Consider the following 72,089-nt stretch of genomic DNA (forward strand, 5'->3'; position numbering starts at 1 on the left):
CTTGAGATAAGTATAGGGAACAATGGAGAGATTGGTTTCAGGAGAAGTGGGGTGGTTACTGCTATTGGCTTCAGAAACACCTTGAGGGGAACCAACATCTAAAGTTTTAGCATTTGAGTTGTTGATCTCAAGGTTAGGCTGAGAGGTTTCAACCTCAGGGTTTGGAGATCTAACCGAGGAATGGTTAGATACTGAGTTTTCTGGTTCTGGTTGAATAGATTCTGGTTGGATGGGTTGAGATGAAGGGTCAGCTGCATTCAGAGGGACAACTTGTATAGGATGATCTGGGTCAACTAGACATTCTGGTCTAGGTCCAGGGTATTTCCTTGGGCTAGGTACAGTATGATAGTACTCAGGAATGGCAGACTCTTTTTCTTTCCTTATTTGGTCAAATTTGCGAAGAGATTCAGAGTTATTGGAGGGTGAGGAGTCAGCAACATTTGTAAGATCAAGTTTTGATCTAGTAGTACAACTCTATGTTTTGATGATTACAAGTTAACCTTTTGATATGAACAATTGTGGTACTCTAACGTGTTTTTCTGAGTGTGCTATTTACAGGCTCTGACCTCAACTCAATCTCACACAAATCAGAAGCACTGTGTATAAAGGGTAACCCAAGCAACGCTTTCGCATTCACCATGTTCAGTATGAACAGTGGAAAAGCTTCAGAAGTTCTGAAGCTATACAAACTCTGATGTGGACTCAGTCGCTAGAAGCTCTGAAGATCCAGAAGTTCTGATAACCAAGAAACACTGAAGGTTCAGATGTTCTGATGGTGTAGAAGACTCTGAAGATCCAGAAGCTGAATAGTGGAAACTCTGAAGTCCAGAAGCAAGAAACTCTGAAGGCCATGTTCTTCCCTCTGAGTTCAGAATCAGAAGATACAATGGTCAGAGGATCTGTGCTTTCCCTCTGACTCTGATCAACCGACTTCACAAGTTCCAATATGAAGTACTCCCCTGATCAGAAGTCTCCTAGGTTAAAAGGTCAAGTCGCTATCTAAGTACAAAAGCAAGTGTACCTTCCTGACGACCTACCTAACGTTCTCAGCTACAACAGAAGCTGGATTTTCCAGAACTGCCCTCCAACGGTAGCATTTCCCATGCAACGCGCAACCCTAATCCTTGGAGTATATATAGAGGCTGAAGATTGAAAGAAGCGGCTAGAGAAGCAATACACACGCGCAAGACATATTCAAAATATTCTAAGCTTTCTTTCATCTGAAATTCATTGTGTTTACTATTAGCTTTTTAGAAGCAAATCTCTTGTAAACAATTCCTTGATAAACAGTTTGTTTAGTTCCTTTAGGAGATCAAGGTTGATCGGATCCTAGAGAAGACTAAGAGAGTGAATCTTAGTGTGAGCTAAGTCAGTGTAATAGTTAGTCACTTGTAGGTTTCAAGTGCAGTTGTAACTCTTACCTGATTAGTGGATTGCCTTCATTCTAAGAAGGAAGAAATCACCTTAACGGGTGGACTAGAGTAGCTTGAGTGATTTATCAAGTGAACCAGGATAAAATCCTTGTGTACTTTTCTCTTCTCTCTATCTTTATCCGTTGCACCATCTATCTTAGAGAAACCGAAAAGATTTACTTTAAATCTTAAGGGGAAAGTTTTTATATTGAAAACGTTATTCAAACCCCCCCTTTCTACCGTTTTTCATACCTTCAATTGGTATCAGAGCGCAAGTTCTGATTACCACACCTAACAGTGTTCAGTGATCCGGGCCGGTGTGAAAAACAATGGCTGCCACCACCAGTGAAACTCAAAGAGATGGTTACAATGCAAAGCCTCCTATGTTCGACGGTCAAAGGTTCGAATATTGGAAAGATAGACTGGAAAGTTTCTTTCTGGGTTTCAATGCAGATCTCTGGGATATTATTGTGGATGGCTACGAGCGTCCAATTGATGCAGATGGCAAGAAGATCCCAAGGTCAGAGATGACTGCAGATCAAAAGAAGCTGTACTCACAACATCACAAAGCAAGAGCAATTCTTCTAAGTGCTATTTCCTATGAAGAGTACCAGAAGATTACATATCGTGAGTTTGCTAAAGGCATTTTTGAATCTCTGAAGATGTCTCATGAAGGAAACAAGAAAGTCAAAGAATCAAAGGCACTGTCTTTGATCCAAAAGTATGAATCCTTCATCATGGAGCCAAATGAGTCCATTGAAGAAATGTTCTCCAGATTTCAATTGCTTGTAGCTGGTATACGACCTCTCAACAAGAGCTACACAACAAAAGATCATGTCATAAGGGTCATCAGGTGTCTTCCTGAAAGTTGGATGCCTTTGGTGACTTCAATAGAGCTTACGAGAGACGTTGAGAATATGAGTTTAGAAGAACTCATCAGCATTTTGAAATGCCATGAGCTGAAGCGCTCAGAGATGCAAGATCTGAGGAAAAAGTCCATAGCCTTGAAATCCAAATCTGAAAAGGCTAAGGTTGAGAAGTCAAAGGCTCTTCAAGCTGAAGAAGAAGAATCTGAAGAAGCATCAGAAGATTCTGATGAAGATGAGCTGACTCTGATCTCCAAGAGACTCAACCGCATCTGGAAGCACAGGCAGAGCAAGTTCAAAGGCTCTGGAAAGGCAAAAGGAAAGTATGAGTCCTCAGGCCAGAAGAAGTCTTCAATCAAGGAAGTCACATGTTTTGAGTGCAAAGAATCTGGGCACTACAAAAGTGATTGTCCAAAGTTGAAGAAAGACAAGAAGCCAAAGAAGCACTTCAAGACCAAGAAGAGTCTGATGGTGACATTCGATGAATCAGAGTCAGAGGATGTTGACTCTGATGGTGAAGTCCAAGGACTCATGGCCATTGTCAAAGACAAAGGATCAGAGTCAAAGGAAGCTGTTGACTCTGATTCAGAATCAGAAGGAGATCCTAACTCAGACGATGAAAATGAGGTATTTGCTTCTTTCTCTACCTCTGAACTGAAACATGCTTTGTCTGATATCATGGATAAGTATAACTCTTTATTGTCTAAGCATAAAAAGTTGAAAAAGAACTTATCTGCTGTCTCCAAGACTCCTTCTGAACATGAGAAAATTATTTCAGATTTGAAAAATGAAAATCATGCTTTGGTAAATTCTAACTCTGTGCTTAAGAACCAGATTGCTAAGTTAGAAGAAATTGTTGCCTGTGATGCCTCTGATTGTAGGAATGAATCTAAGTATGAAAAGTATTTTCAAAGATTCCTAGCTAAAAGCGTGGATAGAAGCTTAATGGCTTCAATGATCTATGGCGTAAGCAGAAATGGAATGCATGGCATTGGTTATTCTAAACCAATTAGAAATGAGCCTTCTGTGTCTAAAGCTAAATCCTTGTATGAATGCTTTGTTCCCTCTGGTACCATATTGCCTGATCCTGTACCTGCTAAAGTTGCTAAAAACCCTCTTAAAAAGGGATCTTTCTCTATGACTAAATATCATGCAAATATTCCTTTTAAATATTATGTTGAGACACCCAAGGTGATCAGAACCTCTGGGGTAACTAACAAAAGAGGACCCAGAAAGTGGGTACCTAAGGACAAGATTATCTATGTTGCAGATATCCTTGATAGCTCCACTGAAACACCAATCATGGTATCTGGACAGTGGATGCTCGCGTCACATGACGGGAGAAAAGCGTATGTTCCGAGAGCTGAAACTTAAGCCTGGAGGCGAAGTTGGCTTCGGAGGAAATGAAAAGGGTAAAATTATTGGTACTGGTACTATTTGTGTAGATAGTAGTCCATGCATTGATAATGTTTTATTGGTAGACGGCTTAACACATAACTTATTGTCTATAAGTCAATTAGCTGACAAGGGTTATGATGTTATATTCAATCAAAAGTCTTGCCGGGCTGTAAGTCAGATCGATGGCTCTGTTCTATTTAACAGCAAGAGGAAGAACAACATCTATAAGATCAGATTATCTGAGTTGGAGGCTCAGAATGTGAAGTGCCTTCTGTCTGTTAATGAAGAGCAGTGGGTATGGCATAGACGGTTAGGGCATGCCAGTATGAGAAAGATTTCTCAGCTGAGCAAGCTAAACCTTGTCAGGGGCTTACCCAATCTGAAGTTCGCTTCAGACGCTCTTTGTGAAGCATGTCAGAAAGGCAAATTCACAAAAGTCCCTTTCAAGGCAAAGAATGTTGTCTCAACCTCAAGGCCGTTGGAACTTCTGCATATCGACCTTTTTGGACCAGTGAAAACTGAGTCTATAGGTGGCAAGAGATATGGGATGGTTATCGTTGATGACTATAGCCGCTGGACATGGGTAAAGTTTCTAACCCGCAAGGATGAGTCTCATGCTGTGTTCTCTACCTTCATTGCTCAAGTGCAAAACGAGAAGGCTTGTAGGATTGTGCGTGTCAGAAGTGATCATGGTGGAGAGTTTGAGAATGACAAGTTTGAGAGTCTGTTTGATTCCTATGGAATTGCACATGATTTCTCTTGTCCCAGAACTCCTCAACAAAATGGTGTTGTTGAGAGGAAGAACAGAACTCTTCAGGAGATGGCTAGAACCATGCTCCAAGAAACTGGCATGGCTAAGCACTTTTGGGCAGAGGCAGTAAATACAGCATGTTACATTCAGAACAGAATCTCTGTGAGACCAATTCTGAATAAGACTCCTTATGAATTGTGGAAGAACATAAAACCCAACATTTCTTACTTTCATCCTTTTGGCTGTATTTGTTATGTTCTCAATACTAAGGATATATTGCATAAATTTGATGCTAAGTCTTCTAAGTGTCTATTACTTGGTTATTCTGATAGATCTAAAGGTTTTAGATTTTATAATACTGATGCTAAGACTATTGAAGAATCTATTCATGTTAGATTTGATGATAAGCTTGACTCTGACCAGTCAAAGCTAGTTGAAAAGTTTGCAGATTTCTGACAAAGGCAAAGCTCCAGAGGAAGTTGAGCCAGAGGAAGATGAACCAGAGGAAGAAGCTGGTCCCTCTAACTCACAAACTCTGAAGAAGAGCAGAATCACTGCAGCTCACCCTAAGGAATTGATTCTGGGCAACAAAGATGAACCAGTCAGAACCAGATCTGCCTTCAGACCCTCTGAAGAGACCTTGCTGAGTCTGAAAGGATTGGTGTCCTTAATTGAACCCAAGTCCATAGATGAAGCTCTTCAGGACAAGGAGTGGATTCTGGCCATGGAAGAAGAATTGAATCAATTTTCCAAGAACGATGTTTGGAGCTTAGTGAAGAAGCCTGAGAATGTTCATGTTATTGGAACGAAATGGGTATTCAGAAACAAGCTAAATGAGAAAGGAGAAGTAGTCAGAAACAAGGCAAGGCTAGTTGCTCAAGGCTACAGCCAGCAGGAAGGAATAGACTACACTGAAACATTTGCTCCGGTAGCAAGACTGGAGGCAATTAGACTGTTGATCTCCTTCTCAGTAAATCACAACATAGTTCTACATTAGATGGACGTAAAGAGTGCCTTCCTAAATGGTTATATCTCAGAGGAAGTCTATGTTCATCAACCCCCAGGTTTTGAAGATGAAAAGAAACCAGACCACGTGTTCAAATTGAAGAAATCACTCTACGGTCTGAAGCAAGCTCCCAAAGCATGGTATGAGAGACTTAGCTCATTCCTTCTGGAGAATGAGTTTGTAAGGGGTAAAGTAGATACAACTCTTTTCTGCAAGACTTATAAAGATGATATCTTAATTGTGCAAATTTATGTTGATGATATTATATTTGGTTCTGCTAATCAATCTCTATGCAAAGAATTTTCTGAGATGATGCAGGCTGAATTTGAGATGAGTATGATGGGAGAATTAAAGTACTTTCTGGGAATACAAGTTGATCAAACACCAGAAGGAACATATATCCATCAGAGCAAGTACACTAAAGAACTTCTGAAGAAGTTCAATATGCTGGAATCTACAGTGGCCAAGACTCCAATGCATCCTACATGCATTTTGGAGAAAGAAGATAAAAGTGGTAAAGTATGTCAGAAGCTCTATCGTGGAATGATAGGTTCACTTCTATACTTAACTGCGTCTAGGCCAGACATATTATTTAGTGTTCACTTATGTGCTCGGTTCCAATCAGATCCAAGGGAAACCCACTTAACTGCTGTTAAGAGGATCCTAAGGTATCTGAAAGGCACCACTAACCTTGGCTTGATGTATAAGAAAACATCAGAGTATAAGCTTTCAGGTTATTGTGATGCTGATTATGCTGGAGATAGAACAGAGAGAAAAAGTACTTCTGGAAATTGTCAATTTCTGGGAAGCAATCTAGTCTCATGGGCAAGCAAGAGGCAATCAACCATTGCACTATCAACTGCAGAGGCAGAATATATCTCAGCAGCAATATGCAGCACACAGATGCTCTGGATGAAACATCAGCTGGAGGATTATCAGATCCTTGAGAGCAATATCCCAATTTATTGTGATAACACTGCTGCAATCTCGTTGAGCAAGAATCCTATCTTGCATTCAAGGGCAAAGCACATTGAGGTAAAGTATCACTTCATTAGAGATTATGTGCAGAAGGGCGTACTTCTTCTGAAGTTTGTTGATACTGACCATCAATGGGCAGATATCTTTACAAAGCCCTTAGCAGAGGATAGATTTAATTTTATTCTGAAAAATCTAAACATGGACTTTTGTCCAGAGTGAAGATGGATCAGAACCTCTGACTATGATACTTCTTGATCAGAAGATGTCTAGTCCAGAAGGTAACTCAATCAGAGTGTGTGTGCCCACTGGTACTGACTCTGAAGCTGAGACAACAACACGTGTGTCAGAATTTCTGATGCATAATTCCTTGTGCCCGTGTGACAGTCTGTTATGATTGCGTGTAGATATGCTTATCTCCTGTGTGTGATTGTGTATTTTACTGTTACTATCTATCTTTAATTTTCAACCGTTGATCTTAAAGTGCTTTTTGAATTAACAACGGTTATTTGATAAAACCCACTATACACACACGTTCTCGTTCACTTCCGGTTTTCACTCTCGCACTCTCTGCTTTTCAAAACCGCCTCTTTCTTGATTTCTCTCTCGATCTCTCTTCATCCTTCAAACTTCATCTTCTACCTCAAACCTTCAACCTCTTCAAAATGGTGAGACAAACCAGAAGATCTGCTGCAGATGCACCTCAGTTCCCTCACATGGTAGTCGGTTTGGCAACGGGTCAAAGGGGCTCTGAGAACCCGGCACAAGAACAAGTTCAAGCTCAAGAGCAGATTGTTCCAATTGCAGAACGGGGCTGTGCCGTTCACTGCGTATTTGCTCCTGAGGAACTCCAAGTCCTGGCAGAATGGAGATTCGACCTCGACAACCTGGCTGCAAATGGGTTTGATCTTCGTCCTGAAGTCCAAGCTCAAGGTTGGGGAAACTACTTCAATCGACTTCAAGGACCGGTGTATGAGAAACTGGTAAAGGAATTCTGGAAGCACGCAGACTGTGATGATACTCAAGTGGTCTCTCACATTCTTGGCAGGAAGATCATCATCACTGAGAAGTCATTCGTGAATCTGCTAGGAGCAGAAACTGCTTATGGGTATCGGTTCCAACTGACGGAATCCAAGCTGAAACCCGGCACCAAAGACAAAGTCAACAAGGCCCTGTACACCACCTTCAAACCGGGCAAGACAAGTTACAAGGTGATGGACCTTCATCCCAAACTCAGGATCTGGCACAAGATCCTGCTCAACTGCATCAATCAGAGACCGAAGGGCAGTTCTCCAGACTACATCAACTTCAACCAGAAGGCGATGTTGTTCTTCATCCAAGATCAGGAGAAGATCTGCCTTCCCTACTTCCTGTTCTCCTACTTGAAGGAATGCATCAGGAAGTCTCGCACCACCGCCTCCATCAAGTCTGCAATCAAATATATCCCTTTTGGGAGGCTGCTCTCAGACTTTCTCATTGAAAGCAACTTGGTGCAAGATTTGATCAATGCTGGTTGCACAGAGGATTTGAGCACAATTGTCAGTGATGTCTTCACTGCAAACTCCTTGAAGAAGATGGGCTTAATCCAGAAGAAGATTGCTTCTGCTCATGAAGACACATCTTTTGAGATCAGAGGAAGAAGAATGCCTCTGATTGACTACCCACTGTGGACTCAAGCAGACAATCCTGAAGCCATCAGATGCTATGTTGAAGACCTCAGGGCTCAAGGATTCGAGATTGATCTTGATGATTTCTTCAGCAGACTGCCGCCAGCTCCAGAATTTCCTTCTCCTCCCAAGAAGAAAGCTCAGAGGAAGATGGTTCTGGAAGAATCCTCTGAAGAATCTGATGTCCCTCTGGTCAAGAAGACAAAGAGAAAGCCTGATGATGGTGATGATGATGATAGTGAGGATGGTCCTCCCCAGAAGAAGAAGAAGAAAGTCAGAATCGTGGTGAAGCCTACTCGGGTGGAACCAGCTGCTGCAGTGGTCAGAAGGACTGAACCTCCTGCCAGAGTGACTCGATCATCAGCACATTCAAGTAAGCCTGCACTTGCTTCTGATGATGATTTGAATTTATTTGATGCACTTCCTATTTCTGCCTTGCTCCAACACTCCTCAAATCCCCTCACTCCTATTCCTGAATCCCAACCAGCCGAACAAACCACCTCTCCACCACATTCCCCAAGATCTTCCTTCTTTCAACCTTCTCCTACTGAAGCACCACTCTGGAATTTGCTTCAGAACCCAACCTCTAGGTCAGAAGATCCAACCTCTCTCCTTACCATTCCATACGACCCATTATCTTCTGAACCAATCGTCCAAGAGGGCAGTCAGAGCATTGAGGCTGCAAAGCAAAGGTTTGCTAGAAGGGTGGCTCTTCATGAACTAGAACAGAGAAATAAGCTTCTTGAAGCTATTGAAGAAGCCAAGAGAAAGAAAGAACAAGCAGAAGAAGCTGCACGTCAAGCAGCAGCTCACGCTGAACAAGCCAGACTTGAGGCAGAGCGACTTGAAGCTGAGGCTGAGGCAGAGCGACTTGCACCAGTTGTGTTTACTCCTGCTGCCTCTGCTTCCATTCCAGATCCTCAAGCTGCTCAGAATGTTCCTTCCAGCTCTACTCAGACAAGCTCATCCAGACTCGACATCATGGAACAACGTCTTAATACTCATGAATCCATGCTGATTGAGATGAAGCAAATGATGATGGAACTTCTGCGACGCTCTGACAAACCTTAGTTTTAGGATCTCTTCTTTTTCTTCTTTTTCGTTAACTTTGTTTTCTTTTTGTTTAACTCTGTTTCTTTTTACTTATTTATGCTAATTTGTTCGTTGTGATTATATATGCCTATCTATATATTTATGTCACATATGTTTGCAAACGTCTTTTTTATTCATAATTATATGTTTACATCATATTTCTTTACATCATATAATCTAGAATGGAGGATCCCTCCTCATTCTTCTGCACTCCTGGCGCTGCTCTGACCTATCCTTCTCCAGACGCTCCAGTACATGCTGGATGTTGGTGAGCCTGATCTTTAGCTCATCCCTCTCCAGAATCTCTTCTGAAGTCTTGAGCTTCTCTTCCAAACTTTCTTTCTCTTCCAGCAGCTTGAGTTCAAGCCGGCTGAGTTCTTGCACCTCCTCCACGAAGGCAAGAAATTCCTTCAGGTCTCTCTCCAACTCTGGACGCAGGTCCTCTTCCAGCAGTGTCCGTGTCAGCTCCGCGATGGTAGTTGCACCCTCTGGATGCCTGATGTTCAGGAACAAGTCCTCTTCAAAGGCCTTCTTCCTCAGCTCTTCTAGTGCTACGTTGTATGATGCCATTTTTTCTTACTGAAAATTATTCGAGGTGTGAAGCTTACCTTTCTCTCCAACGCTTTTTATAGGCTTCACTTTCTCTCTGAAAGTTAATGCTCTTACAGTTTCTCGAGGTTAAGTTCTTGGTAACTGACCCTTCTATTTACTCACTTGACCGGTGGTAAACGTTCATCCCTTGCATTAACTCTTCTATTTATTTTCGCCTGACTCTGATTCTTACATCGTTTTCATTTTCTTTTAAACTTAGACCTTCTCTAAGGGGGAGTACCTTGTACTTCAAGCTAAGTTTTTCACACCCCAAGCTTTTTGCTTATGACAAAAAGGGGGAGTAAACCCAGTTTTTGATTTGTAAGATGTGTTAGTGTGACTTATTTTTCTTTTGGAGATTTTAAGAGTTCCACCTTCATGACCATAGATGTGTCACTGGGCAAATACAAGGAATACATTTCACTTCTTCTGAAGTGATTCTAAGTTGACTCTGATACCCAAGACTCTGATACTTTGTCCATGACTCTGATCACTTATGCGCTCTGATTATTCGTTTTTCATCTATGTCATAAGCTTTTCACTCTGAACTCTTATATTTTTAGCTCAGAATCTAGACTTTACTAACGTTTTCATCAAGTATTAGATTCAGGGGGAGCTAAGCTCAGAATCAAGCAGTGACTTGAATTCAGAATGAGCAAGATAAACTATTCACATCAGGATAAGTCTTATTCTATATCTTTAAACTCTGAGTGAATTCAGTTTAATGTTTAAGAATTGTTCATCAAAAATCTTAGTTTTGTCATCATCAAAAAGGGGGAGATTGTAAGATCAGGTTTTGATCTAGTAGTACAACTCTATGTTTTGATGATTACAAGTTAACCTTTTGATATGAACAATTGTGGTACTCTAACGTGTTTTTCTGAGTGTGCTATTTACAGGCTCTGACCTCAACTCAATCTCACACAAATCAGAAGCACTGTGTATAAAGGGTAACCCAAGCAAAGCTTTCGCATTCACCATGTTCAGTATGAACAGTGGAAAAGCTTCAGAAGTTCTGAAGCTATACAAACTCTGATGTGGACTCAGTCGCTAGAAGCTCTGAAGATCCAGAAGTTCTGATAACCAAGAAACACTGAAGGTTCAGATGTTCTGATGGTGTAGAAGACTCTGAAGATCCAGAAGCTGAATAGTGGAAACTCTGAAGTCCAGAAGCAAGAAACTCTGAAGGCCATGTTCTTCCCTCTGAGTTCAGAATCAGAAGATACAATGGTCAGAGGATCTGTGCTTTCCCTCTGACTCTGATCAACCGGCTTCACAAGTTCCAATATGAAGTACTCCCCTGATCAGAAGTCTCCTAGGTTAAAAGGTCAAGTCGCTATCTAAGTACAAAAGCAAGTGTACCTTCCTGACGACCTACCTAACGTTCTCAGCCACAGCAGAAGCTGGATTTTCCAGAACTGCCCTCCAACGGTAGCATTTCCCATGCAACGCTCAACCCTAATCCTTGGAGTATATATAGAGGCTGAAGATTGAAAGAAGCGGCTAGAGAAGCAATACACACGCGCAAGACATATTCAAAATATTCTAAGCTTTCTTTCATCTGAAATTCATTGTGTTTACTATTAGCTTTTTAGAAGCAAATCTCTTGTAAACAATTCCTTGATAAACAGTTTGTTTAGTTCCTTTAGGAGATCAAGGTTGATCGGATCCTAGAGAAGACTAAGAGAGTGAATCTTAGTGTGAGCTAAGTCAGTGTAATAGTTAGTCACTTGTAGGTTTCAAGTGCAGTTGTAACTCTTACCTGATTAGTGGATTGCCTTCATTCTAAGAAGGAAGAAATCACCTTAACGGGTGGACTGGAGTAGCTTGAGTGATTTATCAAGTGAACCAGGATAAAATCCTTGTGTACTTTTCTCTTCTCTCTATCTTTATCCGTTGCACCATCTATCTTAGAGAAACCGAAAAGATTTACTTTAAATCTTAAGGGGAAAGTTTTTATATTGAAAACGTTATTCAAACCCCCCCTTTCTACCGTTTTTCATACCTTCAACATTTGTGGGAAATGATAAAGAGGGACATGGAGTTGTGGTTTCTGTATCAGTTGTCTTGCGAACCTGACGATCTGATGCTCTGGGGAAAGAGTGATCAGAGGTTCTGGGTTCAGGTTCAGATTGTTCTAAGATGATGGGTTCAGAGGTTTGTGGGTTGTATTGAATGGTTATGGGTGAGGTAGGTTCAGAGGGTCTTAGCGTCTGAAGCATGTTCCAAAGAGGAGCTTCTTCATGAGAAGGTTGGAAAAATAAAGATCTAGGTGAATTGGGTGGAGAAGTGGTTTGTTCAGCTGGTTGGGACTCTGGAATAGGAGTGAGTGGGGTGGCAGTTCGAGTAAGAAGTGCAGAAATAAGGAGTGCATCAAGTGAATTTAAATCATCATCAGTATCTGTAACAGCAGACTTACTTGATGATCGCACTGCAGACCTAGTAACTCTGGCAGGAGCCTCAACTCTGGTGTCTTCAACAGCTGATTCCACACGAGTAGGCTTCACCACTATTCTCACTTGCTTCTTTTTCTTCTTTGGTGGAGGAGGAACATCATCATCATCACCATCAGATGGAGCATCTGGCTTGGTGGGTTCCTCATGCTTTCTCTTGGGCTTGTCAGCCTTCTTCTTCTTCTGATCAACACCATCAGAAGGATCAGACTCTTCAGAGGATTCCTCTAAGACGATTTTTCTCTTCTTCTTCTTCTTGGGAGGAGAATCAAACTCTGGAGCTGGTGGCAGGGTTCTGAAGAACTCGTCCACATCTATCTCATAACCTTGTTGCCTCAAATCATCTATATAGCACAAAATAGCAGTTGGATCATCTGCTTGGGACCATAGAGGATAATCTGTCAGAGGGACTCTTCTTTTTCTGATTTCATCAGAGGTGTCTTCATGAGCAGGTGCAACCTTTGTCTTGATCAATCCCATCTTCTTCAAGGATGTGGAGGTGAAGACATCACCAGCAACGGTCGACAGATCCTCTGTGCATCCTGCTGTGATCAGATCTTCTATAAATTTGCTCACAATGAAGAGGTCTGAGAGCAGTCTTCCAAAAGGAATGTATCTGATGGCAGACTTTAGAGAAGCAGTGGTTCTGGATTTCCTGATACACTCTTTGAGGTAAGAGAACAGGAAGAAGGGAAGACAGATCTTCATGCGATCTTGGATGAGGAACAACATCACTTTCTGTCTTCTGACAAAAGTTGATGTAGTCTGAAGAGCTTCCCTTTGGTCTCTGATTGATGCAGTGAAGTAGAATCTTGTGCCAAATCCTCAGCTTAGGACGAAGCTCCACTACTTTGTAATCACTCTTGCCAGGCTTATAGTTTGTGTAGAGAGCCTTGTTGGTTTCTTCCTTGGTCCTGGGTTTCACCTTTGATTCCGTCAGTTGGAATCTGTAGCCTGTGCCAGTGTGCTCACCCAGAAGATCAACAATCGACTTCTCCGTGATGATGATTCTTCTACCAGCAATGTAGGAAACCACTTGAGTGTCATCACAGTCGGCATGTTTCCAGAATTCCTTTACTAGCTTCACATAGACTGGACCACGAAGCCTGTTGAAGTATTCTTCCCAACCTTGAGCTTTAACTTCAGGACGAAGATCATACCCATTTGCAGATTGTTGTCCAAGTCGAATCTCCATTCAGCAAGAACCTGGAGTTCTTCAGGAGCATAGACACATGTAACCTCACAACCCCTTTGTGCGAGAGGAATCATCTGCTCTGTAGCTTGAGCTTGTGGTTGATTTCTCTGAGTTTCAGGACCCAATTGACCAGTAGCTTGACCTACTACCATGACAGGAAATCTGGTTCCATCGGCAGTTTCACCTCTGTTAGATTTCACCATCTTTGAAGCGGTTGAAGGTTTGGGTAGAAAGGAAAATGATGAATAGAGAGAGAGAGATCGTAGGGATAAGGGTTTTGAAAACCGAAGAAAGAGAGAGTAAATCCGTAAGTGATGGAGAATGTGTGTGTATAGTGAGTTTTTGAAAATAACCGTTGTTGATCAAAAAGCAAAGTAAAATCAACGGTTAAAAATTAAAGACATCATAGCAACAGTTAATACACATATCACACGATGGAGAGAAGCACATCAACACTCATTACGACAGACTGTCAGCACGGGCACAAGGAACGATGTATCATAATTACTGACACACGTTTACTGTCTCAGCTTCAGAGTCAGCACCAATGGGTACTTATCCTCTGATGGAGTTACCTTCTGAACTAGACATCTTCTGATAAAGAAGCATCATAGTCAGAGGTTCTGATCCATCTTCATGCTGGACAAAAGTCCATATTCAGATTTTTCATAATGAAATTAAATCTATCCTCTGCTAAGGGCTTTGTAAAGATATCTGCCCATTGATGGTCAGTATCAACAAACTTCAGAAGAAGTACACCCTTCTGAACATAATCTCTAATAAAGTGATACTTTACCTCAATGTGTTTTGCCCTTGAGTGTAAGATAGGATTCTTACTCAGTGAGATTGCAGCAGTGTTATCACAATAGATTGGGATGTTGCTCTCAAGGATTTGATAATCCTCCAGCTGATGTTTCATCCAGAGCATCTGAGTGCTGCAAATTGCTGCTGAGATATATTCTGCCTCTGCAGTAGATAGTGCAATGGTTGATTGCCTCTTGCTTGCCCATGAGACTAAGTTGCTTCCCAGAAATTGACAATTTCCAGAAGTGCTTTTTCTCTCTGTTTTATCTCCAGCATAATCATCATCACAATAACCTGAAAGCTTATACTCTGATGTTTTCCTATACATCAAGCCAAGGTTAGTGGTGCCTTTCAGATATCTCAGGATCCTCTTAACAGCAGTTAAGTGGGTTTCCCTCGGATCTGATTGGAAACGAGCACATAAATGAACACTAAACAGAATATCTGGCCTAGATGCAGTTAAGTATAGAAGAGATCCTATCATACCACGATAGAGCTTCTGACAAACTTTACCACTTGCATCTTCTTTCTCCAGAATGCATGTAGGATGCATTGGAGTCTTAGCGATTGTAGATTTTGTCATGTTGAACTTCTTCAGAAGTTCTTTAGTGTACTTGCTCTGATGGATGTACGTTCCTTCTGGTGTTTGATCAACTTGTATACCCAGAAAGTACTTGAGTTCCCCCATCATACTCATTTCAAATTTACCCTACATCATCTCAGAAAATTCTTTGCATAGAGATTGATTAGCAGAACCAAATATAATATCATCAACATAAATTTGCACAATTAAGATATCATCTTTGTAAGTTTTGCAAAAGAGGGTTGTATCTACTTTACCCCTTACAAACTCATTCTCCAGAAGGAATGAGCTGAGTCTCTCATACCATGCTCTAGGAGCTTGCTTCAGACCATAGAGAGATTTCTTCAATTTGAAAACATGGTCAGGGTTCTTCTCATCTTCAAAACCTGGGGGTTGATGAACGTAGACTTCCTCTGAAATATAACCATTTAGGAATACACTCTTAACATCCATCTGATGAAGAATTATATTGTGATTCACTGAGAAAGAGATCAGCAGTCTAATTGCTTCTAGCCTTGCTACTGGAGCAAATGTTTCAGTGTAGTCTATTTCTTCCTGCTGACTGTAGCCTTGAGCAACTAGCCTTGCCTTGTTTCTGACTACATCTCCTTTCTCATTCAGCTTGTTTCTGAACACCCATTTGGTTCCAATCACATGAACACTCTGAGGTTTCTTCACTAGGCTCCAAACATCATTCTTGGAAAATTGATTCAGTTCTTCTTCCATAGGCAGAATCCAGTCCTTGTCTTGAAGAGCTTCATCAATTGACTTAGGTTCAATTAAGGACACTAATCCTTTCAGACTGAGCAAGGTCTCTTCAGAGGGTCTGAAAGCTGATCTGGTTCTGACTGGTTCATCTTTGTTGCCCAGAATCCATTCCCTAGGATGAGCCGCAGTGATTCTACTCTTCTTTTGGTTCATCTTCTTCTGGCTCAGCTTCCTCTGGAGCTTTGCCTTTGTCAGAAACATTTATGCTTAAATCTGCAAACTTCTCAACTAGCTTTGACTGATCAGAGTAAAGCTTATCATTAAATCTAACATGAATAGATTCTTCAATTGTTTTAGCATCAGTATTATAAAATCTGAAACCTTTAGATCGATCAGAATAACCAAGTAATAGACATTTAGAAGACTTAGCATCAAACTTATGCAATCTATCCTTAGTGTTAAGAACATAACAAACACAACCAAAAGGATGAAAATAAGAAATGTTGGGTTTTATATTCTTCCACAATTCATAAGGAGTCTTATTCAGAATTGGTCTCACAGAGATTCTGTTCTGAATGTAACACGCTGTGTTTACTGCCTCTGCCCAAAAGTGCTTAGCCATGCCAGTTTCTTGGAGCATGGTTCTAGCCATCTCCTGAAGAGTTCTGTTCTTCCTCTCAACAACACCATTTTGTTGAGGAGTTCTGGGACAAGAGAAATCATGTGCAATTCCATAGGAATCAAACAGACTCTCAAACTTGTCATTCTCAAACTCTCCACCATGGTCACTTCTGACACGCAAAATCCTACAAGCCTTCTCGTTTTGCACTTGGGCTATGAAGGTAGAGAACACAGCATGAGACTCATCCTTGCGGGTTAGAAATTTTACCCATGTCCAGCGGCTATAGTCGTCAACAATGACCATCCCATATCTCTTGCCACCTATAGACTCAGTTTTCACTGGTCCGAACAGGTCGATATGCAGAAGTTCCAACGGCCTTGAGGTTGAGACAACATTCTTTGCCTTGAAAGGGACTTTTGTGAATTTGCCTTTCTGACATGCTTCACAAAGAGCGTCTGAAGAGAACTTCAGAGCGGGTAAGCCCCTGACAAGGTTGAGCTTACTCAGCTGAGAAATCTTTCTCATATTGGCATGCCCTAACCGTCTATGCCATACCCATTGCTCCTCATTAACAGAAAGAAGGCACTTCACATTCTGAGCTTCCAACTCAGATAATCTGATCTTATAAATGTTGTTCTTCCTCTTGTTGTTAAATAGAACAGAGTCATCGATCTGACTTACAGCCCGACAGGACTTTTGATTGAAAATAACATCATAACCCTTGTCAGCTAATTGACTTATAGACAATAAGTTATGAGTTAAGCCGTCTACCAATAAAATATTGTCAATGCATGGACTACTATCAACACAAATAGTACTAGTACCAACAATTTTACCCTTTTCGTTGCCACCAAAGCCAACTTCGCCTCCAGGCTTAAGTTTTAGCTCTTGGAACATACGCCTTTCTCCCGTCATGTGACGCGAGCATCCACTGTCCAGATACCATGATTGGTGTTTCAGTGGAGCTATCAAGGATATCTCATTTTCATCGTCTGAGTTAGGATCTTCTTCTGATGCTGAGTCAGAGTCAGTTGCATCCTTTGACTCTGCTCCTTTGTCTTTGACAATAGCCATGAGCCCTTGAACTTCACCATCAGAGTCGACATCCTCTGACTCTGATTCGTCAAAAGTCACCATCAGACTTTTCTTTGTCTTGAAGTGCTTCTTTGGCTTCTTGTCCTTTTTCAGTTTTGGACAGTCACTCTTGTAGTGCCTTGATTCTTTGCACTCGAAACATGTGACTTCCTTGATTGAGGACTTCTTCTGGCCTGATGAGGATTCAGACTTTCCTTTGGCCTTTCCAGAGCCTCTGTACTTGCTCTGCCTGTGCTTCCAGATGCGGTTGAGCCTTTTTGAGATCAGAGTCAGCTCATCTTCATCAGAATCTTCTGATGCTTTGTCAGATTCTTCTGCTTCAGCTTGGAGAGCTTTTGACTTCTCAGATTTGGATTTCAAGGCTATAAATTTCTTCCTCAGATCCTGCATCTCTGAGCGCTTCAGCTCATGACATTTCAGTATGCTGATGAGTTCATCTAAACTCATACGCTCAACATCTCTTGTAAGCTCAATTGAGGTCACTAAAGGCATCCAGCTTTCAGGAAGACTTCTGATGACCCTTATGACATGATCTTTTGTAGTGTAGCTTTTGTTGAGAGGTCTTATTCCAGCTACAAGCAACTGAAATCTGGAAAACATATCCTCAATGGACTCGTTAGGCTCCATGATGAAGGATTCATACTTCTGGATCAAAGACAGCGCCTTTGATTCTTTCACTTTCTTGTTTCCTTCATGAGACATCTTCAAAGATTCAAAGATGCCCTTGGCAAACTCACGATCTGTAATCTTCTGGTACTCTTCATAGGAAATAGCACTGAGAAGAATGGCTCTAGCTTTGTGGTGCTGTGAGTAGAGCTTCTTTTGCTCAGCAGTCATCTCTGATCTGGAGATCTTCTTGCCATCTGCATCAACTGGACGCTCATAGCCATCCACAATGATATCCCAGAGATCTGCATCGAAGCCCAGAAAGAAACTTTCTATTCTGTCTTTCCAATATTCAAATCTTTGACCATCGAACATGGGAGGCTTTGCATTGTAGCCATCTTTTTGCGTTTCACTGGGGGTAGCCATTTGTTTTTCACACCGGCCTGGATCACTGAACACTGTTAGGTGTGGTAATCAGAACTTGCGCTCTGATACCAATTGAAGGTATGAAAAACGGTAGAAAGGGGGGGGGGTTTGAATAACGTTTTCAGAATAAAACTTCCACATTAAGATTTTAACAAATCTTTCGAGACAAATAAAGTGCTTAAGATAAAAGATAGAAAAGCACATAAGGATTTTATCCTGGTTCACTTGATGAATCACTCAAGCTAGTCCAGTCCACCCGTTAAGGTGATTTCTTCCTTCTTAGAATGAAGGCAATCCACTTATCAGATAATTGTTACAACTGCACTTGAAACCTACAAGTGACTAACAATACACTGACTTAGCTCACACTAAGATTCACTCTCTTAGTCTTCTCTAGGATCCGATCAACCTTGATCTCCTAAAGGTAAACTTAACAACTGTTTAAGAAAGATTGTTTACAAAGAAATTGCTTCTCAAAAGCTTGTAGTAAACACAATGAATTAAATGAAGAAAGAATGCTTAGAATATTTGAATATAGCTTGCGCGTGTGAGATTCTTCCAACCGCATCTTTCAATCTTCAGCCTCTATTTATACTCCAAGGATTAGGGTTTGAACACTGCATGGGAATGCTACCGTTGGAGGACAGATCTGGAATTTCCAGCTTCTGCTGTGGCTTAGAATGTTAGGTTAGGTCATCAGGATAGTACATCTGCTTTTGTACTTTGGATAGTGACTTGACATTTAACCTTGTAGACTTCTGATCAGAGGAAAGCTTCGTGTTGGAACTTGTGAAGCTCGTTGATCAGAGTCAGAGGGAAGCATGGATCCTCTGACCGTTGTACCTTCTGATTCTGAACTCAGAGGGAAGTACTTGGTCTTCAGAGCCATTTTGCTTCTGGACTTCAGAGTCTCCATTTTTCAGCTTCTGGAGCTTCAGAGTCTTCTACACCATCAGAACATCTGAACCTTCAGAGTGTCTGGGTTGTCAGAAAGTCTGGATCTTCAGAACTTCAAGTGAGTTGAGTCCACGTCAGAGCTTGATTAACTTCAGATCTTCTGAAGCTTTTCTACTGTTCAGATTGAACATAGAGATTGCGAAAACGTTGCTTGGGTCACTCTTTAAGCACAGTGCTTCTAATTTGTGTGAGATTGGATTAAGGTCAGAGCCTGTAAATAGCACACTCAGAAAAACACGTAAGAGTACCATAATTGTTCATACTAAAATGTTAACTTGTAATCATCAAAACATAGAGTTGTACTACACGATCAAAACTTGATCTTACAAAAAACACATAAGAAAATAAATAGTTGTTAAAATAAAAATATCAGTTAAATTTAAATTAGAATTTTAAATTAAAATAAATAAATGTCTTTTTTCCAACACCCCTTGTACCCCTTTTAATACAATCTTTTGTTTATCAAAAAAAAAAGATAATGTTATTCTATGAAGTAACTCTCTTAAAAGAAAACACGAGTTTTATTACTAATCTAATTAATATATATATATATATATATATATATATATATATATATAAAAGTAAAATTTACTTGACATGCATGTACATTAAAAATAATATTAATTAGTTATGAATAAAATTTAATATTATTTCTTATATTAATTTCTATTTTTAAAGAAATTCAATTTCTCATATTTTAAAATATTATTATTATTTAAATTGAAATTATTAATGACAATTTGAGAAATAATTAAAAATAATAATGATAATAATAAGTAAAAATAATAAAACTTACTTGACCTTCACATTAATAAAAATATTAATTTGTTATTAATAATATTTTTATATTATTCATTATATTAATTATTAATTGTAGACAAATTGGGAAAAAAATTAAAAATAATAGTGATAAGAATAAGTAAAAGTCAAATTGACTTGACATTCATATTAATAGCAATATTAATTAGTTATTTATAAAACTTTTTGCTATCATGAATATATATATAGGACACATTAGCCTCTACCCACTCCAAGCCAAAATTTTCACTTGGCATCTCTTCACAACTTTTCAGTCTATTTTCTCTTTTCTCTTCCACTACTCTTTCTCGATTATTTTTCTCTTTCACATTTCTCTATCTTCAATTATGAAGTCAACTCTTTCACGTTTCTCTTTCTCCATTTCATCATTTGTTCGTTCCTTCTTCTGGCCATCCTACCACTATGGATTTCTCTCATACAAATCACATTCCTGCCTCTCTACACTCTACGATGCAACGGTGAGGATCATCAGTACTCGCAGCCTCCCAATACTCAACGACGCGACGGTGACGACTTAGGTATCTTTATCTTGGTTTAGGGATAAATAGATTTAGGGTTTTCAATTTATGATTCAAATTTTGATCCAATACTTAATTACTTGATTTGTGGTCTCTTTTCTTTCCAAAATATTTTGATTTTTGATATCTTCAAGAAGTAATTTAAATTCCTTTGGGAAGTAAAGGAATCACCTTTCCTTTAGGCTTAGTTTTTTTCCACTTGTCCACTCAAATATGATTTGATCGACTACCATTAATGGTGGGCTCATCCAAACCGTATAGATCGTTTGATTTCACTCAACTATAAGCTAGATTCAAAATCATACCTTAACCCGACCAAATCAAGTTAGTGGTTGTGATTGGGGTGAAGATTGTTGGATTGTGAAATCTTATAAGATTTATCTTAATCTTAACATCTGTTCTATCCAAGAACATAGAGATGATGTATAGTACCTAGAGTGTAAGGATCGTGATGTGAGATTCCTAGAGAGAATGAGAGCGTAACCGCTTTAGAGAGAGAGCGTAACTGAATTTCAATCTTGTTATTTCTCAAATGAGCTAAAAGTCCTTTACAATTGGTGTTCATCCCCTATTTATAGACGTGGAGTTGGGCCTGGCGCCCCTAACCCTTCATAATGGGCTGGTTGGGCCTCTGGGAGGAGGCCCAAGTCCCTGGTCAGCTCGTCGCCCTAAGCTGGCGCTCCTGGGCGAGGGACCCCGGGGTCTCGCCCAGTTCAACATCCTTGATAAATATTGCATTTTTTAGTAAAAAGTTTTTGGTAAATACTTGAAATTAACTAATTATAAAGAGAAGTTTGGTTTCTTTACTTTAAATTAAACCTTTGTATGATTGATTCGATGCATTAACAATCAGAGATACAACCAACCATAAGAGGCACCACACAACAAAACCAGCAACAAATCGAAGCAGCAAGTTGCTCGTAGGCAGTCATTTAAAATCAGATCAAGGAAAAGAAGAAATAGGGTTTTGAAACTTGTCAGCCACTTGGAGGAACCACCACATAACCACCTTCTCTCACCCATCGATCGAAGCAATCAAGTACTGAAGCAAGTTCAAACACCAAGGATCGAAGCAGATCGAAGGGGTCAAATGAGTGACAAGGTAGAATGAGATGGGGCTCTCAACTCAGATGATTATCTTTTAACCCCTTCTCTCATTCTACCTTGGCTCTCATTTGATCCCTTCGGTCTACTTGGATCCTAGGTGTTTGGACTTGTTTCTGTACTTGACTGCTTCGATCAATGGGTGAGGAAGGTGGGTGTGTATGGTGGTTCCTCCAAGTGGTTGACAAGTCTCAAAACCCTATTTCTTCTTTTACTTGATCTGATTCTGAATGACTGTCTACGAGCAGCTTGTTGCTAGTTTTGTTGTGTGATGCCTCTTATGGTTGGGTGTATATGTGATTGTTAACGCATCGAATCAATAAGACAAATGTTTAATTTAAACTAAAGAAACCAAAGCTCTCTTTATAATTAGTTAATTTCAAAGAGTTACCAAAAGTTGTATACTGAAAAATGGAATATTGATCAAGGTTGTCAAGATTAAGATAAGTTTTATAAGATTTCACAATCTAACAATCTTTGGCCGATAAACCATCCTTGCTCTCCGGCAAAGTCAAAAGCTCATCACTAATAGTGGAAAGCACAAAAGAACGGGAATGCCATCCTCTTTTGTACTTCTTTGGTCCCCATAAGGCTTTGGAACCACTGCCTCCTTAGTAGGCTTCTCCTTCATTTTTGATCCTCAATCATTCAGCTTCTTTGGTCGCCTTCTCTCTTTCTAGGCTTTTCCATCCCTTAAACATTGAAAGACGAAGTCTCAACATCCACTCCTTCATCACTTGACCGAGAGAGATCCACTACATATGATCCCCTCTACAGCTCCATCATAGATGAAGATTGATAAAGAAAAAGTGGAGATTCCTCCACGACAGGATCATCCAACAAACACCCAACAAAAGATATGTTATATACTAAAATCTAAAAACTGCATAAGTATTTATTATTATTATTATTATTCTACCATTTATTATTATTAATAGTATAAGTATTTATTCTATAAGATAGATTTAAATAAGCTCTACCAAATGTTTTAATGCAAGCACTACTTAAGATTAAAAACATTTTGCGTTGTTTACATAAGATGGATGTGGACCATGTAGTTAATCCTCTTGCTCGTAAGATAAAATTCATTTCTCGTAAGGGGCACGCGTGAATGTGATAGAAAAAATGTATTTTTTTATAGTTAAATAATCATATATTAGAAGTAAAAGAACTAGCAACATATACAATCGAAGGCAAAAATAAGGAGGATAATCCTCAAACTGATGATGGAAAAGAAAATTTTATTTTGGCAAGATTGTCGGCAACAACACTCAATTGATGCTTCACATGTGAAACTCAGACCCGTGCAAAAGCACTCTTGGATAATAGTTGAGTGATAGGATAGTGAGAATCGAGACCAAGACTTCCAAGCATAAGCGAACACCAAAAAATCTGATTCAAATTATAGACAAAATTTATTTTTTTACAGGATTAGTTACTGCCAAATTACCGACGGTTTTGCTGACTGAAAAAGTTGTCGATAATTTTAAAATTTGAAATTTTCGCCTACCGATAACTTAATGGGCTTTAAAAAAAATTCAAAAAAGTGTTAACGACGACCTAGGTCATCGGTAATTTTAACATTTGAATTTGCTGCCTACCGATAAATTGGCGGACTTAAAAATATTTAAAAGATATTTATCAACAGTCAAAGCCGTCGGTAATTTCCAAATTTGAAATTTCTGCCTGCCACAGACTTTAAAAAATATTCCAAAGTTAGTTTCTGACGGAATGACCGACTGCCAAAGTCGTCGGTAACCTATAAATATCCTAAAAAATCATCGGTAAGCTACCGATGGATAAAACTGTCAGTTTGCAAAACCATCCTCCTTCTCCTCCTCCTTCCACTTCTTTTTTTTTACTGATGGAAAAACCGTCCGTAAGTTACAACAGATACAACCTTCGGTAATTTACAATGGATAAAAACATCGGTAATTAGTGCCAATAAAATTCTTTAGTACGTTAGCTATGGAAAATAATGTTGGTAATTACTGACGATTTTATGAAAGCCTTCGGAAAAAAATTACCGATGAGCCAAATAGCGATGGCTTTTTGGCCGTTGGTAATTAAGCATGATATTATCTCCATTTCATGCTTGAAAATTGCCAATAAAACCTCCACACAAAGAATATAGAGGTAGGGCGAGAGGGGATCCCCTTGACGCAAACCCCTATGAGGTACAAAGATGGAATAGGGTGCCCATTCAACATAATAGAGAAAGAGACTTAAGTGACACACCTCATAATCAACTCCACCCAAGATAGCGGAAACTCATCTAGAAGAGAGTGTCTCTAAGGAAGTTTCACTCCACCCTGTCATATTCCTTGCCATATCGAGCTTAAGTGCCACAACTCTTTGATTACATGTTATCTTCTTCTTCATATAGTGGAAACATTCAATCGCAATCATGGAATTATCTGTAATGAAATGGTTAGGCGCATAAGAACTCTGGGCCTCATCAATAATTTAGTCATAATCAATCTCAACTTATTAGCCATTGTTTTTGTGGCTTGCTTAAAAAAGACATTACATAGGCTAATGGTCCGATACTCACTTGTATTTTTTATTTAATACTTCTCAATGTTTTATTCTTTTCACTGATTGAGCAGACAAAATAGTGACTATGCATCCATTCACCTAAAAGAGTACTGTATTAATATCAACATTGGTAAAGTCAATTTAATTTAAAAAAATAATAATCTAAATACATTTTCATTTATATACAATTAATTACAATAATATACATATCTGAATTTTAATTATTAACTTTTATCATATATCTTATATAATATGATCATTTATTATAATTTGAAAATGAATAGTAATAGTACTTTGTCATCCGTGTTGATCTCGCTCCTCCTTTTTGAATAGTTCTCTTATTTCATCCGTGCATGTGCCCTTACTTTCAAACCCAAGTGCGTTTCAGGCTCAGTGTAAGCCTCAGTTTCATCCCCTACTCTTTTGTTGCCACTTATTAGCTTTGAAATTAGTATATAGTATAGGATTTAAATGGTAATATAATTATGTTTTTAAAAATTTAATTTTATTATGATCACTAAACAGTCGTAATAAATATATTTACACAACTTTTAAAAAAATGAATAGCTCTGCTAGGGTTTGCACTCCCCTCGCATGCAGTAGTTCGAGTTGAGAGGGATGGCAATGGGTAGGGTTTGGGCAGGGTACTATAGTACCCATCCCCATACCCGCGTTTTAAAATATTACCCGTACCCGTGCCCATACCTGCGTGGGTAACAACTTGAATGCCCATCCTCGTACCCTTTGGGAACCTAACTCCCCGTACCCGTGCCCATTACCCGCAATTATTTAACCAAAATGTAATTTTTACTATTTCCATTTAAATTGAAACAAAAATACAACAAATTTTATTAAATGAAAATCATTAAATAAAATACAAAAGATCATCCAAATACTTAAGAAGCATAATTATTCAACTAAGTATAATTCTTTTAGAAGAAATAGATGAGAAAGTTATAACTTTAAATTTATAATTTTATATTTTTAATATAGTCCTAAAGTTGTAGAGTATCAATTTACTTATTTTAAAAACAAATGAGAACAAATTAGCAATGATTATTAATAACTTATTTACTCACCTATAAAAAGTAAATACTTTAACTTAATTTGTTAATATATTGCCAATATATTATTATTATTATTATTATTATTATTATTATTATTATTATGTGTGCGGGTATGGGGCGGGTTGGGTACTATAGTACCCATACCCGCACCCACTACTTTTTACGGGTAATTACCCGTACCCAACCCCGTACCTGTTTAGCGGGTTTTTACCCTACTTACCCATGATGGATATTTTTTGCGGGTACCCTATGGGTCTGAGACTTATTGCCATCCCTAAGTGGAGCCGATAGTGGTAGCAGTGGTTCAAGGGCGAGTTTTGGGGCTGACGCGGATGAGGGCTTGGAGAAGATGGAGAGGCTGCTGAGGAGGCTGCTTTCATGGGGAGCGATGGTGTTTCCAGGTCGTGGGTTTCACTCTTCATTGACGGCATTGCGGATACAGTAAGCTACCATCAAATCAGAGGCCTTTTCGCTCAGTATGGGAGGTTGGCGAACGTTTTTGTTCAACGAAGGAAAAAGTGTGGAAGGCGCTTCCGATTTGGTTTCGTTCGTTTCTCGACTCTGAAATCTCTGGATGGTGTGAGGTTGGGCGGGGCGACCCTGTCGGTTTCGCTTGCGAAACCTCCGAGGAAGGTGCTTTTGAGGTCTGCTGAGGGCGATTATTTTGCTCCCAAGTCAGTGGTTGGATGCTCGTCTCAGGTTGGTCAGGGGGTGAAGTCTGCATCTGATTCCTTTATTTTAAGGAAGTCGAAAGGCTCGCGTATGGTTTCTGTCTTGAGAGACGAAGTGATTATGGAGTCTAGAATTTTTAGGTTCGACGCTCAGGATCAATCGATTCCTGCTGAGGATTTATTTCCTGAAATATTGCTTGACAGTTTCATATTGTCTGCTCATAAATCGGTTGGTGAAGACATAGTGATGGTGGAACCCATGTCAGTTTTGTCGCAGGAGGTTCTTGGAAAAGCTTTGAGTGATAAAGACTTGTGGACTGATATGGGCGGACCGAATGGGCTAATCAGTATCATGTAACTAATGGGCCGGGCAACCCATGGTTCAGCCGGACCAAAACCCAAGCTATAAATAAAAGAGTACCGCCCAAGCGGTGGGGACCTATCATTTCACGCATTTTTACTCACTTTGTTACTTTCGTTTGCTCTCTCTAAACTGGTTAGCCTTTAGTCTGGGGTTCCATACCGGAACATTGGCGCCCACCGTGGGGCCTTGGATACTTTCCTAGGCTTCGTTTCTCATCGCGATGGTGACTCGATCCGGGGCGAACGGAGAGAGGAATCATGTTCAACAAAATGATGTTCCTCCCGATGTTCTTCAGCGGATCATGGACGATCTCAATGAACTTCGTCAACATAATCAGCAGTTGCAAAATCAACTTACTGATCTTAATCAGACTCAGGGTTTACGAGAGGGTGATCGAAGAATGGCTGAGACGGTGGTGGACTTTCAACCTTTCACAGAGGAAATAGCGAACACTGCCGTCCCAGACAATTTGAAGACGTTGAAGCTTGATTCTTACTATGGCGATTCAGATCCAAAGGACCATTTAGTGTATTTCAACACGAAAATGGTCATTGTAGGCGCATCAGATGCGTTGAAGTGCAAAATGTTACCGTCAACTTTTAAGAAATCGGCGATGATTTGGTTTACAACTCTACCGTCGAGGTCAATCGTCAATTTCACAGAATTATCTACAAAATTCTTGTCTCAGTTTTCTACCAGTCGTGCACAAAAAGTGACTCCGGCGACATTATTCAACATTCGGCAGGGAGTAAATGAGACTTTGCAATCTTATATGGGGCGTTTCAATCAGCTATCTGTTCATTTGGAGGATAAGATGCCAGAAGTTTGCATTGCAGCCTTTGAATTGGGTTTGAGGCCGGGCGGTCTAAACAGTAATTTAAGCAGGAAACCGGTGGAAACAATGGTGCACCTACGCGAAAGGGTTCAAGGATACATTAGGGAGGAGCAAAGTGACCAGATCAAGAATAACCGCCCGAATGCGGTGGTAACTGGGCAGAAACAGCAGTTCGAGGCGAGAAAAGGAGCGGTTACAGATCAATATTCGAAGGGATGGACCGAACGTGGCAACGCAGGGTATAATAATCGTAACCGTTATGACGGCCGATTTGATAACCGTTCTAATTTCAAAAATCGTGCTCAACCGTATGGAGTGCGTGGGCCAGGACATTCGATGACGTGGACTCGGAACCAAAATGACCGTGCAGTACCTTTGGCGGTTAATTTGACTGAAGCTTTGCACACGTGTTTGGAGGCGAATGTTATTCGTTTTCCACGGCAGCCAAAGCCGTCAACGGGTTACGTGGACAAGAAGAAGTGGTGCGAGTATCATAGGATTTCAGGGCATAATACTGATGACTGTTTTACTTTGAAGAAGGAGATTGATAAATTGATAAAGGCTGGGTATATGAAGCAGCTGGAGGGGCGAAGCAATTCAGATGAAGCAGGAACTTCAACAAGACGAACCGAAGATGGAAAAGAGATTGAGGGTGGTGGTCAAGATAGGCAATCGGATGGAAAAGCAAAGGTACGTTCACTCCATTAATGTTGTTTACTCTAACGATTGGGGAAGTTGGGCAACCAATCAACCCGATATAACGTTTACTGTGCGAGATTTTGAGGGAGTACAGCCTCACGAAGACGATCCAATTGTTGTAATGCTGAGGATTGCTGATTATGAAATTGAGAGAGTACTTCTGGATCAAGGAAGCTCGGCGGATTTGATTTATGGTGACGCTTTTGAAAAGTTGGGGCTAAATGAATCTGATTTGTTGCCTTATGATGGTTCTTTAGTGGGTTTTTCTGGAGAAAAAGTATTTGTTCGAGGATATGTGGAATTGAAAACTGTCTTTGGAGAAGGGAAGAATGCGGAGGCATTTGCTATTAAGTTTTTGGTAGTAAAGTGTACTTCACCGTACAATGTACTCATTGGGAGGCCATCACTAAACAGATTGGGGGCGATCATTTCTACAAGAAATTTAACGGCGAAGTATCCATTGAGCAAAGGAGGAGTTGGAATTTTAAAGGCTGATCAAATGGTTGCTCGAAAGTGTTATTCAGAAAGTTTTAAGCAGTATGGGCACATGGGTAAGAAAGCAGTGAAAGAGGGGCATCGAGTCTATGAGGTGGATTTAGAACAGTCAGAAATTATTTTGGATCCTCGAGAAGGATTCAGTGAGCACAAGATGAAATCAGAAGAGGAAACTAAGGCGATCCAAATTGGTGAGCGAAACTTGAAAGTTGGTGTCAATTTAACTACAAGTCAGGAAAACAGGTTGGTAAAATTATTATCTGAGAATATGGATTTGTTTGCATGGAGTGCAAGAGATTTACCAGGAATCGATCCGGAATTTATATGTCACAAATTGGCTTTAAATCCCGGGGTGAAACCTATTGTTCAGTTTAAAAGAAAGATGGGCGAAGAAAAGGCAGAGGCTGTAAAGGTGGAAACAAATAAGTTACTGGAGGCTGGATTCATTAGGGAAGTAAAGTATCCAACTTGGTTGGCGAATGTTGTTATGGTGAAGAAGGCTAATGGCAAGTGGCGAATGTGCACAGATTATACAGATTTGAACAAGCACTGTCCTAAGGATTCTTATCCTTTACCGAATATTGATAAGCTTGTGGATAGGGCATCTGGATTCGGAATGCTTAGCCTCATGGATGCATACTCAGGATATCATCAAATAAGAATGTATCAGCCTGACGAGGAGAAAACAACTTTCATGACAAATCAGGCGAACTATTGCTATCAGACTATGCCGTTTGGGCTGAAGAATGCGGGAGCAACATACCAAAGGTTGATGGATAAGGTGTTTGACAAGCAGGTGGGGCGGAACATGGAGATTTATGTAGACGACATGGTGGTCAAGTCAGAGGAAATGGTGGCGCATTGTTCTGATCTCGAAGAAGCTTTTGGCGAACTAAGAAAGCATAACATGAGACTTAATCCGGAAAAGTGTTCGTTTGGAATTCAAAGCGGAAAGTTTTTGGGTTTCATGATCACGAGGAGAGGAATTGAGGCGAACCCTGATAAGTGTAAGGCGATACTCGATATGCAGAGTCCAACCTCAGTTAAAGATGTGCAGAAGCTAACAGGAAGAATAGCAGCTTTATCCAGGTTTCTTCCGTGTTCTGGGGAAAAGTCAGCACCATTTTTTCAATGCTTAAGGAAGAACAAAACTTTTCAGTGGACTGAAGAATGTGAGAGGGCGTTTCAAAGTTTGAAGGATCATTTATCCAAGCCACCAATTTTAGCCAAACCAGTTCCAGGTATTTCATTATCAATGTTTATTTCCATCTCTGATAATGCAGTTAGTTCAGTTTTGTTGCAAGAAAATAAGGATGATATGAGGATCATATATTTTGTGAGTCATGCTCTTCAAGGAGCTGAAATTAGATACCAAAAAATTGAAAAGGCTGCATTAGCTCTAATCATATCCGCTAGGAAATTAAGACCTTATTTCCAAGGCTTTCCAATTGTGGTAAAAACAGATTTGCCACTTCGCCAAGTTTTGCAAAAGCCTGATCTGGCTGGACGAATGGTTTCCTGGGTTGTTGAATTGTCAGAATTTGAAATCACTTTTGACAGGAAAGGTCTGGTTAAAGCACATGTATTGGTGGATTTTGTTAATGAAATGTCTTCCAGTGAGAAAAATATGGAAGTTGGCGAATGGAGTTTGTCTGTAGATGGTTCGTCTAATGTCAAGGGAAGTGGAGCTGGAATAATCTTAGAAGGGCCAGGTGGCGTGACAGTTGAGCAGTCACTCAAGTTTGACTTTAAAGCAAGCAATAATCAGGCAGAGTATGAAGCTATAATTGCAGGTTTGAAGTTGGCGATCGAGATGGGGGTCAAGAGCATAATGATTAAAACAGATTCTCAGATAGTTTCCAGGAAAATTCAGGGTGAATATCAGGCGAGGGACGCACAGCTGGCTAAGTATTTATTGAAAGCTCAGGGATTGATAAAGCAGATAGGCACAGTGCAGGTCAATTATGTTCCGCGGGAGGAGAATACAAGGGCGGATATTCTATCAAAGTTAGCAAGCACCAAGAAGCCGGGAAACAATAAGTCAGTTATCCAGGAAGTTTTAAGTAGCCCAAGTATCGAAGAAGATGAGACAATGATGGTGTTAAATTTAGCGAATTCAGATTGGATGGGGCGTATCAAACAGTGTTTGGAGGCAGAAGGCTCTGATATGTTGACATTCTCTAAGGATCAAATTCGCGAGGCGAGTCGTTACACATTGTTGGGCGATCAATTGTACAGAAGAGGGATTGGAGTTCCTTTATTGAGATGTGTGTCTAAGGATGAGGCGGAAAGAATCATGTTTGAAGTTCACGAAGGTGTGTGTGCAAGTCATGTAGGGGGAAGATCTTTGGCGGCGAAAGTGCTCAGGGCAGGGTTCTATTGGCCAACTTTACGAGGGGATTGTATGGAATATGTGAAGAAGTGTGGTAAATGTCAAATTTATGCAGATTTACATAAGGCGCCGCCTGAGACTCTTAGCTCAATGAGTTCATCGTGGCCATTTGCAATGTGGGGAGTAGATATTCTGGGACCGTTCACTCCAGCAGGTTCTCAAATCAGATTTATTTTGGTGGCGGTGGACTATTTTACTAAGTGGATTGAGGCAGAATCAATGGCGAAAATAACAGCAGAAAAAGTCAAAAAGTTTTATTGGAGAAAATTGGTTTGCAGATTTGGCGTTCCAGCAACTATCGTCTCAGACAATGGAACACAGTTTACAAGCAGGAGTGTGAAGGATTTTTGTGCAGGAATGGGAATTGAGATGCGTTTCGCCTCAGTTGAGCACCCTCAGACAAATGGACAAGTGGAGTCAGCGAATAAAGTCATTCTCAATGGAATTAGAAAGCGTCTAGGCGAAGCTAAAGGATTATGGGCTGAAGAGTTGATCACGGTCATTTGGGCGTACAATACTACTCCTCAATCAACTACTGGCGAATCGCCTTTTAAGTTGACTTACGGGGTAGATGCTATGATACCAGCAGAATTGCAGGATGTAACTTTCAGGGTGGCGGCTTATAGTGAAGAGCAGAATGACATGAATAGATTGGTTGATCTCAATTTAGCAGAGGAAACGCAAGCAGAAGTTCGTTTGAGGCAGGCAATGGTAAAACAGAGGTCGGAAAGGCGATACAATTCTAGAGTGGTTCCGAGGCAAATGAAAGTTGGTGATTTGGTTCTGCCCAGGAAGGCGAAGGGGCCTGATGATTCGAAGTTATCACCTAATTGGGAAGGACCTTACAGGATTCTGCGAGAGCTTGGTCAAGGGGCGTATCATTTTGTTTCAGTGTATGTTCGTCCAAGACTATGTTTTGTTGTTTCAGTTTGTGTGTGTTGAAGTCTACTTTTGTCGGTTGTATCGTTTGAGACTATGTTTGTTGTGTAAGACTAAGATTGATGCACTCTTTTCTCTACCCCAGGCGGGAGAGTTTTTAACGAGGTATCAATTATTAATGAATAACAGGTATGCACTCTTTTCTCTACCCCAGGCGGGAGAGTTTTTAACGAGGCATAACCTTTTTAAAATGGTCAAGGGCGTATCATTTTACTTATTTCTTTTACCCATAGCGGAAACTTATCAACTAAGGTCTATCAATTGGGCGACGTCAGACAATTGAGAAAAAAGTAAGTCTCTTAAAACAAGAGCATTCGACCACGAATTCATAAGCACAGTCTTAAATTGGATTTAAGCTTGTCCAAACTAAGCACAAGTCTCCACGCGAGCATATTAATGAAATCAAATATTTTGACTTTGATTTCCATGAATAACTATGTCAAAAATGCAAAATTTGACTAAGTTATGTACACAAAGGCCTTATGATTCCAAAGTAGTTGATTAAGTTTATACTTTACAACATTTGACGAGATTCACTTAAGCATATTTCATTATGTACGGTAAAATGTGGGCGTAACATACTCGACTAAACGACGACGGCGGATCAAATTTGGTGAAAGGTTAGTAAATGTTATTCATGCTAAGTTATACTCTGAAATTTTTGATTAAAAGGTTGGTAAAGCGCAGTATTATTAATTATTTTGATTGTCTAATTGATATAGTTGTTATTAAATGGATCATGTTCTTAAGTTAGAAGGAATAACATAGTAATTTTTGTATTAAGTTAAGATCTGATGTCTTCATTGAGAATGGATAGTGACAACAATAATTTAAGGGTAGAAATTATAAATTTAAGTATTACAGTTATCTAAGTATGATGCAGAGCCATCAGGATTAACCAATTTGCAGACAATGATATATAGAAAACATATTACCTTAATAGTACTTAATAAAACATTACATAATATTTTAAGACAAACTGTGGAGCTACTCGCTCAACACTTACAAATACAAAAGACAAACTATAAACGAGTTTAAACTAACTTAGGAAATAAAAGAGAGCTAAAGGATGGATTAGTACGGTAGTCATTCTTAAACAGAGACAGAACTAATGGCTTTCCCCTTCGCCTTCTTTGTCGTTGACATTTTCATCTTCTTCATTTTTATCTTCTTCTCCTTCGTCTTCCTCATCACCAGTGTCAGGGCTGATCAACTTGCCATCGACAATCCTAGCATAAGGATCGGAACCAGCAAGGTTGATGGAAACTTGAGGATTTAGGAAAAGAATCTGTTCTTTGGCTTTTGCAAATCCGGCTTCAAATTGGTCAAGGACAGAATTCTTCAGTTCAGAAACTTCTGAATGCAATTTAGAATTTTCATTTTTCAATTCAGCATTGGAGGAATTGAGATGAGTGATTTCCGCTTTGGATTTCACAAGTTCTTCCTCTTTAGCTTTCTGAGTGATGTTTAAGTCTTCAGCATGCTTCTTTAAGCGTTCATTTTCTAGGGCTAAATCTGCGGCTTTCTTCTCATTCACTTTGTTGGCAGAATCCAACAATTTCATAGTAGCTTTCCTCTTCAGGATCTCTCTTTCTTTCTCTTCTAACTGTTTGGCGGAATTAATCCCATCAAAGTCAGCGGTCTCCAGGTCAATCATCTTGGAAATCGCCGCAATTTCAAGTCCTTTCGTCATGATGGCTTGACAAGCTTCCTTTAATCCGATCTTCTTAACCTTTTCCCGATCCGCCTCAAACACCAAATTTGTTTCCACCAGCGAATTAAAGTCAATTTTGGAGTCCCATAGCGAGGTCACTTCTTCAGAAGTGAGTTCTTCAAATTCTTTCAGCAGGCTTTTCCATGAAGGGTTTAGGAAGACCCAGCTTGAAGACCCAGCTTTGTGTGTCATATGTTGAGGATTACCCTTCACCATAAATTTTTCCATTGAGGGCTGAGAAGAGTCTTTTCCTTTCGCCGATTCAGGTGTTTCATTCTTTCTCTTTTTCTTTTGAGGGCGATTCGATTCGGTGCCTGAATGACTAGCATCGGCATCTAACAGAGTCTTCGCTGGGTTTCTTTTTTCCCTTGCAGCCTGTTGTTCTCGGCGGAAACGGAGGATATCATCATCAGAGAGGCGAGTCATTTTTGCTGAAACAAAATGGTAGGGTTAGAAATAAAATAAATACTCGAGATACAAAGATGTGGAAATTTAAGAATCTTACCCACATATTCACCCAATCTGTTTTCATAATGGGCATCTAGAAATTCGGTGAGATTCAAGTCAATGCTAGATAGAAAGGTGCAATCCACCATTTCCTCAGGGGTGAGGGAGTCATCAGGAAGTTTGATGATAGCCTCATAACGGGTGGTCCAGTAGAAAGGGAACTTTGGGCTTCCATCATTGAAATAAAATACATCCTTGCACTTCTCTGTTTCGTTTAGCCTAAAGAATTTCCCTTTAAACTGTTTGTAATGGCTTCTAAATAAGGTAAATAGGCCTTTTCCCCTAGCGGCGGCTAAAGAAAGATATTCGCCTTTTATGCTTCTACCACTAGTTTCAAAGAAGTAAAAAAACTTATTGCTAGTGGGTTCGATACCTAACACTTGACACAGAAGTTCGAACGCCGTCAGGTATGCCCAGCTATTACAATGGAGTTGTGTTGGTGCAACATTTAGTAAGGTTAAAACGGAGCAAGTGAAATCTGAGAGAGGGAGTTTATATTTTAGGTCGGTGAAAATGTTTTCAAAGAAATAGGTGTGGTTTTTGCCGTTAGGGTCAGGAGCCCCAAAACAACAAGGTTCAGTAGGTAAACAGGGGACTATGTCAAGGTACACATCTTGGCCATCAGAGCGAAAAGTGTTTTCAGTGATTAAATCCATTACAGTTTTAACATTGCAGAATTTAGTGAACCTAGTTTTAACTTTGCTAGTGACCCATGTATCGACTGCAATGGAAGAAGTTTTAGGAGCTTTAGAGGCCCTACGGGTGTGTTTTGCATCCATTTTCAAAAGAATTCCTGAAATTATAAAGGATCCAGGGTTATGAAATATAAAGGGGTAAAATGTAAGTTGGAATTGTGGGGAAGAATAGATTTTAAGTAGAGTTTGGTTTGGATAAACAAGCGAATGAAGAAGAGGAAGAATTTAGATGAAACTTTTTAGTGTAGAAGGAAGTACGATTTCATGAATAAACAGAGTGAAGAATGCTTACCAGTGAAAAAGGCTGTGATGAACTCGGTTAAATCTGGAGGACTTCTGGTAATGTGCAAGAACACTTGTAGTTAAATGCAAGAAATTTGGTAATTGCGGAGGAATGGTGAAAATTTTGAAATGCAAGAGTGAAGTGGTTTGGGGGTAAAAAGGATTGCTATATATAGAGAGAAGGTAGAAGATGAAAAGGTGTGTCAAAAAGGTGTGGTTAAAAATACTTGAGGCAAACTGTGAGCATGCGTGTGGTTTGTGTGAATCCACGCGTTCATTCAGGCCACACATTTGAATTTGTTGAGGCGGTGAACCGGCGCGTCATTAAGAGGTGACGTTTGGAAAAAGTAACGCTTGAGCAGAGAGGGGTGTCAGTTGGCAGGTAAGCGTCGTTTCGAAGAAGAAGAGTCGTTTCAGAGAAAAGTTACCCTATGAGTGGATTTTAAATGCACATTTCAATTAATGCGAATAGCATAGCTTAGGTAGGTTTTATACATTACAAGTTCCAAGATATCTGTAGTATATTTGTGATGATTGTTGCAGGTACAAAAATCCGGAAGGGGATTGATATGGTGCATAGTGATTGAGGTGATGGGCAAAGCGTCACTTAGACATCACGTGTCACGCAGAAAGAATTATTTTATAATGATTAGCCTAGTATATTTTTACTTTGTTGATTAGCCTTATTTCATTGAAGCCTGCGTGCTCACAAATTGGTTCACATTGTACACGGGCGTACCAGAAGTTGTGGGCCTCAATAAGACACTTTCGTTTTAGTTCTAAAACATCAGTGTCTTGTGGGCCTGTGGACTGATATGGGCGGACCGAATGGGCTAATCAGTATCATGTAACTAATGGGCCGGGCAACCCATGGTTCAGCCGGACCAAAACCCAAGCTATAAATAAAAGAGTACCGCCCAAGCGGTGGGGACCTATCATTTCACGCATTTTTACTCACTTTGTTACTTTCGTTTGCTCTCTCTAAACTGGTTAGCCTTTAGTCTGGGGTTCCATACCGGAACAACTTGTTTCCAAATTTTTTTCAATCTTGTTGCAAGGAGAAAGATGAACAGTTGCTGGATGTGAATGAATATCAATCTGCATTAATGGTGCATAATGGGAATATGGATGGTCATCAAGTTGCTTTGAGGAGTGAGAATCCAGAATTTGTATTTAAAAGCTTTAATGGTGAAACCGTTTTTGAATTAAATTTGGTGACTTAGCATGATATTGGACGAAATGTGCCTATTGGTTCAAATGTGGGTTGCGTTTCTTCTTCCCACTTTATTCGGCTGGACTTTAGCTCGGTGGAGAGTTTTTCAGTATTTTGAAATGATTCTTTATTGCTCTCTTTTAATTGGAAATCTCTTCTTGGAGAATGGGTTCTTTTATGGTCCAGGTTCGTTGCATCCCACGCAAGTTTGGAGTTGTTGCGATGCAATTTTTCTGTTGGTTCAGGTACCTTGGCCTCTTTTTCCTCAGGCTCAACGTCTCTTGCATTTGGAAATGGCTCGCTTGAGATTCCTCTTTATTAGGGCTATTTCCTGGCGCCAGATGTTTCTAGGGGTAATTCTGAGGTGGTGTCTCTTTCCCAGGCTGTGGAGGTTCCATGGGAAGTGCCTCTTGGGGTAAGTTTTGATCGCTTACTCTCGCCGGTGGGATACAGTGGTGTTGTTGCACTACAAAAAAAAACATTATTTAGTGGGGGTTATTTAGCGGGGTTTTAACAACCCCCGCAGATTACATTAATTTTCATTAGTTAGGGGAGGTTTTAATAACCCCCGCAAAAAATTACGTTATTAACTCTCCCAATTTTCACTCTCTGAACTCTCATCTCACTCTCACTCTCACTCTGAACTCGTTTCTCATTCTCACTCTCACGATTGCAACCTGATTCGTTAACCATGGAAGCTCCTGAATCCTTTCCACCGATTTGATCCCTCGATTTCCACCGATTGCAACCGGATTTGATCTCTCGATTTCCACCGATTTCAACCTGATTCACTCTCGATTTCTTCTGATTCGACTCTCAATTTCACTCTCCTGATTCCACTCTCGATTAAACCCTAAAATCTACTCTCGATTCTCTTCATGATTCCTCAATCTCCAGTGTTTCACGAGAAAACGCTCAATCTCTGCTTCACTTGCATTTTCCTGGTAAGAACTCAACTCCATTTCCATATGAGTTTCAATTTTGCTTCTGATTTTGAGTTTTGTTTCTCTTTGGAATCACAAATTAGGCAGAAATTCTCTGGAGCTGGAACCTAGACATTGTTAGGAGCTTAGGAGCTGGAAGGTAAGTCGATTTCGTTTGCTTAACTTGAATATCTATGGCTGGATTGGTATGATATGATCGAGTAAAACTGTGGAAGTGAATACAGGTTTTCCATTTTCAATTGGCTTCTGGGAGTGTTGACTTGTTTCATACGATTGATAACTTGGATCAATCCCAATTTTTCAATGAAATACTCAAGTTGAATCTGAATGGGGAACCCCTTTTAGCTACTAAAATTCCTATATTAGAAACAAAGCGAATAGTATAAAATCATTTATTCTGTTTGGTATCAGCATCTAGCATTGACATCAGCTGCATATTCTGTTATAGAAGAACGTTGCACACTAGTATTTATATTTACTTTTCCAAGTCTTGTGTTGGTGATGTTGGTAGCCAGTATAAATGGGATTATCCCTTTATAGCTGCATATCTCTATTTTATATTTCTATAAACAGTGATGGTATTATGTTTTGCTTGCTCCCCATAAGAGCTTGTTCTTGTTGATGTTTAATGGCTTGTTTTCTCCTTTTAACTGTGTTTTAGGCAGGAATAAGTTTCAAGGCAATCTCTATTGCACTACAAGAACACATTTTCCTTATCATTTCAATATTTTATGAAGCAGATTTTTTTTTTATACTGTTATTGGGAACTGATTGGTACTGTCATTTTGAGCTATTAATCATTTTGTTGCGTGATAGGTTTTTGCTTTGTTTATGCAGTCATGCCAAGGTTCAAGCGTTTCCACAACCCACAAAAATCAGCGTCTGGATCATCAATTGAAGCTTCTTCACAATCAGCTCCTGAAGTCTCTCAAAAAGCCCCACCATCGAAGAACCCCGTGAGTACACCATCTTGGAATGTTGAAGCAATAGGTATGTGTCATATTTTCTTAACAATCTTGGAATGAATTATTATCTATTCCCTTTTTCTTATCTGAAATTATTATCTCTCTTGCCCTCTCCCCCTCTCTCTCTAACTTACATACACACAAGATATTAATGAGCTTTTAATGGTTAGCCTGCAAAACTTGAGCTTAACTCATTTATATAAACTGACTGTTTGGTGAAATTTAATTTCGCCATTTGAACACTTTCTTCTTAAACCATGTATCGTTTTCAAATCTTCCTTGGGAGAAATAAATACTGCTGAGTAGAATATGTATATGCTTTTAGTGGTGCGTTATGAGTTTATGACTAATTAGAATCTTAGCCTGTGTGCACTACACAGTAAAAATAATATAGACCAGATTCCTATGATCCTTGTTCTGGAGTGCATCTACTTCAATGACATCAGTTTTCTTTCTTCTTCAATCTTCAGTGGTTGTTTGTATCAATTCGTTTTGTTTTTATCCAGATTCACATGTAAATTGCATTTCAAAGGGACAGTGTAACAGTGAAGGTTGAAGTATTGATAGATCATGCGAGAAAGTTGAGGATAGCCATAGGTTGTATTTTTTTATCCTAGACATGTTTGGTTGTCTAAAGTGTACGAACTATATAGGTTAGAGAATGAAACATCTATTTGGAGTTCGTTTAAACTAGTGAAGTAGGATGAAGTTCTGAAACATTGGTGAGGGTTGTTACTTCTAGGAAGATAAGAACAGGCAAGAATGAGAGTTGTTATGGGGGGTGGCAATGAGTGAGGGGTGTGGAAATATATTTATACTAGTTAGAATGGGAAAAGATAATATTAAAAAACAAATGAATGGATTGGTTTTAATATTTGAACGAGTGAAAATAGTAACTGACAAAGTTGAAACTGAAATAAAGAAAAAAGGCCTAGGATGCTGCAGAGAAAACTGTGTGTCCATAATCATAGCATAATTTATAAATAAATAAATAAGATCATGACACTTTAGAAGATGGACTTTTGAAGTGGTTTTAGTGTAATTTCTCTAGAAAAATGAGATAGATGCTTTGAGAAGTTTAGATTTTTGGTGTGTTGTTCATCTTATGTCCATCTTAGGAAACAGTCACTTGCCCCTTCTTCTATAGTCTCTGCTAATTTTAGCTCAATTTGTAGGATTTGTCAGTTACTAGAGTGGTTCTCCAACTAAATTTACATTTTAAGCTTACTTTCTTTTCCTTCCTTTTTTACCTGTTATAGAAGATGTGTACCGACCTATGCTGTAAGCAATAGCATATACCTTGAGAATGAAAGAAATTAAGACCAGTAGTGCATCCAATAAACACATGCTTCTTATCCAGGAGTTAAGGTTCTTTACTTAACTCTGTTTTATCTTTCAGAGACTCAAACAGGGAAATTGATGGATGTAAATTTTCTCTCTTTGTTTCTACTTTCTACTGTTGTTACTTATCTGAAAGGTTTCTAGAAAGTTTCTTGCTATAATCTCAGTTTCTCAAGTTTTCATTTTCAGGTTGTATGGAGTACTCTCCAAAATATATCATTGATTTCTTTCCTAATTGGTATTACTCTATTTGGATGGGCAACCAAGCAAGTTATAAATGTTATTCAGGTTGGTTCATGATACATTTATGCTTGATATTTAGATGATGATTGATGAGGTGTTGTATAATGTATCTATCTAGTTTTTTTACCAACCCCTACCCCATAATGAAATGAGGAAGAAGAAGAGAAGCAAAACATGTAAGAGAAGAGAAGAAAATCCAAACTCCAAAGAAAACCGAGCGGAACTTAATAGTCTATATTTTTCAGTTTGGAATATTCATCTTGACAGAGTAATGGGAAATTTGTAACCTTGAGTTCCTGTAATCTGAACTTTCTTTTAGCATGACTCAGGAACTTCATATTGTGACCTGATAATTGGCTTCAAAGATTGTTTTTTACATTCTAGCTATAGGCTTTCTTGGATTGAAAGTTGTGTATGGGTTATTTTGGATTGTAAGTTGTCTATGGGTTTGTTTCTTTAATTGGAGTGTTTTGTTATTTTGGATTATGAGGTTAAAAATGTTCCTAGAATATATTATAGGCTGTAAATAATCTCTTGCATTTAAGGGAGGTTTAAAACTCCCGTTAAAAAAGCTTGCGGATAAGGGAGGTTTAAAACCGCCACTAAAAACCGCCGCTAAATTCATATACAGGTACCAGGGTTTGCTGAAAAACGCCGCTAATGATTTGTGGGGAGTGTAACTTCGGGATTTTTCAAAACCCCCGCTAAGTAACTCGCGGGGGTTGAAAATCCCCACTAAATGCAAAAAAAAACCCCACTAAATAACATTTTTTTTGTAGTGTTGGCTGTTCGCCCCCCGTCACCAGTGTCTCTCCTCTTGCTGTTTCAGGCTGCTCTTCAAGCTTTGAGGGAGTATATTGCTCAGCTTTGGAGGATCATGAGAATGGGTATAGATGCTATATCTCAAGGTTCTTCTCATGGAGAGGATGAGGATTTGTGTTTTGGAGACCCTTCGCTTGAGTATTCCCCGCCGCAGCACCGTCCTCGTGGTCGACCCAGGAAGAAGCTCGGGGCGAAGCGTGACTCCGGGGGGGCTTCTCGCAGGCCTAGGGGTCGTCCAAAAAAGGTTGTTTGTGAGGGTGCCGCTTGCGTTGCGCCAGTTGAGCCTCCTTCTCTCTCTGGCCCTTATTTCACGCGTGCTAGAAAGACTTATTTCTTGGGAAAAAAAGCGGTTTTGGAGTTCCCCGGCAGCGAGGACGAAGCTATTCGAGGCTTGGCGGATTACCTTAGAGATAATGGGCCTGTGGGCTCATAGGTATCTAGTGTCTGCCTGGTTTCTTTTTAGTCGGTTAGTTCTTTTTGGCAGGCTTTTGGGTTGTCTTGTTGGGTAGGTTTTCTTTGTTTTTTCCGGTGGTTTCGTCTTTTGTTTGGTTTTTGTTGAGGTTTTGCGGGTTCCTTTGCTTTGTGACCTCCTTGCGGGAGTTGTATTCTGCTTTTATTTTTCAATAAATTATTTTGTTCTCTAAAAAAAAAAATTAATTCTATTCGAATTCAAATGTAGTGATTTGGAATTCAAAAATTTATCGCAACTTTTCCAGAAATGGGTGGAATCAAATAGTTAAGTTCCGAAAAATCAAATCAACTTGGAAACGAAGTTAAAAAGTTCTTGTTTAGCAAGTTTAAAAGCAAGCGCCTGAAAGAAATCTTGAACAAAATGTATACTCAAAGTGCAGAACAAACAGAGAAGAAATGTATATACTAAACATAGCATAACACCATAATCACAGCAAATCAGAAACATAAAAGACCAGACAGAAATTTAAACTCCAAAAAAACACTCATACTTGTTATTATTGCAGCAACAATGTCTTGGATAACAACTTAAGAGACCACATGAGTGAACTGCTTTGTAAAATATAACAAAATCAATCTATTATCCAAACTTTAAGGAAACCCATAAAGCTTCAACATTAGAACTTAATTGGAAAAAAACAGTTATCATAAAGGAAACGCTCTTTTGGACTTTTCCATGACCGTGGTAGCTATAGAAGAAAATAAATCTACTTCAGCAAACCTTAGATTGTGTTTGGACGGAGGATTGTAGAAATCCAAGGGATTTTAAATTCTAGGGAATTTAATTGATTCAATTGAATTCCCTGGATTTTCAAATTCCCTTGTTTGGATAAGGTGATTAAATTCCATCAATTTTAAAATTCTTTGTTTGGGTAATGCTAGGGAATTCAATTGAATCAATTGAATTTCCTTTATCTTATTTTTTTAATCTAATTAATATTATTTGAATAATTATAATAAAAAACTTAACTTAAAATTAACCCAGAATTTTATAATCGGCCCAAACCCCCTGAATTGACTCAAAAATCTGAAATTAGTTGGATCACAAATTTCTAATACATTCATGGAGATATCATATTTCCTATTACTTTAAATTTAAAACTGTGTTTTTAACAAGTGCTAACATCAATCCAAATGAAAATTAAATAAAAGAAAGTCTCAACAGTAACAAGTGCTAACATCAATCCAAATGAAAGTTAAATAAAAAAAAGTCTCAACAGTAACAAGTGCTAACATCAATCCAAATGAAAATTAAATAAAAGAAAGTCTCAACAGTGGCATAGTGGAAAGTTGGAAACACTACAAATGGGTCCATAAACTATAGCAAATCACGAATCAGTGCATAAAAGCTAAGATGTAATCTTTCTTTCTCTCAATGGGAAGAGCTTTCAAAATCTCCAACTTATTTGGATTTTCTGAAAGCCAATCCACTGCTTTTAGCCATTGAGTGCCATTAAGGTCCGGAATGTTCTTTAGCTCATCCATCACATCATGAACCACTTCTTGGACATTTTTCACCCCTTTTCTAGTTGCTTGTACAAATTCACTCAATGACTCAGCCACTTTATTCATTGAAGTAATTATCCCATTCTTTTCTCCACTTTTTCCCTTTTTGAATTCCATTGGTTGTTTGCTTTTCCTTGTTGTAGAGCTTTGTTCATCAGCATCAATATCCACAATATAAGCTCCATCCTCATTTGCTTCTTTGCTCATGATGTCATCTGCATCCAAGGATGTCTCTGCTCCAATTCCCGTTGCTCTATCTTTAGCACACAAGTCTACAATGTCATCCCAATTAGCAATCACCTTAAATCGGAACCTCTTAGCGTCATTATGTGACTACAAAGAAAATAGACAGCATATTAATACTAACACAAACAATAATTTAATTAAATAGTAATAACATTAAAAATCATTACCTTGACATACTCATTCCATGCATCTTCATTTGTAACAGAAATCATATATTTGGTTCCATCCCAATCAAAACCACTTTGACTAAGGATGTCACTAACAATGCCATACCATGATCTCCACAGCTTGATGCGGTTTTTAACATTCTCTCCAATAAGTTGCAAATTGAAGCGTGAAGACAACATTTGAGCCGCAGTGTTATATGCCACTCCTTTCCATGCACCATCACTCTTGTTTCCCATGCTTCTTTGATCTCTAAGTATATCAGCAAGTGCACGGTCCATCTCCAAGTTCCAAGTAAAGTAAGCTCTGCTATCATCTTTCTTATCCTCATTACTAGCTTCCGTCATTTTCCTTTTTCCCCTCATCTCTCCTTCAAACATAAACAAACATTAGACAATTACTAATAACCAGAAGAAAAATAGAGCACTTGAACCTAATTGAAGTGTCCACAGCAAACAGATCAAATAACAAAAAGATGATGAATATCCTCAAGTTATAAAATATTACCCGGCAACCAACAAGTCAATATAGCAACTGTTCCAATAGCTCCTCACTGTCCAAGTCTCTGGTCCAGTTGTAACCCTGTTTGAAAATAAATAAACATGAAGAGTTTCTGAAAATAAACAGAATATACATATACAAGACAACATACTAAGCATTTAACTAATAATTGGATGAATCAAGCCACAGTTAGTTCTGATCAATCATTCAATTAATATTAATAGGATAAAAAACTTGGAAACAAGGCTCTTCCAAGTGAGCCAACACACACAACAGAACAAAGCAACTACAGAAATAAACAAGAAACAACATAAGAAATGGAAAAACAGATAACAGACACAACAAACAAGGTAGAAAGCAAAGACAACTGATAACATGTTGTCCCTAAACTAAGTTTCTCCTATGTTGATATTCAACAAACATATCCATTGCTAAAGTGTCCCGAAACGTTGTCCATGCCTCAGATACTTGAATAGTTGTGACCTCATTTGCAACATTACTTGTAATTGTTTCCCCATGTTGACTGGTTAACTCTTCATCAACAACCGATAAAAGCTCCAAGTCTTGGACCTCTAAAATTGGGTCATATTGTTGCTCATCTCTTATAAAATTGTGCAGTACGAAACAAGCGTTAATCATTCTTATTTGTGTTTTTATATCAAAAAAAGATGGAGTTCTTAATTTACTCCATCGTTTTTTCAATATCCCAAATGATCTTTCAATTACATTCCTTGCACTTGCATGACGGAGATTGAACAACTCCTTGTAGTTTTGAGGGGTGTTTTCAATCCACTCATTGAGATGATATCTAGTCCCTCGATAAGGTGCTAAAAATCCTGGGCCATTTGTATATCCTGCGTCGACCAGAAAGTATTTACCTGCGATGGTTTTTTTCCAAGAAAACAAAAATCATATAATTGTATTTAATATAGTAAAAAAAGTATCAAGGTTGAGAATATTACCATTCGGAATTTGAAGGTGATTTTGACGACGTAAAGCATCTCGCAATACTCGTGAATCTCCTGCCGAGCCTTCCCAACCAGGTAACACGTAAATAAACTTTAAATCTGGACCACAAATCCCTAACACATTCGTAGAGATGTCACCCTTTCTATTACGGTATCTAGGTTTATCTTCTGCTGCCACTGTTACTGGAATATGTGTCCCATCAAGTGCTCCAATCGAATTCTAAAAAAGTTTAAAAATCATAAATAAGTTGTAATTACTAGAAATCTCATATAATTACTCAAGCTTGTGATAAGTTTACCTGAAACCATCTCCATTTGTATGCCTCAGAGCCCTCTAGATTATTATGGTCTTGAAACTTCAAATATTCCCCACTCACTTTCATCACAGCTCGTAGGACATTGTTGAATTGCCTACTTATTGTTTCTTTGGATCTATAATAGGTAAAGTGCACTACTCTGTACTTTAGGTTGTGAGCAAGGATGTGAAAAACATTGCCACTGCTTCAATCGTTGGGACATTTCTTGTTCTTACCAACTGTCCTTTATCTTGTAAAATTCCACAAAGTTTAAAAAATGCCCTTTTACTGACTCTTAATTGTTCAATGCAATCCCTTTCAGTTCCTCTATATAGACGATTAAGGAAATTGCGTCTTTCCAATTCCCAATTTCGGGACGGTTCCTTAACAAAATGCATCTCATGATACCAAGCTACTACACCTAAAAGCATAGCAACGACACTAGCAACAATGAATGTAATTTGCTCCTGCAATTTTGCCTCTTCTTCTTCATTTCTTTTACGTTTTCGTAAAAGAACTGAAGTGTCAACTACTCTAAGATCCATTTGTTAACTATAAAAAAAACATATAATAAAACATCAATATCGCATGACACTATAAAGAAAATAGGAAGTAAGAGAAGCTAACTCAATCAGATTCAGAATCAGCTAGTTTAAACATAAAATGGATAAGATGTGATTAAAAAGGACAAGGGATGTGTACAAGCTCACTACGAAAATGTGAAGAGTTAAGTTAAAACATTCTCTAAATAATAGCGTGGAGCTTAAGAAATATGCTTAAAAATGACAACTGAATGAATTGGTATGGAACAAACTCCAATAAAAATAGAACCAATGCACAATCAATTAAATCAACAGAAGTTAAGTATACTGTTGTAATAAAAGATAATAGGCAAAGAGATTTTTTCAGCACAAAAATAAAATATAGATACCCCTGTGTAGCAAATTATTGACCTTCAGAAAAATAGATTGCAAGCAAAGTCCATAAAAAACACTCATTATGGCTTGCTCATCTTTCAAACAAACATGCTTCTAGGAATCAGAAACCTTCAACATCATTTATAAAGTGAAGTGCTCAATATTTAGGCTCAGCATAAGATGTTTACCAAGTCTATTTCTCTTTCATTAAATCAAATTTAAAAAATGTAATGATTATGATACAGACCTACCAGAAGATGCCAACAATATTTTTAAAAGAGAAAGAGAAAGCAACAAGTCCCTTATAGTTCATATTAGTTGCAGTAACTAAGAATATTATTTATCTGTTATGAAAATATATTAGACAAACCAGCAGTATGTAGAAACTGTAAAAAACACTGCAAGTCAGCGTGAAGACAAATATGATTATTTAGGAAGTGACTGAGGACTGTAGTTATATTCCGAACATGCCTAATTGCCTATTTCAATGGTATGACAAGAAGCTGCAACATAATTTTGGTAGTCATCCTTAGAAGATACAGTGAAGTTTTCAATAACTAAAATATGCAGACAGAAGAAATGCTAAATATTGAGAATTCATACCATTGATGTCATCCAGAGAGACAAATGATGGGTGTAATTGCACAACAGCTTGGATTAGTCTGGATTTCGCAAGTTCAACCACAACCTTAGCTGAAGGAAAGAAGAGAAAGACTACACTCTGTGAGTTTGATTGCTTAGTTGTGTTCATAATTTCAAACCAAACCAGAAACTACACCTAAGAGAAGCTGAAAGTGCTATATAGTATATCAATATGCAAACAAGAGGAGGGGAAAATTTAAGCATATTTCTTAAACATTTTTAGAGCACTCCTCCTACTTTTGTTCTATGCTTGAGGAATGCAATGCACCTTATTATATATATCTATCATGCTATTGCTACTTGCTATAAAATTACTCTTTCATCAAACTCCTTCTCTGCGTGTTGGGTTTTTGTCCCTTTGTTTATCCCCAAAACCATCCTAATCTAGAAATACACCTACAAAAGCAGACCATCACCATGGAAGCAGATCCAGTTTGAGCAATTCTTATGTAACTCTAATTATTGTTTTGGTAAAAAAATAGAAACTATTGTCTTCCTCACCTATGTTCATCTGCTTCTGAACCAGGCACAAAATGGAGAAAAAACATGACAAACCCAGTACACCTATGTTCAGCTGCTTCTGAACCAGGCACAAAATGGAGCAAAAAACATGACAAACCCAGTACACCTATGTTCACACCTATGTTCATCTGCTTCTGAACCAGGCACAAAATGGAGCAAAAAACATGACAAACCCAGTACTGGCATCAACAAACAAAACTCAAGACAAGAACAAAACAGATATTTCAAATCCAAAAACAAAATCAAATTCGAAAAAACAACAACAATAATGCAAAATTGGTGAAAGAATCAAGAGATTGTACCTGAATCAAGGGGGAAGAAACTCCATGAATCGGGAGAGCAAGAACGAGAGAGCGAGATGGCAGAGAGAGTGAGATCGGGAGAGCGAGATTGCAGAGAGGGTGAGATCGGGATTTGCAGAGAACGAGATTGCAGAGAACGAGATCGCGAGCGAGAGCAAGAGAGCGAGAGTGAGATCGGGAGCGAGAGCGAGAGCGAGATCGGGTGGATTTTCCAATTACTTCCTATTTTGAGGGTATTCTGATTACCCCATAATCCCTTAATTAAATTACCTCTTTTAATTACCAGTATTTTCAGAATTCCACAAATAAATATCCAAACAAGGTATTTCAATTTAAGGGATTTAAAATACCCTCTAGAATTACATTCCCCCCAAAAATCACCCCATCCAAACACAACCTTAGGGCTTACCAGATCATAAGTTAAGATTTAGGCTCCCTGAAGAACATCATTATTAAATAACAATATTCAAATGCCTTGTTTAAGGCTGTGATTGATTCCATAACCTTTTTATCTTCCACAACCTCAATTGATTGATTCATTAAAAAACTTAGTAGAAGAGAAGGGACCAAAAGGGTCGAAAATAGAAGAGAATGGACATGATGCACGCTCGACCCTCTCTCTCTCTCTCTCGTGATCTTCCCCCATATTCTCCCTTCCTCTCTCTCGAACCTTCTTTCTTCGACGACAGTAGAAGAGGTCGAAGTTCATAGCCGTGAGAAACTGAACACAGGAAGCGAGGCATCATTCTTTGATTCATCCGTATTTGTTCTTGAAATTTAAACAAAGTTTTTGGATTTAAATTTAAACAAACTTGATTTCAATAAATATTTAAAATTGATTGTATACACAATTTGGACCAATTAAAGTGGCACATGTGGAAAATAGTAAGGATGAACAAATCAATAAAATACATGTGTAATTCAAAACACAATATGACCCACTTTGTTGGATGAACTTTATATATTATTAAGATTAAGATTAATGCAGTTTAAAAACTCAATAACCTTCAAAAATATCTGTTTTGGAATTGTTGGAGTAATAAATTGAAGGGTACTAAACCCTCTCAAATTGAAGGGAGGAGCAATGCCCATATATTTTTAAGTTTGAATCATTTTATGTAACATGACAATATCAAGTGAAATATTGTATTTATCACTTTATCCATAAAAATTTAAGGGTTAATCCTCATATTAGTCTCTGTCTTTGAGTCGTCGTCTGAACTAGGTTCCTCCCCGGAAAAAATACAAAAAAGGATTCCCTCATTTGTTAAGTGTTTGGGGCAGGTCCTCACTGGAGCCCCGGACTAGGCTAATGACGCTGACGTGGATTTAAAAAAATAAAAAATAAAAACAAAATTAAATAACACATCAGAAATTTAATTTAGTTAATACAATGCAATAAAATAAAATAAACAAAAAACCTTAATGATTAACCCTTAAAAATATAATTAACAAAAACAAAATCCCCCAAATTAACCCCAAGCATCCACCGTTTGTAAGTCCAACACCAACCTTGGTTCTTCATCCATGGAATCAGCAACATCTCCTCCAAGAACAACCAATCCTTTGCCCTTGATACTTCCTATAACTCATGGTTCCTTCACCCCACTCCAACCACCCCGCAACACCAGCCAAACACCTCCTTTATCGACACCACCTCCTTCTTCTTCATCACCGCACCTAATTTCCTCTATACCCCGATCCTCCACCCCGTATGGCATGCCGCGCTGCCACTTCATTACCCTCGAATCGGAGTAGATTAAAAGAAGGGAAGGGTACTGGGATTTGGTTTTGGGGTGGTCGTTGGTTAGGGATGGATGCTCGCCGCTGCATGAGGAGAGTGTGGGTGGAAACCCATAACAAAGCTCGGGCCTTTCTCTTCTTTCCTTACAAAGATCCTTCTTTTTCATTGTTATAGGTATAGGTGGACTGGTTCGATTAGTTTTTTAGAGCTGAAGGTGGTTGGAAGATGGTTTGATTTCTGAGTTTTTGGGTTTGGATTTGAAGGCTGGGGTTGGAGCTGCGTTGGGAATTTTGTGGGCGGAGATGAGGGTACTGGGTTTGCACGCGTTGTGTTGATGTTGCCTTAAATAATGGTTCCGCCGCCACCCACCGCTGCAACCTCGTCGTCGAGATCATAAATGCCTACCCCATAAACAAACAACACTCATACTCGTAACCCCCCACCTCAAAATCTGATGATTTAGGCAAACAATACACTAACCCCTTGTGGTAGAGAACTTGGTCCTCCTCTCGCCCCTAGATTTCAGATCTGGAAACTCGTTTTCTTCCTTAGCTTTTCTCCATGGATGAAGAACCAAGCTTGGGGTTAGTTTGGGGGATTTTGTTTTTGTTAATTAAATTAGGGGTTAGTTTTGTTAAATTTTTTTTTTGTTAAATAAATTAAATTTTTTATGATGTATTATTTATTTATTTTCAAAAAATTCACGTAAACATCATTAATGTCCCCGAAGCCGAAGGATAGCTCAAGTGGTAATAGCTAGGGACATAAGGTTTGGGTGGGATGAAGGGTGAAGGGTCTAGGGTTCGAACCCTGAGGAGGACTAATTTACTAACAACTAACATTTTCCTATAAAAAAAACGTAAGCATTATTAATCTACTCAGCATGACACTTCATAATTAAATTAGGGGTTATTTTTGTTAATTATTTTTGTTTTTGTTAAATAAATTAAATTTTTTATGATGTGTTATTTATTTATTTTCAAAAAATTCACGTAAACATCATTAATGTCCCCGAAGCCGAAGGATAGCTCAAGTGGTAATAGCTAGGGACATAAGGTTTGGGTGGGATGAAGGGTGAAGGGTCTAGGGTTCGAACCCTGAGGAGGACTAATTTTCTAACAACTAACATTTTCCTATAAAAAAAACGTAAGCATTATTAATCTACTCAGCATGACACTTCATCACTCGCTGGAGCTCCAGGTTCCGGCGAGGACCTGACCCAAACAATTTACAAACAAGAGGATCCATTTCTTTATATTTTCCGGCGAGGGACCTAGTTCAGACGACGACTCAAAGATAGGGACTAATATGAGGATTAACCCAAAATTTAAAGGGTCACACATATTTAACAAATATAAATAAGCAAACTTCATGATGAAACATTAGAAAATTTTCAAAGTTTCTGATCCTATATTTTGTTAAATTCTCTGGTACAGGAATTTTTTTTATGGGTATGGTACATGAATGACATGTACGAATTACAAATTTACACCTATTAAATTTTAATTTATTCATTATTTGAGGTTACAATATGTTATAATTCTAAAAAGAACCATAACTTATTAATATTTACTAGTTAATCCTTAATCAACCCACCAATTTTTTCCTTTATGGATCTCAACGTCGAACCCCTCTTCACCTACTTCTTCAATCCCTAAAACTCTCTCTGTTCCTATTTATAAGAACCAAATAGAAAGTGTCATTGGTCCTTTTTGTAAGAACCAACTTGGAGTTTGTGAAGAATTAATTATTTTTGGACAAGAATGTCCTCGTTTAGTTGAATTATTTCTCTCTGCACTTGCTATAGCATTAATGACGCATAAAAATTAAGAATAATGGGTGGAGGGTAGCTTTGGAAAGTTGATATAAATTGAAAAAAAAATTAATGCAATTATCTAGATTAACTAAATTTCTTAAAGGTGTGAAGTAGTTGCTTGGTTCTTATATTAAAGAACAGATACAGTATTTAAAATCAAATCCATTTCACCTTTAAAAAAAAAATAACAATTCATTCATGTTGTAAAAATCCATTTCACCTCAACTCTTGCCCCCCTAATATTTGATACCCACCCTCTCTCCTTGGCATTTCTCTGTTTCCAGCACAACTCTTTTGATTTGGTTCCACCTCCAACTGTGTTAGGATTCACCCTTTTCCATTAGGGTTTTATTATCTAGACTCTTCCCCGTACTATGCTTCCGCCTTTGTGAAAAAGGTGGGAGCTTTCCGTCCACTATTGTAACCGCCGGTGTGCGCTACAATCCTTGCGACTGTTGGAGTGGCGCAGCGGAACGCTAGACTCTTCACAGTCTTACGACTCATGCGGGGTTGGGAGTTTACCATCCACACATTGCGTTAAGAGACTAAGAGTATAAGTGGTTAAGAACATCAACCACATACATTCACCACAAAACCTTAAGGCAATGAGTGAGTGAGTCCTTCCACTTATAAACTCTTTAACACTTGCTTACATATCCAATGTGAGACTATTTCCTTCATTCACACCTGCATATACTTCAACACTCCCCTTCAAGTGTGAATCCTTTTTTTATTTCACATTTTTTCATTTTCTTTTGTTTTTTTTTTGGGATTTCTTCCCTCCTTTTTCTTTCCTTTTTTTTTACTCCCCTTGAGCACTTCACTTCGTACATTCTTGTATCGTCGTTGGAACTCAACACCAACGAGGCTCACTGCCTTCTAATCTCCACAACTTTCGGGATGATTTAACGATACAAGGAGTCGTCACATCATGGTTGCATCATTGGCATCACTCGCCATCGACCTTTCACTTAGGTCGTCCCATCATTGTCACTTCATGGTTGCATCATTGGTTTCACTCGTCATTGACCTTTCACTCGGTCGTTGCACACCATCGACTTCACTTGTCGTTGACCATGGTTGGGTTGCACCATCAGGGCTCTTTCTATGTCACTAGTTCACCCTAACCTCAGCTCTGATACCACTGTTGGAGTGGCGCAGTGGAACGCTAGACTCTTCAAAGTCTTACGACTCATGGGGGTTGGGAGTTTACCATCCACACATTGGGTTAAGAGACTAAGCATAAGGGGTTAATGACATCAACCACATACATTCACCACAAAACCTTAAGGCAACCAGTGAGTGAGTCCTTCCACTTATAAACTCTTTAACTCTTGCTTACAAATCAAATGTGAGAATATTTCCTTCATTCACACTTGCATATACTTCAACAACGACCGCCGCTGTATCTCGGTTCAGAAGAAGTTTGATTGAGGGAAAGTGTGGGTGATCTGATGTGGTTGGTGGCTTTCACGGGTGTGGCATCTCGTCATGCTTAGAAGTTGTTGCATCTCCTTCATCTTCCTTTGTGCCTGTTTCTCGTTAATTCCAATTTTGACGGGTGGGATTTTGGGTTTGAATATGTGAATGATTGAAGGGGCTTTTGGTTTTGGGTGGAAGTTCTTGGGTTTGAGTGGGTTACTGGGTTCCATTATCCGGGTGAAATTGAAAAAGAAGGATGGGATTAAAAAAGAAGAAGAATGAGAAAGTGAAGTTGAGTTCCAGGTAACGAAGATGAAGAAATTTGATGATTGAAATAAAATGTGAGGTCATTTCTTAATTAACTAAATAATGTGGATCAAGGTAAAAAAAAAAAAAACTAAATAATGTGGATCATTGAGCAAATAATGAATGCACAAGTTTAAATTATAAAATATTACTATGTAGTCATCACTAATACATGTCATATTACTAATACATGTCACTAGTGTACGATACACTCATTTATGTGAGGGTACGAGAGCAAGCACCCGGCTTATTAAAAAAAAAAAAACCAAAAGAAACTGAAAAACACAATATTTACTGAATCCAGATCAGGATCAATGAGAGGAATCGGAGGGCCACTCCTATGCATCGGAGATCTCCTCGGCGACGTCGGAGAAGAGGAAGAACAACAACAACCACCAGAAGGAGGCTCCCTCCGCCGCGAAACCTCTCCTCCTCCTCCTCCTGCTTCAGATCTCAGCAACGCCCCTCCCCTTCCACTTCCTGACCTCACCAAACTCTTCCAGGTTCCACTCTTCCACATTTCTTCATTCCCCCCTATGAAAATCGTAATCTGCGTTTAACTTTGATTCCTCATGTCGTTTCAGGAAAACTATGAGCACTTGAATTCCGCACTCGCTGGCACCGACCACACTTGGCCTTCGCTCACCTTGAAGGTATTTCTTCGCTATACCTCTGAATTTGTTTTCTTCCCAATTCTCATTTTGATCCCTAAAGATATGTGGTTAGTCACTTTAGTCCCTCAACGATTAGGATCACATTTTTCTTTCTCAAAGATGAAATTGGCGATCAGTGATATTGTTTTGCAACAACAATTTAGTTATTTTCAGAGACTAAATGGATCATTTATTTGTATCTTTCAAGGACTTAAAATGTAATTTTCATTTCTGAGGGATGTGACTTACGGTTTATTGGAAATTTACCTCATTAGAGAAAATTGAAGTTACTTTAGAGTTTAGATGTAATAAATGTTATCATTTATCTAGTTATTGCGGTATTTTTGTTAGTATACTAGTATAATCTTCATGAAGTTAAAGAACAAAATTGTAATGTCAGGACATGATTATAACACAAGCATGAGTACAACTCCGGTATGACACGACGTGCTTAACATTTTGAAGTGTTTGTGCTTCCTTGGAGGGAAGGGATGGGGAAGGGAATTTTAATGTTGATTTATCTGTGTTTTCATACTTCATGTCTTTCCGTATCCAACTTATTATATTTTTCTTATTACTTTACCGTTTATGCAGTTATGCACTGCTCTAGAAACTGCAAACCAGCTGGTTCAGTGTACCAACTCAAATGTTGCATCCTTGTTGGAAAAGGTTGAGGAGCTTCAGAAAATTGTCAAGAGAGGGGATTCTGCCATAGTTGCAGCAAAGGCGGTTTATGTTACCCAAGACAACCAGAGTGGTTCCTTGAAGTGAAACTAGGTGAGTAAAAGTATACATAGTGTTTTGTTAAGAATTATAGGCAATAGGGCAAGGGTATTTGTTTCTTTTTTCCTTTTCCTTGATGGGTTTCGATAGAAAGATGTTTTTGATACATGTTAAAAAACAAGAGACTTCCAACTCTGAAAAGTATGTAAACTGGTTTTGAATATTTTGGTCCCTGTAACTTTTGTAGCCAAAATGTTTCATTGGGTCCTTTTGATTTGCAGTTCTATTATTCTTTTTTTTTTTTTTTTTGTCTTTGTATCTGTTTATTTTAAGAGCAACGGTTATACCTAGTGTTTTCTTAGAAATATAATATAAAACCATTTATGTGTTCTTTACCCGACAACTTAAGCTTTTGGGGTAGTTGGATCATGACTTGGTATCTGAGTTTTTTTGACCAAGTGGTGAGAGTTCAATCCTTTGTGCCATCATTATTTTTAATAAAAAAGTTGAATTTAGCACAACATATGTGAGCCTATGGATTGTCCATGCTTCAAGTCTAATGAGTTTGTTCTCGATGGTTGCAAGCCCTCCCTCGAGCTCCATTTCTCTTCCACAATAGTCATGTTTTTCTCCCTCCGCCGATAGGGCCACTTTGTGCACCATGCTCGTCTTATTGATGCTAGCAAAGAACACTAATAACTTGTTTATGAAAACAACTTGTTAAAATGCTTATGTAAATAAGTTGTTTCATTTTCGCTTGATATCTTGTTCTGTGACCCACCCTAACACTTTCCCCTGATCAACCTCAATACAAGTCTCTTATTTTTGTCTCTCTACCCCTAGTGAGCATGTAGTGCTTCGTTACTCTACTATGGTGCCTAAGAAGGGTATGAACTGTAAAATTCTCATGCTCTAGTTCTTCTTACTTCCTTCTTAGTGTCCTTTTCAGCTGCCTCATATTTATTTCAATTTTGCTTGTTTTTACGCAAGAAGAACAGTGTTTTATAATACTCCTTTTTAACTTCAATATTTGTTGTATACTAACACTATCATCTCACTCCCACCTTCATTCATCTTTACCCGTTGGTCTAGAGTCTCCCAATTCTCCTTGTATCTCTTTGGTTACTTTCCTAATCACTCTAACCATCTTATTTCACTTCGGCTACCTTCCGATCTTTCTAATCGTGGAGTTCTCTATTTATCTGTTGCCCCTGCACTAAAGTCTTAAAATGAATATTACACTTCATGAAATTTTTTTCTTCTTCTGAAAATAGGTAAACCATAATTTATTTTTCGCTATACCCATGCATCAATGGAACAGCTTTTGCTCATTTGACACAGTACTCAATCCATACAACGTGTAGCAGTATCATTATTGTGCCAAACTATAATTATTAATTCATTTAATCTTATTTATTAATTATTACTATTTCAGTTAAACCTTTAAGCTTAAAAAATTTCTAGCAAATCCTAACTTGACTTTCACAAGCAGTTTTATGATGATTTCTTAATTTAATGATAAAAAATATCAAGTATCTAAACTTTTAATAAAATATTTACTTTTAAGTAGTAACTTTACAGGTTTGTAAAATCAGTTTGTGAAACTTTAGACCAAAGATTTCTTCACATGGATATTGTCCATAGTTAAGATAGACTGAATATTCACAGGGCATTCAGCGACAAGCCCTGTGAGATTCATGAGCCAAAAAACCCTAGCACCGCCACCATAGAATTTCAATTGCCAACCACAAGAGCCAGTCCTTTCCCCAAGGGGGACTTCTCTCCCCTCTCAGTTATTCATTTTACAGAAGCTTGTTTCAGAATGTGGGTGATGATATTATTCTGCTATTAAGTCTTCTTGCGTCATGATTCATTTTTACAAAAACTGATCCAGGAACATATATCTAAACCCCAAAGCATTTCAGATTTTAGTTGGTATTGTGATGAGCTTAGAAGAGGTAAACTTGAGTAGGGTCTAACCCTGCCCTCAAATTCAAAATTTTGAAATGGTTACATAATTCTCCGGGGGGGGGGGGGGGAGTCAAGTAGGAAGAGATGTTACTGCCTGTAGAATTAAGTCTGTATTATATTGGAAAGGTATGACCAAGAATACACAACACAACATTCGAAGTTGTGATGTTTGTCAATGATGTAAACTAAACTTAGCTCCCTTTCATGGCCTTTACTTGCCTTACCTCCTACTGAGTGTGGGATGACATCAGTCTGGACTTTATCGAAGCTCTTCCTCAATCACAAGGAAAATAGGTGATTTTAGCTGACAAACTCAGTAAGCCACCCCATTTTGTGCCTTTGGGTCATCCTTATGCAGCTATGGAAGTAGCTCAGCCAAATCTAGACCGCATCTTCGAACTACATGATTTTTCCCTATTACAATAACTATTGACAGGGACCCTATATTTGTGAGTCAATTTTATATTGAACTCTTTAAGTTACGATTAGTGCCGATGAGTAAACTACCGCTTACCCCCTCAATTGGATGATCAACCAAAGCTTTTCAGCAAGTGTTCAGAAACTTGATTGAGCTGTATGAGTCAAGAAGAGCTTTCTTCCTGGTCTAAATGGTTGCCCTTAGCTTAATGGTTGTATGATACTAATTTGCATTCAGCTACTCAAACTATTCCTTAGGAAGTTCCCTATGGGAATCACCCCTCCCCCCATTTATTATGAGTCCTTTATTGCTACTATAGGCAGAAGTCTTCAAAAGAAGGAGAATGAGATTCAGCTTTTGAAATTTCATCTTGCACAGGAAAATAAAAGAATGACTCAGCAAACTGCCAAGAGGAGTGATAGGAGTTTTCAGGTGGGAAATTGTACATTGAAGGTGTACCATGTAATAGTTCAGTATTTCCTGGATTCAATACCAACAAGCTTGCTTCTAAATACTATAGTCTTTATCACGTTACGGGCACAGTTGGTCCGGTTGCATACAATTTGGAAGTTTGGAACTGTGACCAACCTCTGTAATTCATGACTGTTTTCTGTGTAAAGAAGCACCTCATGATCCTTCTCTTACTATGCATTGACTGGAACCTGAGCTTATACTTCACTGTAAAATTGTTAAATGTGGCATATATGATATACTAAGGTGTTACCGAAATGGAAAAATACAGCTCTTGAGCAAGCTACTTGGGATTTTCATTATGATCTCCTTAAGAAATATCCCCATTTCTACCCTTGAGGACAAGGGCACTCATCAGAGGGGCGTACCATTACAGGAATAGCTATGTCATTCCTTATGCTATGGAGTTTATTTTTTTTTATTTTTCTTTTGCATTTTCTGTTATTTGGATTCTAGCCATGTGTCTGAGTTAATCGCATTTTCATTTTGATTCTGTTAGCTACATATTGGGAAAACTTGTCCCCATTATTTGTTTATGAAAGCAGATATCACATTTTGTGTAATCTCTCTAAATCCTTTCTACACTTTTGCTCCACTTTTAATCACCAAAAATGCTCCTTTTCCATTAAGCTTCTCCCTAGTTAAACACTGCGGAGAGCTCAAGCTAATCTAGCTTGAGCTCTTTATTTAATTTTATTTCCTGTTACGTGGAAACCTTTAACCTGACGGGCCTAGGTAGGGGAAAATGGAGCAGTCGCCCCTTAAAAGAAAATTTTTCCTTAATAGAATAGGATTCAATTGTTGTTTTTTCCGTCAATATTAAAAATTTATATTGCATTTTCTAACTAGTGATGGTTAATTTTACTTAATGTGTTAAATTTTCGCCTCCATTATCCATTTTTTCTGGTTCTGCCTTTGTACCTAGCTTGAGCTCCTTCAATGTGTAATGGGATCTGACTGTACCATCTTGTACCAAGAATAAGGTCTCTCATTTTGTAGGGAAGTTCTCAATGTGACCATCACTTGTGAGTTGTGCCTCCATTTCAGTTTGTATGTAATCCTTATCTGGCAAACTTTCAATCAAAGCATCATTTAACTGAACACGAGGATTGTATTTTTGATATTTATGGAAAGCCTAACAAAGGTGCTGAAATAATGATCCTTTCAGGGAAGAGGAAAAATAGCAATTGAAGGAGCATGTAGGAGACCTTATTCTTGTTACTCAGGCTAGGGAGAAGAGAGATCAGCAAGATTACTATTTTAAAATTAAGTTAAATGGAGGCACATCACTTGTGAGTTGTGCCTCCATAATGACCATCACTTGTGAGTTGTGACCATATACATGTTACTCAGGCTTAAGCAAATTCAAAATAGCAATTAGCAAGATTACTCTTACATGTTACTTGGGATGCTGATAAACCTATTTACTCTTTACACTTTGAAACATTTAATAAAAAATGAAACAAGCACTCTTAAAATGTGTTTGGGAAACTTGATGAATGTAAGTTGAGGAAAGTGGGATGCAAGCAAGCAAGCAGGCAACATCCCAATGCTCCCAAGTCCCAAGACTCAACTTGAAAGAGCCTTTTCACCTTAATCCAAAACCGAGCAACAATGTTTGGACGTGTGGCAGAGAAGCTTCATGGTGTAACTTCTGATCAATGTGATTTTACGTTTAATGTGAATTCTAAACGTGGATCTCCACTCCAGTCACGTTTTTATCTTAAAGTTTGGGCTTTTTTTACATTGAAATATGTCAAATGAGAATAAAAATGGTAATCAAAACACATTGTCAGTTGTCATCGGATGTGGTTATTTAGTATACTAACAAAACTGACCGAAACCCACGGGAGAACCCCTGTTGGAAACTCCAATGTTGCACATGAGCATCCTAAGATACACATCAAACCCCAAAAATGCCGCAGCCCTCAAGGGCACATATATTGAAGAATATCATCCAATTAAAGGAGACAGAATGCTGTCATGGGTCCCTGGACAAATTTGAAATTCTAATAATAAAACCAAGATATTTTTATAAAATTAAGTTTCATACACATTCTCATTTAATTGAAAAAGAGAGATTTTAATATGAAGAAAATAAAAGATGTAATATATGATATAATTGAAAAAAATAAGTAAATAAAAAATGAATTACTGCAAATAAAGTGAGAGAGTGTGAACAACATGGAATGGATGACATGATTTGGACTGCTATCATAGGGTTTTGGAGTCGGGTTGTAAGTTGACTTGGGAGAGGAAAAATAAAGAGCTGGAGCTGATTTGAGATTAACAAATTATATATGTGTCCAATCTGATACAAACTAAGCCTATCAAGTTTTATCAAGTCACTAATAGACCTATTAAGTTTATCTTACAATCATTGGATAAACATAGTGAGCAGAATAATGTCATTCTCTGTCAGTGACGGATCCAGAAATTTAATGATGTGAGGGCAATATATACATATAATTCGTAACAAAAAAAATTAACATATATTATTATAAGTGATGACATTTTTTAACAAAGCGAACACAAATGAAAGCATTTTTTACCAAAGAGGCCATAAAAATCATATATTTACTACTCAAGTGAGGGCATTTAACAATTTGGAACACAAATGGGGGATATTTTAACAAAAGAAATATAAAAAACCACATATTTTTACTATTAAATTTTTTTTTTAATGATTATGTCCAAAGTTAAGTGAGGGCACTTGCCCTCATAACCTTGAACGTGTATCCGTCTCTGTTCTCTGTATAATTTAAAATTATTGGTTAAAAACCGTCACAAAAATAAATGTTTGATAGTGGTGTAAACTGTTTCAATGTTTACCAATTTTTTTTTAATGTAATTTTGTATTATCTTCCTCTCGTCTAACACATAATTAGTGACAACACATATTTTAAACTTAGAGCATTCACGATATGGGTGTTGTTTATTTGAGTTGCATAACAATGTTTTCGGGTTCCAAAATGCCACATAACAAATAGACTCTTCTAGTTATTTACTCCCATGATAGTTTCTTATTTTATTTTGTTGAATTTTACAATAGACTCCACATAAGTTTGTTCTACTTTATTTTAAAATAACTGTCCAGAAAGAAAATAAACACACCTATTAAGAAATTTAATTAATAATGTTAACTTTTTAAAACATTTTTTTTCTCTTTTACCACTGTATTTTTATCTCTTCTCATAGAGACATTATATATGAAAAGATATGAAGTAATGCTCTTATGAAACTTGTTCTATCCAAGAACATAGAGATGAGGTACGGTACCCATAGTGAGAGGATCGTGATGTGAGAATCTAGAGAGAGTGAGAGCGTAACCGCTTAGAGAGAGAAAGTAACTGAATTTCAAGTTTGTATTTCTCCAATGAGCTAAGAGTCTCTTACAATTGGTAACCACTCCTTATTTATAGATTCGGGGTTTGGGCTTGGCGCCCCTAACTTCTCCTAGTGGGCCAGTTGGGCCTCCCAGGAAAAGGTCCAACTCTCTGGCTCGCGCGTCGCCCCAAGCTGGCGCGCCTGGGCGAGGGACCCTAGGGTCTCGCTCAGTCCACAAGACACCGAGCTCGAAGCATGAGAGCTGAGTGTGTCTTTTAAAGAAAAAGCAAATATAAGGCGACAATCACGAGTAAGTTACCTAAAGCCAAAACCTAACGACTTAAAACAATTGCCAACATGGCTTGATAACTAGAGCCTAGGACTAATTCTTTGATTTTCCCGACGAACTCCTTTGACCCCACGAGTCCACAAGTCGGCTAGCGCCGACAGCCATCACCCACACTTGGTCTTCCCGCCCAGCTGCGGTTATGCATGCGTCACGGGTCATGGTGGTTTGACGCGTATTAAGCCTATGCCACGTGGCAGGAAAGGTCTGCATAATCCCAACTGCCTTCCTTGAAACGTCCCTTCAGAATCCCCGCAAAAGCCTGCCAGTTTGAATTTGAACCAATTAGCTTCAGTTGTGGCAGTTTCCATTTATTGCGACATTCTCACTCCCCAAAATCCTGCAACTGCAATCATTTCTTCGTCGGTATGGTGCACGATTTTCCACCTCTCCCCCACGTTTCCCAACTTATCAAACGCATCTCCGTAAATGATGTCTGCGGAACTACCTTGGTTCAAAAGCACTCTTTGCACGTTAAAGTCGTTGATTCTCACCATTACTACCACTGGATCGTCCTTGTGCGTCCTAATCCCCTCAAAATCTGCCGCCGATATCACTATATCTTGGTGTTGACAACCAAACAGGGCTGGATACTCTTGCACCGACTCTACCGCCCCCTCGCGCCTCAGTCTCGCCATGGACCTACCGCCACCCTTGTCAAAACCTCCTGCGATTGTATTGATCGTTTCGACTGACGTCTTGATATTGCTGTTAAAAGTTTCTTGAACCCCTTTCTCCGTCGCCACCTTTGCTCCCCTCTTACTTGATGCTGGTGCTCGTCGACGAACGCCTCGTTGGTCCTTATATGATTCGCGGTCTGTTGCTTGTGCTCGCCTCGCCCTAATCAGCCTTCCGACCTTGCCTTTCAGCGCGAAACAAGTACTGGTTTCATAGCCTTCCAAGTGGTGATACTCGCACTATTTTGTCCGGCCCTCCACCTCTCGCTGCGAACCATTTCCATCCCCTGCGCTCTTGACCACTTGTGTCACCTCCGCCTCCTGGAGCAGCTTTGCCAATTCTTCGTTCGAGCATTTCTTTGGCCTTCCACGCCGGCGGGGGCTGTTTGTCCGGCAAGGGCGCAGACGCTCGACGTCCGTCTCTCGCGCTCCATTTGCCTCATTTTTCCGTATCCATTTTCCTGTTAGCGACTCATCCCTTCGGCTGCTTATTTTTTCTGCCCTTACACGTTTCCTCTTGAATGCGTCGTCCTCCTCCTCTAGGATGTAGGCACTCGCCTGGGCGCGAGCTTCTGTCACCGAGCGCACCGGCTTCCGACTCAGCTTGCTGTTTATCTTTCCCGGCAGCAATCCATTTTTGAAGGCGCGCGCGCGCGCCTGAGGCTCAGACTCCTCGATCTTCATAGACGCATCACTGTACCGCTCTACATATTGCTTCAAAGTTTCTCGTTCCGTCTGTCGAATGTCATACAGATCTGCAATTGTCACCGGCACGATCTTGCTTGCAGAGAACTGAGTAAGGAATTGCGATGAGAAGTCGCGGAACTTTGCTACAGATCCTCTTGGCAGAGCCTTAAACCAAGCTGTTACCGCACTCTTAAACGTGGATGGAAACACCCTGCACTTCACCGCATCAGAATTCGCGCTTGTTGCCATCTTCATATTGAAATAATGCAGATGATCCTTTGGATCCGTTTGTCCGTTGTATGTCGCTAACTCAAGGCTACTCATATCATCCGGTACAGCCACCTCCCTTACTGCCACTGAGAATGGCTCGACCTTTTCGACGGCCTCGGTTTCCCTCACTTCTTCGCCCCACTGCTTGAGGCGGTAATACTCTAACTCTTCTTGTAAACAATCGTTTTGCAGCCTGAGGTCATCACCCCGGGCATGGTGCTCCTCTTCACAGCGCAACCTCCTTCTTACGCGGCGCGGTGGGGAGCCACGCCCCTGCTCTAGCTCTTCGCTTCGCCGTCGACGACGCGATTCCATCAAGTTCCGTTGGATGACTAGAATTCCACCGACAGTCCCAAAATCCAAATAGAATTTGCACAGAAAACCAGATTTCTCTTGGACAAATCACAATCCACGTGATTCGGAAATCAAAATCTATCGTTTCCCAAAGGCGGCGCCAAATGTTCTATCCAAGAACATAGAGATGAGGTACGGTACCCATAGTGAGAGGATCGTGATGTGAGAATCTAGAGAGAGTGAGAGCGTAACCGCTTAGAGAGAGAAAGTAACTGAATTTCAAGTTTGTATTTCTCCAATGAGCTAAGAGTCCCTTACAATTGGTAATCGCTCCCTATTTATAGATTCGGGGTTTGGGCTTGGCGCCCCTAACTTCTCCTAGTGGGCCAGTTGGGCCTCCCAGGAAAAGGCCCAACTCCCTGGCTCGCGCGTCGCCCCAAGCTGGTGCGCGCCTGGCAGAGGGACCCTAGGGTCTCGCCCAGTCCAAAACTATAACTTGGTAGTTTTTATGAAACCAAATTTAAACAGAGGGAATGTTGTGGGTAAAGAGAGAGAAAAATAATATGATTTTAATGACAAGGTTTGACTGCTTGTAGAAACACCAAAATTTATTTTTACACTCTTTGAAGTTTCACATGAACTTGCTCCAAGGGTAAGACCGTCGGTATTTTACTGACGGTTTTTGAAAAAATCGTCAGTAAATATTACAGACGAGGGTTTTAATGATGGATGTTAGCCTTCGGAAGGCCATAATTTCTAATTACAGACGATTTACAACATTACTAACGGCCTTTAACGACGACCAAAAGGCCATCAGTAATTCATGTTTTTATTTTAATGGGAGGAGACACTCACGAAATGTAGAGTCATATATACGCTAGGCAATGGCTCACAAGAATGTAGGAGTCGCGAAAGAGTGTTCGCTCATATCCGGTCCACAATCCCCAATACATCTAGCCTGAAACATGAAGGCGCAATGTGCCTTCAATAAGCGCTCAACTTGCTACCATCTCGTAGATCCGCATCGCTCTAACTTAGCCGCCTCAATCCGCTTCCTTATAGTCAATTCATCACAACCTGATTCCTGATAAGAAACTCCTAAGCTTGTAGTGTTGAAGATTCCTTTAGCTTTATTGAAGAGGATGAAGAATATGAGGTATAGAAATTGTTTGGATACACTAAAAAGCACTTATTAAAACTTATTTATAGTACCTTCAAACGAGATTGATTAGCGCATAATTGATACACTTTATGTGTGTCTTTCTAAGCTTCATTATATACATTTTTATGCTTAATTGTTATGACTTAGTCATGTTTTGGCCATTACTGCTTATTTGGGTTATTCATGGAAAACTGCTTAATTCTACACTTTTAGATTATGTGACCATTTTGCTAGGACAGGTTGAATCTGGAGTTAGAGTGATATGAATGAGGAATGTAATTTATCGTTGGAAAGCTAGAAGAAAGCTCTACAACTTTCCTGTTCAGCCAAATTTCAGAAAATGCCTCTAGCTTGGCCACAATTGCTTTGCAGAGTTTCTGTCGCTGATCCTGCGAGACTGAAACAGTCTGGACTAAATTGATCATAACTTGGGCTAAAGGACACGGAATTGAGCGTGGTTAGAGGCTACAGAAAGATAACTTGAAGCGCTACAACTTTAATGAATATATGTTTTGAAGATTCAGGCATCTACTGTGGTTCGTACAGCTTTGAAGTTAGCATACCTGTCAGCACTTCAATTGGGCAAGTTGAGCAATGAACCACTTACTCCCTTTGGGTCCAGACTTCATCAGCTAAGATTAGCTTCTAAATTAGATATGATAATATTTTGAAACAAGTTTACTTGGAGGAGAAGTTGACTATTAGTGTAAATAAGTGAGGTTTAGGCTTTTGTTAGACACCTCCTATGACTCCCTCTTTTCTAGTATGAGTTGCTAGACTCCTTAGTTAGTCTTAGAATTTTTAATATTCTCGTGTTTGCAAACTTGAGGTTTTGTTCTTAATGCAAATTTTTTCTTTATTAATTCTCATCATCTCTGTTTCTGAATCTATGGTTTGCTTAATTCCGTCACTTAAGAAATAAGAGTTGATGCATGATCGCTTAGTTTGCGTTATTTCGCAACTGTTTCATAATCGCTTAGTTTTTGAAATTGTGTATTGATTTTCTCTTCGTTAGTTAACTCTCACAAGTTAGGGAAACAATAAAAAGGAATTAATCTTTTATAAACAATGAAGGTTTGTTGCACTTAAATGTTATAATCCGATGACTAACGATTTCTCTCTTCTGAATCTAATTTATTTAATTATTGATTTGTTACCTTGCAATCAAATCAATCAAAACCCCATTGTTTTATTTGCTTTTGTTTTACTCTAATCTCAATTAATACTTTACCGAGTCTTTGTGAGAACGATCCTGGTGTCAAACACCATATATTGCACTTAATAGCAAAATTGCTTTGGCACGCATCACGATAGTGCATTTTTCCAATTGGCGTTGTTGCTGGAGACTTCATTGATTATTAATTTTTTTGAGTATTTTTCATTTTTTAATTTATTTTATTTATTTTTCGTTTTTATACATAGATTTGATTTGATTTTATAATTATTTATTATATTGTATGTCGTTTTTCTTTTATATCTTCTATAATTATCTCATATATTTTATTCCTATCTTCTATCTTCTAATTCTCTTTCCTAACCTCTATTTTTGTATCACTATCTTCTATCTTATTTCTATATCTTTTATTTTATTTTACTATCTTTTTTATCTTCTTTGCCTTCATAAGTATTCTTATTACTCTCATTAGTTTTTGTTTCTTTGTTACTAACTTTTTTTTTGTGTTTTAGATCCTTTTGTTTTTTAAGATTATTATTTTTTTATATATCTCGTTACTAACAATTTTTTTTTCCACTAACTTAATTTTTTCTATTCTTTTGTTTATTTTGTTATTTTTTTCGTGGTGGAAATTTTTTGAAAGTAGCGGAAAAAAAGTGTTAGTTTGTGAAGTTTTTGCAGTGATAGAAGCTAAACTTGATAAATTAGAATTTTGGATCAAGCAGTGGGTAGCTGGGTGCCAACATCAACAATTTAGGTCACCTCAATACTATCCACAAGAGAAATTTTAAAATTTTTGGTGTGATCTGGCTTGTTATCATCCAGAAGAGAAATTTCAGCAGCCTATATATGCTCCACAATGCTACTATACACAAGAGGAATTCCAATATTCCTTTCATAATCTATATCATTCTCAAGAGGAATTCCATCAACCTTGGAGTGGTCCACCTATTTTGGAAGAATTGGCGAAGCAATCTGAAGCAAATCAGGTCCAATATAAACAACAGAACCAACAACAGACGAACAATCCTGCACCAACATCTAAAAAGTCGTCATTGGAAGAATTGGTGAAGCAGATGACGATCGAGAACATACAATTCCAGCAAGAAACTAGATCTTCCATTCTAAGACAAGAGGTCTCCATTCAAAATTTAACCAACCAAATGAGGCAGATGACAACGTATCAGAATTCTGAGACTGCAGCGTGTTCAATGAGGTAGTCATATGTCCCATTTGGTTGCTTAAATTCTGAATGAATACCTCTTGTCTTTGAATGGAAGATCTAGTTTCTTGCGGGAATTGCATGTTCTGGATTGTCATCTGCTTCACCAATTCTTTCAGCGACAACTCTTTACATGCTGGTGCAGGATTGGAATTCCTATTGTCTGTAGTAGCTTTGTGGAGCATAAATAGGCTGCTGGAATTGCCCTTGTAGATGATAGCAAGCAGGATCACACCAAGAATTTTAAAATTTCTCTTGTAGATAATATTGAGGCGGCCTAAACTTTTATTGTTAACCCAGCTGCCCACTGTTTGATTCAAAATTCTAATTTATCAAGTTTAGCTTTCGTCACTGCAAAAACTCCACAAATTAACCATTGTTTTCCGCTACTTTCAAATTTTTTCCACCACAAAAAAGATAACAAAATAAACAAAATGATAAAAAATAATAAGTTAGTGGAAAAAAATGTTAGTAACGAGATATATAAAAAAATTCTAAAAAAACGAAAGGATCTGAAACAATAAAAGGTTAGTAAACGAGAAAAGAAACAAAAACTAATGATAGTAATAAGAATAATTATGAAGGGATAGAAGATAATAAAGATAGTAAAATAAAATAAAAGATAGAGAAATAAGAAAGAAGATAGTGATATAAAAATAGACGTTAGGAAAGAGAATTAGAAGATAGGAGATAAGAATAAAAGATATGAGATAGATATAGAAGATATAAAAGAAAAACAATCTAGAATCTAATAAATAATCATAAAATCAAATCAAATTTATGTATAACTGCTGGGCTCTTTTTTTTCCCCAATAAAAATGAAAAATAAATAGAATAAATAAAAAATGAAAAATACTCTAAAAATAATTAATAATCACCGAAGTCCCCGACAACAATGCTAATTTGACAAACGCACTGTCGTGATGCGTGCCAAAGTATTTTTGCTATTAAGTGTCGTACAAGGTGTTGAACATCAAGATCATTCTCACAAGGACTCGGTGAAGTATTAATTGAGATTGGAGTAAAACAAAAGCAAATAAAACAAGGGGGTTTTGATTGATTTGATTGCAAGGTAACACAACAATAATTAAATAAGTTAGATTTAGAAGAGAGAAATCGTTAGTCATCAGATTATAACATTCAAGTGCAACAAACCTTCATTGGTTATAAAAGATTAACTCCTTCTTATTGTTTCCCTAATTCATGAGTATTAATTAACTAAGCGAAAATAATTCACAGTTTCAAAAACTAAGCGATTATGAAACAGTTATGAATTAATACAAACTAAGCGATCATGCATCAACCCTTATTTCTAAAACGATGGAATGAATTTGCACTAAGAACAGAACTTCAAGTTTTCAAACACCATCTTAACTAAGAAGTTTAGCAACCGATACTAGAAAAGAGAGAGATATATGAGGTGTGGTGAGATGAGGTGAAGTGCCTAAAAAGAGCCAAAACCTCACTTATTTATAGTAATAATCAACTTCTCCTCCAGGTAAACTTGTTTCAAAATATTATCTTATCTAATTCAGAAGTTAATCTCAGCTGATGCAAGTCTGGGCCCAAAGGGAGTAAGTGATCCATTGCTCAACTGACCCAATTAAAATGCTGGCAGGTCTGCTAACTTCGGAGCTATACGAACCACTATAGATGGCCGAATTTGCAAAACATATATGTATGAAAGTTGTATCACTTTGAGTTAGCTTTCTGTAGCCTCTGACCAATCTCAATTCCAAGTCTTGTAGCCCAAGTTATGATTAATTTAGTCCAGATTATTCCAGTCTCGCAGATCAGCGACAGAAACTCTGCAAAGCAATTCGGACAAGCTTAAGGCATTTTCTGAAATTTTTCTGAACATGAAAGTTGTAGATATTTCTTCTAGCTTTCTAAAGATATATCACATTCCTCATTCAGATCACTCTAACTCCAGATTGAACCTGTTCTAGCAAAACGGTCACATAAACTAAAAGTATAAGTAGTTTTCCATGAATAATCAAAATAAACCCTAATGACCAGAACATGACTAAGTTATAACAATTAAACACAAAAGTCTATATAATGAAACTTATAAAGACACACATAAAGTGTATTAAATACGTGTTTATTAGAGATCACATAGAAGTTTATTAATAAATTATAATTTCTACCACATATAATTACAAACCAAATTTAACAAGCTACAATCAATTTACAGAAAATTATTTACTTAGTAGTGCACACTAGAATCCCCAACCCTTACATACAAAAAGGATGCAAAATACGTGGGAGTATAAGCTAGTATTCCAATTCGGACTAAATAAAACACTGAGAATCTGATTATTTTTATAAAAATACTAATTTTTTATACACTTTAGGACAGGTGATACGGCTGAGTCATTAAGTCAGGCTTTGCTAGTTCTTTTCCGTAGTTAGCTTGATTCTGTGATTCACATGCACTTCTCACAAGGTTGCTGCTGGGTGATTTGCACACAGTTCTCGATCTCTCTTTTAAAAAAGGTAAATAGGTAAAATAATGTTCGTGCTTCAATAAACCAAGGCATGATCAAGCAATATCACCTAAAGGATTTAAAAATTCACTATTAACATATATAACGACAACACAGATCATAAAACATATATGGTTGTTCATAAAGAATCAAGCAAGGTCAGGGAGTGGGTCAAGTTTTGCATCAAACATATATAAATATCAGACTACTGAAGAGTGATTTGCTTACAGTGGCAGTACTTGAAGTGCAAAATACATGTGCATTATTAATTAAAATAATGAAGGAATCATGCTTCCTACAACCACCGCTAATTAAGTGATTTGCTTGCATTGACACTTGTGTGTGTTGCATTTTGAAAATAATAAGGGAGTATTGTACCGTATTAATATAATAACAAGAATTAAGAATAATGGAATATTGGCTCGATGGAAGAGACACTTAAATCACCAGATTATTAAGAGACTATTTTTAATCTTGTAAAGTATATATATAACCTCTCTGTGTCACTAGTGATCACTAGCATGTTAAGAATGCATCAGGATAAATACTTTAATTAATTAGTGTTTATGGAAATAATCGTTTATCATATATGCCCTTATTCATAAACTTGTTTGTGAAATTTATTGAAATAAGTTGAAAGTATGTTATAAGTTCTCTTATTCGTAAGTTCATCTAAATAACTTCAAAAACAAGTTATTTCAAAAAAAAAAAAACACTTCAAAAAATAAGTTAAAAATATTGATTCAAGTCCTGTACTTTTCGGATCTAAGAAGATATCCGAGATACAAGTCATTTCATCCTCATGAGAAAATCATTTGAGAAACGGTGTAAGAATAAGATCTAGACTAAGAAATGAAACATGTTCTAATCTCATAAATAGAGCCTAAAAAGATAGAAGAAACTCTATAAGATGATGAATTCATTTTAGTTATGTAGGATGAACTCAATAAATTTACAAGAAATGATGTTTCAGAACCTCATTACGAAACTATTATTTGAAAACGATGGGTGTTTAGAAATAAACTGGAAGAAAATGGTAAAGTGGTAAGAAACAAAAGATCAAGGTTACAATCAACTTGAATATTGACTTCCATGGAACATTTTTCTCTGTACCTAGCTAGACTTGAAGCCATCATAATACTTCTTCTTTCATTTGCTGCACAAAATAAAATTTTGTAATATCATACGGCACATGCATGGAAATTAAGAGGAATAACACTTAAGACTTGTTGGAACTATCGTTATAAGGAGATTTCTATGATACCTAAATGTATTATACATCACTACAAGAAATTTGTCATATACCAATGGCAGAAAACTGTCAGTAAAGAGTTAAAAACCGTAGATATAGAGCAAAAAACTTTTACTAACGGACAATTCATTTCGTAGACTTTGAGTCGCTATACATACAGAAAATATTTCGTCGGTATATCTTTTAGCTACGGTTAAGCATCCGTAGGTACATACTTTAAGATATACCTACGCTTTTTTTACCATTGGTATAAGCATTAGTAGGGACCCACAAATTCTCAATACCAGCAGTTTAACTGCTAATGTTATAGGCTTTAGTGACGTGACAAATAAATAATTTACATCTGCCCATTTTTTAATCATGTTTTTCATTTTTTATTTTTAAAAACGGAGGGGATGAATGGTAAATTTGAAGAATTGAGGGAGTTAATGCAATTAAATATTTATTATGTTATAGTCCTAATATTTTCTCATAATTATGTTAAACATCTACCCAATTTCATGAAGCTTCTTTTTTGTGTTTTAGGGGTTTCACATTCAGGAAAAAAAGATTAAGCTTCATCTTAACCCAAAAATTCATCCTTCATCTTCATCTTCATCAACATTCCCTCACCAAAGTAAAGACCCCCACTTCATCTTCCACAATCCAGATCTGGATGAACACCAAAACCCGATGACACCTCCTCATCGCTTGCGCTTTCGAGGATTCTGATGACCTCATCCTCCAACTCCTCTCTGATCTCCAATCCTCCTCCACCAACGATCAAAAGCAAGCCTCCATGGAGATCCAATTACTGGGAAATACAGAAAAATCGTCATCTTTGACTTACAACTCTTCATGAAGGTACATCGATCTTGTTCATCTTTGTCCTTGATGATGTTTCCCACATCTTCCATTCCTCGCTGCTGAAAAGCCCTACAAGCGCGACTCAACCCCCACACGATCCCATCCCTTTCTTTATGCAAGTATCTATACCTACATCGTGAAAAAATATCTATTAATATATTGATTTTTCACATCAATGATTATTTAGACATGTTGAAGATGTATATATAGAAACGAATTGTTGACCATATGAGAATTCAGTACAGTAGTTAGGAAACGAAATGGACTAAAAAACATTGTGAATCAATATATTACTAGATATTTTTTATAAGATACTAATAGATATTTAAAAATAATTGATCTATTATATTTAATATTTCTTAATCTATGTAACTTACTTGACCTAGTAAAAAATGCTTAATTTGATTTTGTAATTGAATTGACTGTCATAATAAATTATTATTTCAAGAGTAGTTCAGAGACGGTTAAATTGACGTGCCGCAATAATTTGGCAAGGACCACAAGCCGGTGAGATAGGCACAAAAAAGGGGTTGAGATAATTAACATTTTCCTCTAACAAATTAGCTATGTGAGTCTTTATCGTGATGTAACGAATGAGCAACTGAGTTTTTGTCCGAAATACATTTTGGCAACTGAGCTTTCATGTTGATAATTTCTAGATAATGATTTCATGGTTTTAATACTTATCTGAATAACTTCTAGCACTTTTCGATTTTCCACTTGTTTTTCTGTTTGTTCTTTCAGAATCTGAACATATTTCTCTAATTGAGAGTAGTGTTTGCATACATGGTGGTGTGTATGACCAAGAGCACGATGTGTGTATTACTGAGAATTATATTCACGGTAGAGGAAGTATCTGTAAAAAAAGTACTCTAATGTTCAAGTTAACAATAGATTAATAAAATAATTCTCTCATTAAACGTCTATAAGAGCAATATAAGTAATGTTTAGCTTACGATATGATTAATCTTGTATATATGAATAGTGGTTAGAGTGAACAATGGTAGAAGTGTGTATCCTTTGTCAGGATGTTAAGTAGCTGACATTTGAGATATCAACCTTAATTACTTAGGACTCAGGAGAACTTCGCCCTTCTATCAACTTAGACTTATGATAGGTTGGTCCATTGGAAAGTGGAAGTTATGTGTTTTGTCGTCCTAGCCGACCCACTTGAAGATCACTGGTCATGTAGTTATTTGGGGTGACCAGGACGATAGTGGATTGAATGGTCATTTAGGTCTATCGGAAGAGAACCACTATAACTTGACATGTCTTATGGAAATACTTCTTTCAATATCTTGAAAAGAGCTTCTGGAGTTGTTGGCCTTGTGATCTAATCTCGTTCAATCGAAAATTTTGTCAGCACATGGCTCTTTCTTCTGGTTCTGATTATTATGGTGGTCATCTTATCAGCACATGGCTCTTTACAGAGTCGTGATATCTTCTATTTTTTCTTTCGTATCTTCATAAATTTTCTCTTGACGACTCTTCTCTGTGTCTGGACAACTTATGACTTATACATAATATGTATAGTCGTTTTAGATCTTTCTTACACTAAAGAAGTGATTCCTTACAGGAATAGTGGATGTGTGAACGTTTGATGCTTTCAGCATAATCATGTCAAAACATCTTTTCTTCTACTTATCATCCTTTAGCTGATACTTATTTGCTGTTAGTATGAGTGAGTTGCTAAAGGATGACGTCCCTTGAGACCTACTTCTAAGTTAGTCTTCTTCTGAAGGAATTTGAGTGCTTGCCTTCCTCATAGAGCATATTGTCTTGTAGTGAGATCGGCTTCTTTGATATTCGTGGATAATCCTAACCTCTTTTTTGTTCAACAAGATTGCCTCTTTCTTGAACTCTCTTCTAAACTTTGATCAGGGCTTCTCCTAAATATCAGAGTTGTCAT

General features: G+C 38.2%; 3 protein-coding genes and 1 long non-coding RNA gene across 6 annotated transcripts; 2 read left to right on the forward strand and 2 right to left on the reverse strand.

Annotated features, from left to right (window-relative positions):
- Window positions 1–37,038: 37,038 nt before the first annotated feature.
- On the forward strand, window positions 37,039–39,718 carry LOC130731751 (uncharacterized). The gene is made up of 3 exons (XR_009016809.1): window positions 37,039–37,142; window positions 37,841–37,993; window positions 39,499–39,718. It is a non-coding gene; the product is annotated as an uncharacterized LOC130731751 (long non-coding RNA).
- A 2,319-nt stretch (window positions 39,719–42,037) lies between these two features.
- Window positions 42,038–43,348, reverse strand: LOC130731752 (uncharacterized). Its single transcript, XM_057583986.1, has 3 exons — window positions 43,270–43,348; window positions 42,765–43,132; window positions 42,038–42,684 (listed from the first exon to the last, which is right to left on the reverse strand). The coding sequence occupies exons 2-3, from the start codon at window positions 43,125–43,127 to the stop codon at window positions 42,181–42,183; spliced, it is 867 nt and encodes a 288-aa protein (XP_057439969.1). The 5' UTR covers window positions 43,128–43,132; window positions 43,270–43,348; the 3' UTR covers window positions 42,038–42,180.
- On the reverse strand, window positions 43,285–45,072 carry LOC130731664 (protein ALP1-like). The gene is made up of 6 exons (XM_057583926.1): window positions 44,936–45,072; window positions 44,531–44,729; window positions 44,226–44,451; window positions 43,685–44,141; window positions 43,498–43,549; window positions 43,285–43,344 (listed from the first exon to the last, which is right to left on the reverse strand). The coding sequence occupies exons 1-6, from the start codon at window positions 45,070–45,072 to the stop codon at window positions 43,285–43,287; spliced, it is 1,131 nt and encodes a 376-aa protein (XP_057439909.1).
- Window positions 45,073–52,424: 7,352 nt separating this feature from the next.
- Window positions 52,425–57,823, forward strand: LOC130734311 (uncharacterized). Of its 3 annotated transcripts, XR_009017902.1 has the most exons (5): window positions 52,425–52,701; window positions 52,783–52,851; window positions 53,446–53,628; window positions 57,434–57,484; window positions 57,603–57,823. XR_009017902.1 is itself a non-coding variant. In XM_057586665.1 (4 exons), exons 1-3 carry the CDS (start codon window positions 52,513–52,515, stop codon window positions 53,620–53,622), a joined length of 435 nt encoding a protein of 144 aa, XP_057442648.1. In that variant the 5' UTR covers window positions 52,425–52,512; the 3' UTR covers window positions 53,623–53,628; window positions 57,603–57,823. The 3 variants fall into 3 exon arrangements, 2 of the variants coding, with proteins under 2 accessions (XP_057442648.1, XP_057442647.1); XM_057586665.1 differs by lacking the exon at window positions 57,434–57,484; XM_057586664.1 differs by lacking the exons at window positions 57,434–57,484; window positions 57,603–57,823 and adding an exon at window positions 56,342–56,997 and having other exon boundaries at window positions 52,427–52,701.
- Window positions 57,824–72,089: the final 14,266 nt, after the last annotated feature.

This window comes from Lotus japonicus, chromosome 1, assembly GCF_012489685.1.
Source record: "Lotus japonicus ecotype B-129 chromosome 1, LjGifu_v1.2".
Lineage (NCBI taxonomy): Eukaryota > Viridiplantae > Streptophyta > Magnoliopsida > Fabales > Fabaceae > Lotus > Lotus japonicus.

Coding starts and splice junctions, on each gene's coding strand:
- LOC130731752 (XM_057583986.1), bottom strand. CDS start 43,127: ATGAGGGGAAAAAGGAAAATGACGGAAGCTAGTAATGAGGATAAGAAA. Junction 42,685..42,764: donor CATGGAATGAGTATGTCAAG/GTAATGATTTTT, acceptor TTTTCTTTGTAG/TCACATAATGACGCTAAGAG.
- LOC130731664 (XM_057583926.1), bottom strand. CDS start 45,072: ATGGATCTTAGAGTAGTTGACACTTCAGTTCTTTTACGAAAACGTAAA. Junction 44,730..44,935: donor CTTTTAGGTGTAGTAGCTTG/GTATCATGAGAT, acceptor CGATTGAAGCAG/TGGCAATGTTTTTCACATCC. Junction 43,550..43,684: donor GACACTTTAGCAATGGATAT/GTTTGTTGAATA, acceptor TTATTTCTGTAG/TTGCTTTGTTCTGTTGTGTG.
- LOC130734311 (XM_057586665.1), top strand. CDS start 52,513: ATGAGAGGAATCGGAGGGCCACTCCTATGCATCGGAGATCTCCTCGGC. Junction 52,702..52,782: donor ACCTCACCAAACTCTTCCAG/GTTCCACTCTTC, acceptor ATGTCGTTTCAG/GAAAACTATGAGCACTTGAA. Junction 52,852..53,445: donor GGCCTTCGCTCACCTTGAAG/GTATTTCTTCGC, acceptor CCGTTTATGCAG/TTATGCACTGCTCTAGAAAC.